Genomic DNA, 72089 nt, shown 5'->3' with positions numbered 1-72089 from the left:
GAGAGCCTTCCAGACATTTCAAGAGCTTAGGGGTGCAAACAGAGCAATGCCTTGTGTTGGGGCCTCAGATCTTTGTGCTGCTGTCTTGCTTCCTGTCTCTCATTCTGAGCCAAGTGATCATTTGTCTCTTACCCTAAGACCTCAACACAAACTGTTCTCTTTACCAGGCATATTTCCTGCTCCTCCTGACCTAGTTAACTCCTATTGATCCTTGATATCTCCACTCTCTTGAAACTTGCTGAGGGAAGTTCCCAACCAGATCTCCTGCTTCATGATTGTACAATCTCTGTAGTGTGTCATACTTTTCCACCATAGCACTTATTTTTATTCTTGCATTTCTTTGTATGTTTGGATTAATACCTGTTTCCACTACTAAATTTTAAGCTCTCTTGGGGCAAGTCTGAGATCTCATTTCCTACCTTGCAGATCTCAGTGAGTTTGAACCCACTCTAGGGTTGCTAAGCCTGTGGAAACTGCAGTGGTACAGAATGATTGCGAAGTGTCAACACTCTGTTGTGCAGGGCTGCCTTCTGACCCTCTATCTGATAATTTCCACCTGGCACAGAACTGGTTGGTTATGAACTTCTTTTCATAATTACTTTTTAGTCACATAGGTTACAACTTGCTGAAACAGACACCTAGAAGTCTTTCCTTGAATGCTTAAGGCTTCCTAACAGCTACCAGTAGAATATATATTCTAGGTAGGGAGGGCCATTCATAGAATAGACAAACTATTAGAACTGTGCAGAATTGGCAAATTCTGATTCCAGGACATTGCTGGGAAGTGGGGATCTGGGAGTAGCTGGCATTAAACAGGCACTCTGTGCACACTACAGAGCCTGGAGATTTTCTGCTACCTTGGCAGAGTTGCTGGCTCAGAAAAGATCCTTCACCCTGGTATCTAGGGAGTGCTGGCAGGCTATGAGAATTTGGCTAGGCCTTCTCAGTTGTCTACAGTGAACTCCTTATGAGAGTACCATGCATCCCTCAGATGTCCTGGACTAGGAAAAGGCTGAGAAATGTCTCTTTGGGGGTCCTGTTATGTGGGCATGGAATACAGATGAAGTCAGTAGTGTTTGGAAACTTTTATGTGCTGTGTCTTCTAGAGCTAGTCTGGGCCCTATGTAAGTCATTTTTCTCTTATTTGAAGTCAGGCAAAATGAATGCTTGCTGGTAATAGTGCACTAAAGGGAGCTATCTGGCCTTTAACTGTTGCTTCAAAAGTGTATTTAAAGCATTCATTCATGGAATATCTCCCAGGTTTCTACCATGTGCCAAAAGATGTGCTAAGTGTTATAAGTACAAGAAATGGGATAGTGTTTCTCAGTGCTTAAGTCTAGTGGAAGAAGCAGACATGGAAAGCAAAATGAAAATGTATGAAGCATTACAGAGAGAGGAGCCATATGCCATGAGAGCATGAAGGGCAGAGCCACTCTCTAGAACAAGCAGGAAAGGTTCCATGTGAAAGTGACTTTTAAGCTAGATTTTGAAAGATAATTGTAGGGTTTCTTCAGACCAGAGGGCAGGAATGGTGTGTTAGAAGAGACAACAATATGCAAAGACGTGAGGTTTTGAGAGGGCCTGGTACATTTAGACAGTGGCAGAAAGGTCAGTGTAGTAGGAGTGCTGCAGGTGAACAAGTGTCCTGTGTTTTAAAAATACATAGTGTTAGTCACTGCAAATACTGTACTCTTCACAGACTGTATTTTAAAAAGCAAGCTGTGAATCTGTCAATACGAGTGTATTATCAGTATTGTCAGTGAACTAACTCCTGATCACCTGAATGACTATCTGTTGTTCTGTCATATTAAGCCACCTACAGTCAGAAAATTACCTGAGTTTACTGAGGTTATTAGTGATAATTGTGACTTACTGAGTTTTAGAGCAGTTTGAGTATCTTAGAGAGTTTGTGACTTCCCAAAAGTCACACAGGCATTAAGGATTCATATCCGGATCTTATCCAGATCAGTCTCCTTCTGAAGCCTGTGCTCTTTTCTGCATGCCATGCCACCTCTGTGGTTTAGTGACATTCCCTCCCCTTAATGATAGAGTAGGCATCATGTACAAGGAACCTTCTGTTTATAAGTTGTAGGTGATTAAGCAAAGTAAGCCTTATATTGGCAAGCTTATGTGTTCAAATGTATCATTCAAGGAAGATACTTGGGAAAAATAAAATAAATATGTTTCTTTCATGGCACATACTCCTTTCACTCATGTGGGATTTCCTTTAGAGTCAGTTTTACAAATCATGTAAGAAAAGCTGTCTCATTGCATTATGATCGTATATCATTTTTGAACCAAAACAGTGCCACCTAGTTTGATCACACATCTTTTTCACTAAACTTGACTTTGACTAGCTTTTAGCAGTTTTCAAAAATCAAATCCACTCTTCAGTGAAGATTCGTCCTCATTAGGATCTTCAAAACAGACTGCAGGTTCTCAAGGCCTTCCAAGAAGAAAGCTCCATAGATGGTTTGAGCAGTGACATATTGGAATTAATACATTGCCTCCCAAAGGAAATGGTTAAAGAAGACAAGCCTCATTTGAATGTATCATTTTGGGTTTTGCAAATTACATTCCTATTACTTGATAACTACACACATATTTTTCTTGGCTGTGGGTTTTTGAGGGCCACAATTTTGAGACCCTGAATAAAGGTGCTGAATGAATGGATGTTGAGTACAAATTGAAATGTGCCCTTTTTTTTTTGTACCAGGGATCGAACTTAGGCCCTTGCACTTGTGAGGTGGGTGGCAGAACCACTGAGCTAAATCCCCAGCCCCAAAATGTGCCACTTGAAGATCTTTGTTGTAGGGATTTGAGGAGACATTGGTTTGGAGGAGTGTTAATTTCCTAGGAATACAGAAGTTAAGCTTCCTAATTATGGAATTGGGGGTTTCTGATTGCCTTGTCTGATGATGGGTCATACCTTCACAAGGTGACTAGAATTTCAAATGAAGGCTTTGCATTAAACTCTGGAGATAGGTACTTTATAACTGATGATTCAGCCTTTGTTACCTCTGACCTAATAGTAAGAAAAATAATTACTAAGTGATACTGTTACAATGTGGCAGAACTTTTCTCTTTCATAATACTACTAGGGCTGTCCCATATCCTAATCTTATGAATCAATATATGAGAAATCACATGAGGAGATGGACTTAGGAGAGAATAACTCAGCCAAGACCACGGTGCTGATAAATGACAAGTAATTTGTTTGAATGCAGATCTTCCCACTAGCCTGGGCTCTCGCCAATCCTCCTTAAGTGAGATTTGTTTTTATTTGGATTTTGCTCTTTCTTATATCTAATGCTTCAATGCTATTATTTTGCATCTTAGTAAAACCAATTAAAATCTCCAGTAAAAGGTTTTTAATTTGGTTAATAAGATTCTGCTCAATGTAAAAGGTGCAGTCGCTTTTAACAGATTGTGGAAATATCAGTTAGCAGTTTGTCACTTGGAGCTGTTCTGTCAAGCAGTAGACCAGGATGTGTCACCCAGAGTGAGTGAGAGTGTGTATACGTGCACACCGGCATGTAGTCATGCATGTGTACGTGCTCCAGTTAAGACAGCAGCTTCCACTGGAGAAAGCCGATGGATATAGAAAGAGACTAACTACATTCTTTTGATTTGCAGAAAGCAGATACTAGGACTTTTACACTCAGTCATCTATCTCCATTGTATACAAATATATCTTCTCACACTTTCTTCTTATCTTTCTTTCTCCATCTACAAAGTAGGCAGAAGAAATTTGAGCCTGAGCAGAAATTTGTGGTTTGACCCTTGTGATGCTCACTACTTAGTGATTATGAACTAGCATTGCAAATTTGGATGGGTCGAATTAAGTCATTTTTAAATATGTTGCTATGCTTTGAATGTGTCCTCCAGAAAAGCATGTTTTGAAAATCTAATCCCCAACTTCATAGATTAATAGTATTTGGAGGTGGGAGGTGGGACCTTTGGAGTTAGAAGAGATCAAGAGGGTCGAGCCTCCATGATCGCATTAAAGATTTTATAAGAGGAGGAAGAAAGACTGGAAATAGCATACTTGCTCTGTCTTGCTGTGTTATACATTCCATACTATAATGCAGCAAGGCTTTCGCCAGTCACTGCAGGCTTGGACTTCCCAGTCGGTAGAACTGTGAGAAATAATTTTTATAAATTACCTAGTGTCAGTTATTAAGTTATAGCAATAGGAAGTGTACTAAGACAATTGGTGCCGGGAATGGGGCTTTTATACCAGTACTGAAAATGTACAAGTGGCTTTGAATTGGGTAATGGCTATAGGCTGGAACAGTTTTGAAGTGAATGCTAGAAAATTCTGTATTGCCATGAGTGGGGTAGGGACTAGGGATAGTTTTGCACTTAGAGATTACTAGGTGGCCATGACCAGATGTTTTTACAAATGTGAACAGTAAAGATCGCTTTGATAAGGTCTAAAACGAAACTGAAGAACAGGTATTGGAAACTATAGTAAAGACCATCTTTGTTATAAAGTTACAAAGAACTCAGCTTCATTGTGCCCATGCCCCACGACTTTGTAGAGTGCAGAATTTAAGAGTAAGGACCTAGGAGAGTGGTGGCGAACCTATGGCATGTGTGCTGCAGCAGGCACACAGAGCTCTCTCTGTCAGGATGTGAGCCAAGTTGCCCTAGCAGCCAAGCATTCAAGTTTAATTGCAGTGTTGGCACTTTGCCATAAATAAGTGGGTTTTGGATTGCAGTTTGGGTACTTGATCTCTAAAAGATTCGGCCTACACTGATTTAGGACATCTAGAGGAAGAAATTTGTAAGCAACAAAATATTCAGGCTGTTGCATGGCCCTTTTTAACTGCTTACAGTGAAATGAGGGAGCAAAGAGGCATCTTAAAGACAGAATTTATAATTAAAAGTGAAAAAGGGCCGCAGATGTTGCTCAGTGGTAAAGCACTTGCCTAGCACTTGTGAGGCTCTGGTTCAGTCCCTAGCACCACACAAAGAAAAAAGAGAAAAGGAAAGAGAAACAGAGTGGCCAGATTTGGAAAATTCTTAGTCTGGTCATGTGGTTGCACATGAAAGAACATTTCCAGGAGATGAAACCAAGGGCACTGCTGAGCAACTGTTTACTTAGGAGATTAGGAGGAATCATAAAGACAGTGGTAGAAGAGACTGAAATGGCATTTCAGAGATCTTTAAGGCTGTCTCTGCCTGTGTCTCACAGGCACAGAGTTCTAGGCAGGCAGAATGGTTCAGACTTGTTGTCTGGGACCACCTTGAGTCTCTGCACCCCAATTTCCAGCCATTGCAGCCACGCCTCAGGGAACCCCTTGTGTGGCTCCATTTGCCACTCCAGAGTGCAAGTTGTAAACTTGGTACTTGTGTGATGTAAATTCTGTAGCCTCTCAGAATGCAAGAGCAGTGAGGGCATGGCTTCCTCCACCTAGATTTCAAAAGATGTATCTCATTGCCTGTGCACTCAGGCAGAAACCACCACCACAAGCCTACTTAGAGCAGTGCTAGGCAGAAATGTGGGATCCCAGATAGATCTGCTGCTTCATAGAGTTCCCTCTAGGGCCATGCCTAGTGGGGCTATAGAAGCAGGATTATTTCCAGAACCCTAGAACTGTAAGAGCAGCAACATGTAACACCACCCTGAGGGAAGCGAAGACATGGGACTCCAATCTTGAAAACTGTTGAGTGGACTGAGTGCAGCAAAGCTGTGGGATGGGTCTGCCTGATTTGAGGGCCCATTCTCAACACCAGTGTGTCCAGGAGGTGGCATGTGGAATGAAGGATTATTCTGGAGTCTTGAGATTTATTGTTTGTCTTATTGGATTTTGGACTTACTTGGGGCCTGTTGACTTCTTCTTGCCCAGCTTTTTCTTTTGAGAATGGGAATTTCTGTCCTATGCCTGTGTTACCATTGTTCTTTGGAAGTTGGTAACTTGTTTTGATTTTGCAAGCTCATGGCTTAAAGGAATTTGCCTCTAGGTGCATCATGCCTTGGGCCTTGCTCATCTTTATTTAGATGAGAACCTGGAATTTGGGCTTTTGAGTTGATGCTAGAATGTTAAACTTTTGTGGCTATTAGGATAGAATAAATGTATTTTGCTTTGTGAGAAGTAATGAATTTGGGGGTCAAAGGCAGACTGCTATGATTTGAATGTGTCTTGTAGAAGTTCATTTGTTGGAAACCTAATCCCCAGTTCCATGCGTTAATGATCAATTTGGAGGTGCTGCCTTTGAGAGGTAATTAGAATTAGATGAGATCATGAGAGTGGGCCTTCCATGATAGCATTAGTGTTCTTAGAAGAAGATGAAGACAGAATCAAACTAGCAGTTTGCTCTGTCTCTCCATGTGATGCCACCACTGTGTTTTAAGAAGCAGCAAGCAGTCACTTTCCAGATGCCAAGCAGGTGCTGATGCCATGCTCTTGGAATTAGCAGGCAGTCTCCAGAAGTGTTATCCAAATGAACTTCTATTCTTTATAAATTACCCAGTCTGTGGTGCTCAGTTATAGCAATAGAAAACAGACTGAGATAGGTATAATTGGAAAAAACTTTAGGAAGTAATGGTTAATGCTAGACTGTACTGGAACTTCCATTTGGTAGTTTATGGATAATTAAGCAAGGTCTGGTCTGGTCTGAATATTTCTTAAAGTAACTCAAAGTAATTAGGCTTTAACTGTGACAGTTTTCTAAAAACATACATTTTCTTCTCACTATTACTGTAGCATCCTTCCCTTGCCAGTCAGCCTTGCTACTTTTGTATTTGATATGCAGTCACTTGGGTGCTGAGCTCCAAAATGTGGTGGTATAATTGAGATACTCGTACTCCTCGCCCCAATTAAAATAATGTGTATAAATCTCATGGTTTTAAATTTTTTTATGGTAATTTGTGTATCTAACCAGTTCTCTAGTTTAACTTTTTTTCGAAGAGCCAGCAGATGATATTACTTATCAGTTGTTTTTGTATGTATATTTAGATTTTTAGGTTTTAAAATTTCCACATTTTCCCTGTTTTTTTTTCCCCCCTAAACTTTTTCGCTAGAAACTCACTTCATTAGTTTTCCCTTTGCCACTTTTTACTTTGCTTTTATTTAAGCTTTTGGAGTGCTTTTTCTCTGAGTTTTGCTTTGGCAGCAGTGAGACATTTTAATGTTTTACTTGTATTTTAGTAGTATTTTAAATATTCTGTAGTGGTATTGTCTTATCCTTAGTCATTATTTAAGGATGGAAACTAAGATTTATTGTCTATTACTCACATGGTCCCAAACTTTGTAGTATGCACTTTCTACCTTGGCACTGTCTAGCAGTAGTATCATTTGCTTATTGTTCATGAGGAATATACAACTCAAACAAATTTTACATACATAATCTTGCCCATTCTACTACACTGACTCATCAGTATATTAAAAAATATCCATGTGGTCAGGTAATTTTCAGTCCATTTTTGTTGATTTCTGATGAATTGTGTAGAATTTCTGCCACCAGTCTACTGAGTGCAATCTACCCTGCACATTTGTGTACAACTTCTGTCACTCATTTGCTAGGAAATCTTCGGTGGTTCCCTTTTGCCTGTTAATACATTCTAAGGACTTTACCTTGATATTTAAATTCTCCTAGATCTTACTCCAGCCAACCTTTCACTTGTTCCCTCTATTGCCTTTTCTCCTGTGTCACCAGTTTCCCACCAACCAGGTTTTATGGAATGGACTCTGTATTTCAGTCTCCTGAGATATCAAATCTTGTATCAGACTTTAAAAAATCATATGTCCTTTGTCTGGAATTCCCTATCCTCAGCTTACTGCCCAGACCTTACCTCCCATCCCTGCTCTCCCCCGTGGGAATGGATCTCCCAAGTCTCCCAGTTTGCCATGGTATATGGTTACTTCTTGATACATCATCCCCTTCGGTTGCTGTTAGGTTTTAAGCATCATGAGGGAAGAGACTATTTCTCTTTATAAATCCCACACACTTCGCATAGTGAAATGCATATAAGCACCATTTTAAATTTTAAGTTAGATGTGCATTTATTGTTTATTGCTTCCTATAATCATTTTTCCCCCTGAAAAAAATCTACATGTATGTAATGAAAGTGTATTTTTGTCCTCCTAGTTAATTCTTAATATAGTCATGCTATTTTATCTCCTTTAGTGTTCATTTCCATAGTTCCTAGGGAACTGTGTACTTTGCCATGATTTAATAGCAGCATGTAGAAATCCACAATGAAAATATTTCTTTATTTTTTTTCCTTAACATGTAATTTTTTTTGTTAGTACATGCTTGCAGTACATAACGATTGCATTTATCATGGGGAGTTGGTACACGTATGCAACACATCTTTTTTCGTCCCCTATACCCCATCCCTCCCTGCCCCTGTATATTCTTAAACATTGTCAGATTCCATATTCTGTGACTATGTGTGTAGATTTTCATTATTTAAACCTTTCTTATTAGTCCCCTTAGCACATTCGTACTTTTTGCCTTGAAATCTAATTTATCAAATTATAAATTGCTGTGATAGTAAACTGCTTCTCTTGGCCTCACCCAAGCATAATAAACTTTGTCATCTCAGATCTTTCCTGTAGTTGGTTTAACCTTTAATATGGGTTCCAAGTGTGACTACTGAATGCACCAAATTTGGAATTTGTTTTTTAATCCAGTAAGTGACCTTTCTCTATGGTAGGCAGAATAATGATGCCCCCAAAATATACCCACATCCTAATCCATGGAACCTGAGACTATGATGGCAAAAAGTGTAGTAAGTACAACCAAGTTCACTAATTGGCTGACATTAAAACAGGGAGATTGTTCTGGATTCTCTGGCTGGGCCCCATATAATCACAAGGTCCTTACATGTAGAAGAGGGAGACAGACGAGGAGGTCAGAGTGATTCAAAGCGAGGAGGTGAACTCTGCATTGCTGACTTTGAAGATGGAGGAAGGAACCATGTGCTCAGGAATGTGACAGCCTCTAGAAGCTGGAAAAGGAAAGGAAATATTTCCTTCTAGAGCCTCCAGAAGGAATGCAGTCTTGCTGACACCTTGAGATTAGCTGAGAGAGACCCATATGGGACTTTCAGAAGTATAAGATAATAATAAGTTTGTGTTTTTTAAGGCACTGGGTTTGTGATAATATTGTATGGCAGTAGAGGAAGTTAACGTAGCATTCAACCTCTTTGTATTTTTTCTAACTCCATTAAAAAATAGTCACTTGTCTAGCATTTAAAACATTTCCATACTTCTATTTTCATTAATTCCATTGCTTTTATTAGATAATAAAACTCTTTTACAGAAGGATAATGAATCTAGCTTATAGTGTTTACCCTCCATCTCTTTTTTATAGTCTGAAACTCCTTTAGAAAAAAGTTTACCCCTACATATCATCTAAATTACCTATGAATCGTATGTCTGTCATCATACTTGTATTTGTTAATGTTCCATTTCACTGATTTCCTGTGAATATTCTGTTTTCAAGGCCACTGCTTTGGTAATATTTGGAGCCACAGGCTTGGGTTGACAAACTGATTTTCTAGATTTTGGGACACCTCTGCTTTAAGAGAGAAAAAGTTGTGTGTGCTCTTTACATTGCTGAATTTATGACAGCTCCATTTCTATTAGCTTCTGAGTCTTCCACCACCATCACAAGCCCTTTTGTTCTCCAAATAGTAAAGGGCAAAGTCACTCTTATCTTGGCATTTTCAGTGTTAGCTCTCTTATTCTTTGTAGCATCTTGTAAAAGTCTGTCTTTATCCATGATTATTAATAACTAATTTGTATTTAGTGAAACAGTTAGCAGGCTTTTCCATAGAACCTTGGGAGACCCTGAGACCCTTCCCAGATGTCATCATGACCAAAATTATTTTCATAATAATCCTGAAGTATTCTTTGGCTTTTCCTCTGGGTTGACAGTTGGCACTGGTCATGTGAAAGTGGTGGTAGGTCCAATGAGCTACCTGGGCTTAAGTCAGGGTAGTGCTGTTATCTGTGCTAGACACCATGGGATTCTTCACTGCCACACACTTGCAGTTAAAAATGCCAGCTTCAGAAATGGAAAATATACTAATTTCATTTAATCTTTACCCTTGAGTGTACATCTAGTTTAGCAATCTGTGTAATGAAACAGGGCGAATACATGAAGGCCTTCTATTGTTCACTGACATGCAACAGTTGACTCAAGGAAAAACTGTGTCTGAGTTACAAGCGGCTGTTTACATGGAAGACCTTTTTATTAGGAAGGACAACTAACAGACAAGACAGAGCGTTTGGCAGACATTTTCTTGATAATGCCAGAAGTGAACCTGCTACTTTAAGGAAAACAATTCATGATACTTTTTGCAAATGGTAAAATTTAAGATTTCTTGGGAGAAGCAGATCTTTCAAAAACTTGTATACAACGCCATGTACTTGACAACAACCTCCCAGTACTTAAAACACTTCTGGTGAAGTAGGTGGGGATAATAACTAATGTGATTTTGGTTTTGCTATTGTACAGTGTAATGTATCACCATTGAAAGATCTTTACATCTCAGTGAACCAATATTTTCTAGTCCACCTACATGATATTACACAACTATACAGAGATAAAAGATTCATTCACAGTACAAAGAAGACAAGTAGATTTTAATGTAACAGTACAAAAAAGTTCATTGATAGGATTTCAGACTTCACATTGGAGTTTGCCTTTAAGAAACTACCACTTGTTGAGTACTCTGTTGAATAATATCTGCTATTAACTGTAAGAACCATTAAAATACCCAGTTCTGTTCTATCTATGTATCTTTGAAAGGTCAGATTTTCTCCATATACTTCAGCAAAAGCAACATACTGCAACGGACATATAAAACTTAGCAAAACTATAGAAATTATGCTGTTCCCACTAAATTGACATAATTTGGGGATAGTTTTTCAAGTAATTATGTTTTATGTTAATATATAGTTCATTTACTCTTATTTTAAATAGTTTAACCATTTTAATATCTGATAAATCCACATAGGGATCATCCATATCAACAAGTTCTTTAGAGTCCCCAGGAATTCTTAAGCATTGTAAAGGTTAGAATTTTTTGAGCTACTGATTTACTGCTTTACAGAAAACACTTTTCATGGTCTCTTATTTTCACAACCATCTCATGAAGTACAAATCTTTACCCAATTTTTTTGGGGGGTACTGGGGATCAAACTCAGGACCTTGCGCTTGCGAGGCAGGTAGCAGCACCACTGAGCTAAATCCCTGGCCCCAATTTTTTTTGCGGGGGGCAGTCTTGCTATGTAGTTCAAGCTGGCCTTGAACTCACTACATAGCCCAGGCTGTCCTTGAACTTGAGGCGATCCTCCTGCCTCAGCCTCCCAAGTGTGTTACCCTAATTTTACAGATGAGAATAACACCGAAATGCTCTATGTGTTCTAGTGAGCAGTCCCTCCAAATATGAAGATCCTCCCACTATAGTTGCTCTCTGGAAGGTTTGTTTCTGAGTTTCATTTTGTAGATCTCATCTCTTTACACCCTTTTTTCCAATTGAAATGTCTTATGACTTTTTTTTTATAGTACAAAGGCAGCACGTGCACCTTGTAGATAACTCACATATCCCAAGCAAAAGTGTGTCAAAGTTGCCCTTAATTCTCCCCGGTAGCAGAAATGGAACTGCTCAGTGTGCATTCATATAGACGCTCTTCTGAACATCAGGGTGACATCAGTATTGTCTAGTGCTCAGTTAAAACACTTTGTAGTCAAATAGGTCTTAGTTTGAACCTCATCTCTTAAGAACTCTTGGACAAGTTTTAAACAACTTATTCCTCAGCTGTAAAATGGGAATATTCGAAGTGCCTACTTCAGAAGGTTGTGAGGCGTGAGTGAGATAAGGCACAAAGAACACCCATGTACCTGTCTTCCCGGAAACAGTCAGGTAATGTTAGCTAGTGATGATGGTGCCGGCGCATGTAGATGTCACATTCACTGGGCTATGTTATACATGCAGTAAAATTTCCTTGTTTTAGTGAACAGTCCTCTGAGTTTTGGTAGATCCATATACTTGTGTACTGCCGCCTGAACATACAGGTATAAAACAGCCGTGTAACTGAAGAAAATTCCCTCATGCTCCCTATAGTCAGCTTTTCCCTCCCAAGAAAAAACTACTGGTAACTGCAGTGATCTGTGTTCTGTGGCTAATAGTTTTGCCTTTGCTAGAGCGTCAAATAAATGGAATTGTGCAGTGTATTGTGTACAGTGTATCGTGTTATCAGTCTCACTCATTTTAGCATAATGCATTTGGGTTTCATCTATGTTATATGCATCCATGGTTTGTTCCTTTTTATTGCTGATTAGTATTCCACTAAATATGTGGACCACAGTTGGTTAGCTACTCACCAGTTTATGGACATTTTGGTAGTTTCCAGTGGCTGTTAGAAATAAAGCTTCTATAAATATTTGAATATGAGCCTTGGTGTATGTAGTATTTTTGTTTTTTTGTTTGTTTGTTTTTTGTTTTTTGGTACCAGGGATTGAACTTGGGACCTTGCGCTTGCAAGGCAGGTGGTAGGACCACTGAGCTAAATCCCCGGCCTGACTCTCTGTGGTTTTTTTTTCCCGTGGGTAAATACATAGGCATGGGATTGTTGGGTTACAAGTATGTACTAAACTTTATAAGGAACTGCTGAAATGTTTTCTGTGTGTCTGTACTGTTTTGTGGTTTTACCAGCATATATGAGCATTCCAGTTCCTCCACAACTGTGCCAACACCTGTCAGTCATTTTAACTTTAGCTATTTTAGGATGGATTTTATCTCATTGTGGTTATAGTTTGCACTTTTAATGGCTGAAAATAATGGTCATTTTTTCATGTGATGATTTGCCTTTTGTGTATTTACATGTTGGTATGTCTCTTCATATTTGGGGGGCATTTTCAATCTGGTTGTTTTCTTATTTTTTAGTTGTAATGGATACAGGTACTTTTTCAAATATATGTTTTAAGAAAATATTCTCCAAGTTTGTGACTTAACTTTTCATTTTCTTTTTTTTTCCTCATTAAGTTTATTGGTACATTTAAAGCAAACAATACAGTTACATTTATCATTGGGATCCTGTACCTTTACATGATGTGTCTTGGTTCTTATTTTTCCCCATTCCCCTGCACCCCCTTCACCCCCGTCACTCTTCCCTATTTACAAAGACTTTGTTGCCATTTTTTTCCTTTTTTCATATTTTTTCTTTTCCTTTATTTCATTTCCCCTCCCTTTCACACTTCCCCTTTAGTCATTTCCTTCCTATTTCACACTATCAATTATACTATTTGAACCTTATATACACTTTTAGTTTTTCACACTAGAGAAACGTGTGTCCTATTTATTTCACTTAAGAGTATAGTTTCAATGTGCATCCATTTAGCTATAAATGTCTCTAGTTTCTCATTCTCTTTGGCTGAGTAATACTCCATTTTTTAGAAAATCCACATCTTCTTTATCCAGTCTCCAGCTGATGGGCATTTGGGTTGTTTCCAAGTCTCCTCTATTACAAACTGTGTCGCTATAAACATGGGTGCACATATCAGTGTGATATGATTCTTTTAATTCTTTTGGAAAGATGCCCAGCAAAGGGATAGCTGGGTCAAATGGGATCTCTAGTCCTAGTTCTTTGAGGTATCTCCGTATTGATTTCCACAGTGGTAGCTTTTCATTTTCTTAATTTTATCTTTTAGAGAGTAAGAGCTTTTAATTTTGAGAAAATCCAATTTTGTATGTCACCCAGAAATCTTTACCTAACCTTAGATTGCAAATCGTTTTTCCTGTGTGTTTTAGATGTTTTATAGTTTGGGGTATTACATTTAGGTCTCTGACATGTAAGTTGTTGTGGGTGCTGTGAGGTTAAGATTCAAAGTGCATTTTTCCATTTGTCCATTTGTTCCAGTACCTTTCACTGAAATGCAGTCCTTTCTCCACTGAATCACCTTGGCAGTGTCTTCCTTTAAAAATGTTCCTGGCATAAAATGGTTCATAATATCCTCCAATTCTTATCCGTTTGATGTGTGTAGCACTTGTAGTGATATCCCTAATTCCATTCTTGATATTTGTAGCTTGGGTATACTTTTTTTCTGATCAATTTGACTATAGATTTACTAATTTCTTTAGCTTTTCAAAGACCCAGCTTTTAGTGTTGCTGATTTTTCTCTACTGTCTTTAATTGATTTCTGTGCTTACATTTATTTCCTTCCATCTATTTACTTTTTAAACTTTTTCTTCTGTTCCTAGTATCTTTGATCATTGATTTGAGAGCTTCTTTTCTTTATTTTTTAAAAAATTAATTCAATCCATTTTTTATTTAAATCAAGTCTATTTATAGATGATGCATTAAAACAAAAACTGCACAGTAAAAGTAGTATTGTAGCCGGGTGTGGTGGCTCATGCCTGTAATCCCAGCCCTCGGGAGGCTGAGGCAGGAGGATCGCTGTGAGTTCGAGACCAGCCTGGGCTACATAGTGAGACCCTGTCTCAAAATAAACAAAAAAAAGTAGTATTATGTGTGTTTCAATACATGTATACATTATGTAATGCTTAATTTGGGTTAAACTTATCTGCCTTCTCATTTATCATTTCTTTATGGTGAAAGCTTCCAAAATCCTTTCTTCCAGCTTTTTGGAATATACCGTACAGTGTCATTGTCTACACTCACCCTACTCTGCAGTAGCACACCAGGGCTTCTTGTTCCTATCTGTGACACAGAACCCACAGATCAGCCTTTCTCCATCCCTCCCTTCAGCCTCAGTAGCCTCCATTCTACTGTCAAATTTTATGAGGTCAATGTTTTAGATTCCACATATGAGTGAGGTCAGGCAGCAGTTGTTTTTCTATGTCTGGTTTATTATACATAACAAAATGGTGTGCACTTCCACCCATGTTACCACAAATGTCATGATTTCATTTTTTTGGCCGAATAGTATTCCATTATGTATATGTACCACATTTGTATATCTGCTCATCCTTTAGTGGACAGTTAGATTGACTGCATGTCTTGGATATTGTTAATAGTGCTGCAGTAGTAAACTTGGCAGTGCAGGTATGTCTTCAACCTGCTGGTTTCATTTCCTTTGGATATGTACCGCATAGTAGAATTGCTGAATAATATGGTAGCTCTATTTTAGTCTTTTGAGGAGCTCCCACACTGATTTCCATAGTGGCTATACTAATTGCCAAAGTAAGTATTTGAGGTTAGACTTTCTCTTTAGTACTATGTTGGCAACATCTCACAATTTCTGGTATGTTTTCACTTTCATTTAGTCCAGAATATTTTTGAATTTTCTTTACGGCTTTTTCTTTTGCCTATGGGTTGTTTAGAAGTATGTTTAGTATCTTTAGTTATTTTCTATGTGTTTTATCAGTTGTTGATATAATTGGAGGTCTCACTATGTAGTTTAGGCTGGCCTTGAACTCACTATGTAGCCCATGCTGGTCTCAAACTCAAGGAGATCCTCCTGCCTCAGCCTCCTGAGTGCTGGGATTACTGGTATGCGCAATCACACCTGGCTTTTTACTTTTTATTTTAAGACAAGGTCTTGCTAAGTTGCCAAGGGTGGTCTGGAATTTGTGATCCTCCTGTCTTAGCCTCCCAATTACAGGGGTGTGCTACTGTACGTGTTTTTGCCCAGTTCCTTTTATAAGGTGGGAAGTTGAATCCTAGTCTGGTTATTTCAGCAAGGCTGGAAGCAAAAGTTCTCAGCAGTATACATTCTGAATAATATTTCTAGGACAACTTCTATAGCACTTCCTTTTTATGTGAGATATGAGTGTGTGTGCATGTACATACTTATTCAGCCACAGAAAATGTAGTACATGCACTAAAATGTGCATGGCATATGAATATGGAAGGTGGCTACAGCTTCATAAATAGAATCGTATGATCAGTTAGTGGCATAACATGACCCTATCCCAAACGTGTCAACCTTTTCTGATCTCCTTGTCCTGGTATAACTAGCTCCTTCCACCTTGAATGTTTCCTCATGTCATTTCCTGTCTGGAAGCTTTCCAAGTAGCCTCTGGAACCAGCTCCATGGTCACTTCGTCTCTACTTCCCAGCGCCTCTGATAGAACCCGAATCTCCTCCTGGCTCCCATCACCCCTGCCCAAAGCAGGATTTCAGCCAAGGTCATGCTGGATTGTAATTGTCTGATTCTCTGTAGACTCCCTTCTACCAGGAAGCACTTGAAAACGGGGGACTTCTTTTATTTCTTTTTATGTTTCTCCTGTTCCCAGCACAGTATATCTACTATGTAGAACTTTTCAATAAGCAGGTGTTGAATTAGTGGCTCTTTATGTGCTGAAAAAATATTGCTGTTATTCCTCCCCATTTCAGAATCATCTGTTGGTAAAAATGAGCCTTTCTTAATCATTTTACTTTTCTCCTAGTAAATTCCTCATCTACGCCTGTCTGCTGCTCTTCTCTGTGCTGCTGGCCCTTCGTCTGGATGGCATCATTCAGTGGAGTTACTGGGCTGTCTTTGCTCCCATATGGCTGTGGAAGTTAATGGTCATTGTCGGAGCCTCCGTTGGAACTGGAGTCTGGGCACGAAATCCTCAATATCGGTAATACTGCTTTATAAAACCTGCTCTGTCCTGAGAGCAGTACCTTGGTTTTTGTCACTCATAATAAAATAAGGACCATTTCTTTTTGAAATGAAGTTACATAAGAACTGCTTGGGATTTTATAGAACTGTAGTATAAATAAACTGAGGTGTCATCAATGTTTTTAAAAGGAAGATGTTTGATATTGTTTTCCTACAAAAGCAGTGTGATTTCAGTGGTTCAGTACCTAGCCAGCCCACAAATCCCTGTATAATCTCAAACATACCCAAAAAACAGAAATATTACGCCATACTAGACTAAGAGGCATGAAGCTACATGTGCTTGGGAGGGATTCATAGTTCTAGCTGATTGTCACGTATCTGCCTTTCTCCAGTTTGCTTTGGAAGGAAGCGCCACTTGTCCCAGTCTCCTAGTCCTGGGCTTTAGGACTGTTGTAATGTCAGGGAAGTAACTTGGCCAGAACACCAGATGGGTTTGGCAGTAAAGAAAGTTGAGAGCCAGATGCTTAGGGGGAGGGGTGCATGCAGCTTGGCGTTGCTGACCTCTGTGAGCGTTTTTCCCTTCTCTCACGGAAACTATGTTATGGCTGTGTCTAGCCTCATGCACTCATAGGTGGGGCTTTTGGAGCAGGCTGGATCTAAGGTGTGTGATGCTGGGATTAAGTGTGTGTGGTATCAAATTAGTCTCTGATTGGAATTAGCATAGCTCTGGGTGTGGCTGAATTGATTTACTAAGACAAGCCCCACCCTGGATGTGAGTGGCACAGCTCAGAAGGCCTGTAGCCTCCTTGGGATAAAAGGGAAAGGCAGGCTCACAGCTTACTGCCTTCTGCCTGCCTTGAACTGTTTCTCCTCTGTGATAACCCTCTGCCACACCTCCCTGCTTTAGAGCCAGCCAGCTACGGACTGAAACCTCTACAGACTGTGAACCAAATAAACCTTTCCTCCTTTAACTTTGGGTGTCGGGTATTTTGTCTCAGCCTAGTGAAAAGTAACCAAGCCAGACTGGGGCTGCATCAAGGATGGGGGTTGGGGAGAGCTGGAGAACGGGAGCTTTTCTAAACCTTCACCAGGAAGATGGGGCGTGCAGCACTTTAGGCAGGTAGGGAGAATAAAGGGAGCTGCTACTGCTCCTTGTGTAGGAAGAGTGTAGAAGTTGGGGCACTGCAGTTCTTTAAAAAAAATTCTTGGTTATTAACTTTTAAAAGAAATCAAGGTTTAGATCATTTGAAAAATGTATCACATGTGTATCCAGGAATTTTTAAATAGCTACAGGAAGAGCCTTGGCAGATGAGGACCATTCATGTGTAGCTATTTTAAAGTTTGTAGATATTTTTGAAAGATTGATTACCATTGTAGCTATCTATACATCTTTTCTTTTATATTTTTAGGTATCCAGTGCGTGTTCCTCAAAGAATGAAAAGTTAACTAACATTTTAGTTTCCACTATTTGATATTTAGAAGTTATTTCAATGTTTTCTCTGTTGGCTTAAGATTTTTCAAGCAAAGAAAAAAGTGTGTGTGTTTTTAAATGTACCAAATGTACAAATGTGCTCCTTCTAATGTCAACATTAGTGGTGGAGGTCAGGGAATAACCTCTGACTGCATTTGCTCTGTCCCATCCTCAGGACCAACAAGACATATATATCAGAAATGTCATCTGGACAGTATTTTGAATGAACATTGTAGGACTTTCAAATTATAAAATATTATAAATTATAAAATTTGTGACCTTTTAATTTTTCAATAGTTAAATCTATAAAGTGCATGCATGATACTTAAATAGCTAATTGAAATGATTCTGAGAATAGTGTTAATTCATTCTTTTGCCCTTTGTCTTTCATCTGCAGATTTTAATGCATCTTAATGGACTAGAAAGGAAACTAAAAAGATAGTCCTAATTTGATTTGCATTACAAAATATAACCTAACAAATAGCTACCATATCTTCTTGAACATAACTCATACTTGTTCGCAAAGCTAGTTATTTTTATTCTGTTGTATGAAATGCATTTTACATTTTGATACTAGAGATTGAAGCAAGAGCTTTAATACTGAACTACATCCCCATCCCTTTTATTTTTGCGATAGGGTCTTGCTAAATTGACCTGGTTTGAGTAGAACTTCTAATCTTCCAGAGTGTTGGGATTATAGGTGTGCACCACCATGATGGGCTGAAATAAGTAAGAGATGAGGCTCATGGGACATAAGAGGTATTTGTCATCTTAAGAGGTATTTGTCAGTTTTTATCAATAGAAGCAGTGTGAATAATCTGGGAGGTACCTCTTATTTGAGTTAAAGTTATGAGCAAAAGTGTTTAGGTATACATTCTGGGAAATAATGCTTGTGGCTTCTTCTGAGAGTACCCTTAAAAAGGTAAAACATTAAATCTGATGTGGTTATAATGTTTATCTCTTGTCATGTAGTTAGTTCTTTGATGCTTGAAAGATTCTCTATTAGAGATTAGGTTTCCTTTTCTTTTTGTCAAATTTGAAAGTCAAATTCAAAAACTCATCTTAAGTTGGTACTATATTTGCAATGAACTATTTGCTTTTAATGGAGATTCTGAACTGCGGGTATTTTTCTTCTTTTTCTGTCCCTCTTTAGAGCAGAAGGAGAAACATGTGTGGAGTTCAAAGCCATGTTAATTGCTGTGGGCATCCACTTGCTCTTGTTGATGTTTGAAGTTCTGGTCTGTGATAGGATCGAAAGGGGAAGCCATTTCTGGCTTCTGGTCTTCATGCCACTATTCTTTGTTTCCCCGGTATCTGTTGCAGCTTGTGTCTGGGGCTTTCGACATGACAGATCACTAGAGGTAAGATTTTATATACTTAAGGATGTTTTCAAAACAGTTCTTCTAATGTCAGTACCTTGCCCTTTGTTAAGAAGAGATTGTTAATTCAAGATCACGGGGTGTAAGGAAAGAAAGATGATGGAAATTTTTCTTTCTCTTTCTTGACCCAGAACAGTGGCTTTCTCCCAGGTCATCAGCCTTCTGGGGTGTCCTGTCTTTCCCACCTACTTGCAATAGTCAGACACCTCCAGTAGGATAGGCAGAAACACAGATATAATTGCCAGGCTGGGAAGTCTGAAATGTGTAGGGCAGGCAGACAGGCTGGAGACTAAGCAGACTGATACTGCAGTCCTGAGGCACAGTTTCTTCCTCATCAGGAAACATCAGTTTTGACAATTAAAACCTTTAATGGATTGCACGAGGCCCACCCACTTTACCAAGGGTAGGCTTTATTTGAAGTCAGTAAGCAACATATACCTTAGTGTTTGGTTAAATAGCCAGGTACTTTAACCCAGTCAAGTTAATACACAAAACTACCCATCTAAATACCTTAGACCTCACATTCTAGCACCTCAGCTGTTCTCTGGCTGGCTTTTCCTGATATGCCCGTGTCTATTCATTCAGTTAAACATTTGTCAGGTACTTACTGTATGCCAGGCCCTTTTTGCCTAAGAATAGGGGATACACAAATGAATAAAATGGCAGGACTAGTTATAGTAGTAACGAAAATAATTGCAGGTAATATTTATGGTACATGTACTTGTGTACCAGGCATTGGCATGGGCACTTGTGAAGTAGGTGTCATTTCCCAGAGAGGGGAGTGTGTTCGGGGCCACTCAGGAAGGGGCAGAGCCGAGATTCCATCTCAGTCAGGCTGACTGCAGGGCCCATGCAAGCTGTGGCCCAGTGCTGTGTGCCGACGGGTTGAGGAGAGAAGTGGAGGCTCTGTAGTCATCCCCCCTTATTCCGTATTTGCATTCCACAATTTCAGTTACCTGTGGTCAACTGTGGCCTGAAGATGGGATTTAGTACAGTAAGATGTTTTGGGAGAAAAACCACATTTCACATTGCTTTTATTATAGTAACTATTAGAATCCTTCTATTTTATTAGTTATTATTGTTAATCTCTTAGTATGCATTTTATAATTTAAACTTTACCATAGGTGTATATGTATTGGACACAAAGCAGGATGAATATGCAGTGTGGTACTAAGTGCAGTCTCGGGCATCTGTTAGGAGTCTTGAAACATGCCTGCCGATAAGGGGGACCACTGTAGATGCCTTGGGCAAGAAGAGTTTAGGAAGGAGCTAGTTGTGGTGGCTTATGTCTGCAATCTCAGCTACTAGGGAGGCTGAGACAGTAGAATTGTGATCTTGAAGCTGGCCTCAGTAACTCAAGACCCCATTTCAAAAAAAATTAATAAAAAATGGATGGGAATGTAGCTCAATAGCAGAGTGCTTGTCTACCATGTGCAAGGCCCTGGGTTCAGTGTCCAGCACAAAAAGAAAAGGATAGAATAGAATGGTGGAAGGAACCTCCTGTTGGAAGGGAACATAGGAGCCAGAAGGTGAGCCTGGACCCCAGGTATAGGTTTTGGTGATGGAACAAGGCCCTCTAGGACCCAGAGGGAGCAGGACTTGGGGCACTAGGAAGGGCTTGGCCTGGTGGTCACCTCTCTGGCCCAGGTAGCAAGCCATGCCATTGGGTTGGAGTACTTCCTTTCCCTGCCTACTTTCACTTTCCCTGCCTAAACAGCCTGGCAATTTCTCTTCCACTCTGCTCCCTTCTGGCTGCTTGCTGGGAACGGCTGAAGAAAGTCACGTGGACTCAGCCACCAAGGTTTATGAGTCTTCAGCTTCAGCCAGACTGCAGTAATGGGCCCCCACAGAGTGAACACTGTTTTAGAGGTTAGAGTGGGGAAAACCTTATTCGTTTGAGGAATAAAGCACAGATATGCATATAGTCTATTACCTACAAAATATCCGTGGTATTAAAATGTCACCAGGGGTACAATTAGAAGCAAATATCTCTCAAGGCTTTTGGGGGAGCAGTGATGGAAGCAAGGTTGAGCAGCACTGTGCTGGCCTTCCTTGTGCCTGTGCATCCTACTCATCTATCCGCAGGGCCCATGGTGCCCCAGACCATTTATAGTCTCTCAGAGACCTGCCTGCTGTCCACCCTTGCTCTTTGCATGTTGTCCCCTAGGCATTTGCTCTAGAACTTACCACACTTGGCCTAGCAACTTTTCTGTCCCTCCTCTGAAAGAGAAAAGCAAACAGCTGCAGCCACAAGCCTCTCTCAATCCTTTTCTCTGTTGTCGTGATTTCTCCTTTCTCCTCCCATTCACAGAACAGCTCCTCAAAAACGGGCTATTTCACCCCCACCACCTTATCTCATACTGCTGGGTCTCTGCCCAGCCCCCTGCTCCTGGGGTTCCAACATGAGAGCCCCAGGCCAAGTCCAGTAGGCCCTTTGCAGTCTACATCCTTTTGGACCATTGAATACCCGGGAGCCCCAGACACTGTCGAGCATCTCTTGATGTGACTGGCATAGTCCTCATTTCTGGTCTTTTGACCCTCTGGCCTCTTCCATCTTCAGCTTGTTGACCGAGTTTCTCCTCCTCTGCTCTGTACAATTTGCTGTAAGCTCATAGCATTCTAATTTGGGGACATCTCTCTTCACTGTTCTTACCTGCTTGGAGTGATCTCGCTGACACTCCTGCTTCCACTTCCCCTCACATACTGTTGCCTCCTAAATTCCTACTCCAGCCTCACATTTCTTTACTACCTCCAGACCCCTTATCCAGCTTCACCCCAGTCTGCTCATCCTCTTGGTTATATCCACCATTCTACTTAGTCATCTGCACTTTTCTACTCTGTGCTTCTGTTGCCTAGTATGTTATTCCTATTACCTGAGCAAATGGAGTAAAACTGAGCTTTAAAAAATCACAACAGGGCTGGGAATGTAGCTCAGAGGTGCAGGGCCTGACAAGCACAATGCCCTGAGTTTAATTTGCAGTATAAAAAGAAAAAAAAATCATGACAAAAGCTTACATTAAAAACAATCATGAAAAATCAAAACATTTCTAATGGGTCCCACTTGCTCCAGTGTTTCTCAGTGGAGGAGGGAGGTGTGTTGTTGGTATTCCAGATGGGAACCGTTTGGTTGAGCCAGTGTCCTATGCTTTGCACGACGTGTATCGCTGACCCTTGTGCCTTAAGTACTCATGGTGGTGCTGTCCTGCAGGTCTCTCTGATATCTGAAAGTGCTCCCCCATGTTTCTTAGCCAGTCTTGTCCCTAGGAGCAGCATTGGTGGGTTGAGGAGTATCCATAGAGTTACCTGAAAGCTCTTAGACAGGGGTGAAGAAGGAAGTTTTAAAAACCTATGAGACTCTGGTGTGAAAAACTATAATAGTACACAAGATCCTAATGGGATAATTAAGAGTGTGATATAGGAAGAAAAGGGCTAAAGGTGTAGGGAAAGTGGGAAGGGTAGGGGCAAGGAAATAAGGGAAAAGAAAAAAAATATGAGAAAATGAAAAAATGGAAATAAAGAGTTTGTTAATGGGGAGGGGAGGAGGGGGTGAAAGGAGGGCAGAGACAAGGGGAAAAAATGAGACTCAAGACCTGTCATGTGAAGGTACGGGATCCCAGTAATGAATGTAAATGTATTGTAGACCTAGATTGTACCAATAAACTCAATAAAAAGGAAAAAAAAAACCTATGAGAATATGGAACTTGGTTTCTTGGAAAGCAGGAGCCTACACCAGCGCTCAGACTGCATCAGGCAGGAGTTGCAGAAAGTTAGTCTTTCGCACATTCACGCCCCTGGCCTTCCCACCCACAGGAAGAAACAACATGATGGAGCTGAGCTCCTGTAGATTTGTGCTACCAAAGGAAGAGAGTGTACAGCAGCAAGGGGGTGGCTGGGTGCAGGCTCGCACAGAGCTGTAAACCACCAGGGTCTGCTGGTGGAGCCTGCATTGGGACAAAAAGAGGTAGGGGACTTCAGGTGCGCCAAGGCATAGAGGCAGGAAAGACCCGTCAGCCACATGGACTCCAGGGAAGCTCAGATCTTCCTGCAGTGGAGGTAGGGGGCCATGTGGATACTGGGAGAAGGGAGCCTCCACACAGGAGTGGGGCTGAACAGAATCACCTCAGTGGCCTCTTAGGGCACAGTGATAGTGGACGCTTGGAGGAAAACACTGGTATGTGACATCCGTTGGGGCATCATTCCAACTACTAGCTCAGGATAGTTTCCTGTGCATTAGTAGGTTACACCATGTCCCCCTTCAATGACACCGTATCTTTAAGAAGCTGAGTTCTCAGCAGTTGCTGTGATTAAAGATAGTACTGTGGAGAAACGCAGGTGCAAAACAGCGAATGAGAATGGAAGTACCTTATCTAATTCCAGGTTTGAGACATTGGGTGCAATCTGGCACACATACCTCATTAAGAATTTGTTATGGTTTTGAAAGAATGATACTTTTTTTTTCTCACAGTATTGGGGGTTGAACCCAAGGCCTTCACACTGAGCTATATCCCTATTCCTTTTTATTTCTTTTTTATTGTTATTAATTCTTATTTTGACACAGGGTTTAGCTAAATCCCCTAGATTGGGCTTGAACTTGTAATCTTCCTGCCTCAGCCTCCCAGGGGCCTGGGATTATAGGCATGCACTACCACACCGTGCGAAAATAATATTTATCTTGTGACTTAGTGATTCATATTTCCAATTGGCTCAGTGTGGAAAGACTAAGTTTAGACCTAATTACTTAAATCAATAGAAATATTAGGTATTTGTTTCAGCCCAGAAGTCTGTGGAAGATTTATTTGCTCACCAAATGGCTGCTGGACTGCGAACTTGGAGAAGCTGTAGGACAGGTCACAGATTTTCATTCGGTAGACAAGGACAAGGACTGTCACAGAAGGAAGAGCAGCCTGGGAGCTTTGGAAGGAGAGAGCCGTCCAGGCTAGCGGCAGGGACTCTAGTGGCAGGGACGCTAGTCGGGAGTCTGTGGAAGTAGCCGGCAGAGGCTGAAAATAGGGAAGGCCTACCTGGGCCGCTGTGATGGGCACAGAGAGTGGGTGGGGATTCACGAGAAGTTGGGATGGGGGAGTGCACTCATGTGGTGACTGAACATGAGATTGCGGGGCAGTGAACGGAGGGTGCTTCCTGGTTTCATGCCCTAGGAAATCAGGCTGCTGCGGTGCCTTCGAGTGAAAGGAAGGAGAGGAGCAGGGAATAACAAGCTCACTTGGGGACAGACTTCACTCAGGGTGCCTCTGGGAAAGCCAAGTGGTGCCTGCACCCCCGAGTGAGGTGTGCAGCAGGAAGCCTGGCTTGGAGACAGATTCGAAAACCGACCACTGGACAACATGGGAAGCTATGACAGGGCCAGGGAGTGAGGGGATGAGTGGAGCAGAGTGTTTTTTTCCATGTACATTTTTCTAGTAGGGAGAGAAGACAGATTTGGGGGGGCCGTGGGAAGTATCACTATTTAAGGAGAGGTAAAGGAGCCTCAGAAGGAGTCATCAGATCATTCGAAGGACACCGAGATGCTGTGGTGACATCCTTGAAGCGCATGCTACAGGGATGCCCAGGAGGATACAAGTGTTCTGCTGCCTGCTGGCTTGGGTGACCTTGATGAAAGCAGTGTCCTAGTGGGGTGGAAGGGTAGATAAGGCAGTAGGGGCTCACATAGCTGCTTGTGTCTCACACAGGTGACAGTAGAGAAAGAGCTAAGATTATGAGAGGTACAGGCCATGGGATGGGTGGGCTTATTTGGATTTGAGGGTTTTTTGTTTTGTTTTGTTTTTTGGGTTTCTTTGGTACCAGGGATCAAACTCGGGTCCTTGTGAGGCAGGTGGCAGAACCACTGAGCTAAATCCCCAGCCCCAAGGTTTTTTGTTTTTAATGAGTAATAGTTCACTTGTTTGCTTTAGAAGGATCAGTGGTGCAGGTGGAGTTCAAAATGCAGTGAAGAATCTCAAATTGAGAGCCTTCAAGGAGCCAAAAAGGAAGAAGTGGGGTGTGGGGCCGAGTCCTAGTTATGAGACAAAGGAAGTAAAGTGTACAGTGGTGACAAATAAGTGATTGTTGGTAGGGGCAGGAAGGAGGCTGGGAGGACATCCACTGCCAATTGCCTCTTCTCAGTACACCTGGAAACAGGGCCATCTGCCATCGGCATCAGCTCTCAGGCATCCAGCTCCAAAAAGGATGGGGCAGCCACTAAGCAGAGGGATGAGACGGGAGAGCAGGGCATGTTTCTTCTTAGCAAAGCGCTGCTGTGCTCTTCCAGAGCTGAAAATCAGTAATTTCCACTGTACTGTAATTCAAGTTTGTGTTACGATTCTCATTGCCATTGAATGCATTAACCAGATAACTGCAGTATTGAGTGCCTCTGACTTTAAAAACTGATTCTTCTCTTCATTTTCAGTTAGAAATCCTGTGTTCTGTCAACATTCTCCAGTTTATCTTCATTGCCTTAAGACTGGACAAGATCATCCACTGGCCCTGGCTTGTATGTAACTCAAAATTTCTTTTATTACAAAAGTAATTAATGTACATTCTAAGAAACTTGGAAAACATGGAAAAGCATATGTAGTAGACTGATAATCACCCATATTCCCATTCTTGGAGATAATATGGTTACTGTGTTTTATTATATAAATAGTTGGGATTATACTACATATAAATTTTTGTATCCTGCTTTTTAAATCTTAACCTATAAGTATTTATGTCAGTATAATATTTCTGTAAACATGTCTTTTAAAATGTAATCAATGCAAAGTATTCTTTATTTGAAATTATCAAACCATCCCCTTATTTCTGAATATTTCAGTTGCTGCCACTATTTGCAATTTAAAACATGCTGCAAAATTTAAGATTTTATATTTTTTAATTGACAGAGTAATTTTAAATATGGGTGTGTGTGTGTGTGTGTGTGTGTGTGTGTGTGTGTGTGTGTGTGTATAATGGGTATGGTGTGACGTTCCAATACATGTTTACAATGTGTAAGGATCATGTCAGGGTAACTGATATATCTGTTACCTCAGACATTTATTGTTTTGTGTTGAGAAGAAACTTTCAAAATCCTCTCTGATAGCTATTTTGAAATATTCAATTATTTATTGTCAATCATATGCTATAAACATTAGTGTTTCCTCTCATTCAACTTGCAATGTATATTTTTATTCATAAATGTCATTGTGTGATTTTTTATTGTTCTCTTAGGAAAGACTCTAGAAATTATATTATTGGGCTAAAGGGTAGGAATTTGTTGAGATTTTTAAATATGTATACTGTGTGGTAATTTGCTTTTCAAAAAATCTGTACCAGTCTACACTCTTGCTAGATGTGGAGTCATAAATTATGTCTTTTAACTGTGGCTTCAGCTAGTAAGTATTTGGTTAAAATTGACTATGGATGGAGGGGGTAAGGAGCAAAGGGTGTATAGAAAAACGGTAAGCTACAAATTAGAGAATACAATATTGTTTCAGTGAGTGAATGCATAGGAAGAAGGTTGGGAATAAAAGAAGAGCTATACTGCCTGTGGGACCATGCCAGTATTTTTGTTTCGGTTTTTCTTACTGCTTGATGTGTACTTTTACATGCAGACATTCTTTGTATTAAGTAGATTTTACTTCTTTGAAAAAAATGAAAATATTCATTTGAGAGAAAGGAAGAAAATAAGGGAGCACAGATTTCAAAATTTAAAGTCGCAATTAGATTTATCACTTATGTCCAGAATGCTTAATAAAATATTCTTAATCAAAAATATTGTTCAGACACACATCCTGTGTCTTCAAAATACTGTATGTGAAAATGGTAATTGGGTTCAAAACTCCTTCTGTTGAAACATGGAAGAAACAGATCTGGACAAGACTACTTTTTATCATAAGTACGATCAGGAAAAAAAGATTAGGAACTTTGAATGTTTTCTATGGTTAGGAGAGTGATTTTTTTTTCTTCTGAATCCTGTGTGAAGCCCAGTGAATGAGGTGGTCTAATTGCTTCCTATAATGAATAAGACAGAGCAAATGAGGATGTTAAGATAACTATCATCCCACCCATGAAAGGGACTCCAATAAATGAATCCCATCACAGATGTACTTTAAAAGGAGGCGGGCACACAACACATAGACTTTTTAGCACAACATACAGTTGAGAATTCCAAGCTAGTCAGGAGAATTAAAAATCATGTACGTATATCAACTCAAATCAAACATCAAAAGCTAAAACGTAAAACTGTAGAACTGTTAGAAGAAAGCACAGGACAAAATTTAAGGGGCCCACAGTTAAAAATGGCATTAATAATATGGCCTTTAAAAGAAAGAAATCATAAATTCAGATGTCATAAAATTAAACCAAAGTGAAAGAAAAGAAACAAACTAGAGAAAATTATTTATCAAGTACTTAGCAAAACTTGTACTTACACTGAAAATATACAAATAATTGAATGTTTTGTTTTTGTTTTTGTGGAACTGGGGATTGAACCCAGGAGTCATCATATTGACCTACATCCCCAGCCCTTTTTATATTAATTCATTAATTAATTTAATTTTGAAACAGAGTCTCCCTAAGTTGCCAAGGCTGGACTTGAACTTGCTTCTCCTACTGCCTTGGCCTCTGAGCGTGCTGGTGTTACACACATATGCCATCATGCCCAGCCCAAAAAATTCTTAACACAAAATAAGAAAATAAAACAATTTAAAAATTGGTAAAAGACTTTAAAAGACAGTTCACAAAGAGGATTTACAAATGCACAGGAAAAGATGCTCAACATTATTACCCATCAGGGAAAGGCCAAATAAAACTATGGTGTGGTCCTGCCCTGCCATTTTCAGGATGGCAAAACAAAACACTGGCAACTCCAAGAGTGGGACTGTCACAGAGAAACTGGGACACTCCTTCATTAGTGCCAAAAGGGCAGGACAGGTTAGGCACTCAGGTACAAAGTTCGGTGATTTCTTATAATTAAACATGCACATACCATGTGGTATAGCAGTCGTGCTCCTGGGTACCTAACTTAGAAATGAAAACACGAAGCCTCACAAAAAGCCAGATACAAATTTTAGTCACCTCAACTGCGATACCTGAGAGCTGGAAGCCGACCTCAGTGAGGGTGAGGTGAACGCATGGCTCATCTGTACGGTGGAATGCCACAGCACTACAAGGGAACAACCTGGGGCTGCATGGAACAGTCGGGGGAACCGCAGGGACATTACAGAGGGAAGCTAGTCCCAGGTTACTGTCTGTGTAACCCCACTGGGGCAACCTCCTAAGGACAAAAGGACAGAGACAGAACAGATCCATGGTTGTCAGGTATTATGGGGGCATGCTGATGGTCTGACAACGACAGGACAGCACGAAGGACTTTTACAAGGTGACAGAACTCCGTGTGCTTTTGTAGCCATGCCAGTGTACACATGTTAGAACTCACAGAACTGTACACCCAAAGCAGTCTATTGTACTGCGTGATCATTCATAAAAGAGAAAGGGACCAGAGAGAAAGAGTGCCAGGGGACAGGGCAGCAGGGAGAAATGAAGGAAGGGAGGCTGGCTAGGTGGTGGCCCCCAGGCTTACCCTGTGGTCTTGTGAGTGAGTGAGACGAAGTCCTTCTGTTGCCACAGCCACGCACTCAGGATGCGCCTTGGTGTGTCAGCCTTGGAGTAGCATGACATAGCCAGGTTCACTAAGCTGAAGTTTCTGGGGAATAGAGTCCCAAATACCTGAGTCAAGTAGCTCCAGCAGATTGCAGAGCAGGCCTGTGAAGACAGTGTGTGAGGGAAAGAGGATGTGTGTGGGCACAGGGTGCTGGTACCATGCTGAAGCCTCTGGCACCAGTGCGAGTGGCAGCCGTGGGGAGAGCCTGCTCGAGTGGGAGTGAGTATGTGAGGAAGTGACTAAGCAAGAGGACCTCAGGAACGCAGAGCTGTGGCTGAGATGCCAGCTGTCTCTGAAGGAGGAAGACTGATGACTGCCCTCAAGGCAGCCCTGTGCATGGTGGGACTGCCAGGCTTTCCTGGAAAGCCCAGCCAGCCAGTGACTGGGCTGACATCTCTAAGACATTTCCACCCTGCTCTGCCCCGCAGGTGGTGTGCGTCCCTCTGTGGATCCTCATGTCCTTCCTGTGCCTGGTGGTCCTCTATTACATCGTGTGGTCCGTCTTGTTCCTGCGCTCTATGGACGTGATTGCAGAACAGCGAAGGACTCACATCACCATGGCACTGAGCTGGATGACCATTGTGGTGCCACTGCTGACTTTTGAGGTACGGTTCTCTGCAAGAAACCTGTTCAGCCCCCAGCCCAGCCTTCCCTGCAGCAGCATCGTGTATCCCTCCTCAGGCAGTGGAGGCACTGGGCATCACAATGTACTCTGTGGGAGAGGAGAACTGGGACAGAGGTGCTGCACAGGGTGTTGGCTGGGAACAGTGTGCTCTTCAGCCATGCTGGCTACACGGGCTGATTATTGGCTCCCCAAGAGGGGCCTTCCGTGTCCGTGATCTCGTAGTGAAGTACAGTAGAGAATTCCACAGTGGGCACTGGACACCTTAGAATGAGCACGAGGAGGAGTGCCACATACATCTCACCTGGTTCTCTCCCCGCAGAAGGACAGAGCCCTATCCTGTCCTGACATGACTTGCTCTCCTGAGACCTAACACACAGGGCCACCGACAGGTGCCGCATCCATGGGAACCTTACTCTGTCTTTTTCCCCAGATTCTACTGGTTCACAAACTGGATGGCCACAATGCTTTCTCTTGCATTCCCATCTTTGTTCCGCTGTGGCTCTCATTGATCACGCTGATGGCAACTACATTCGGACAGAAGGGTGGAAACCACTGTATGTATTCAGCATCTCAGAAGTCCTGGGCATGTGTGTGTGTGTGTGTGTGTGTGTGTGCTTGCACGCACGTGTATTGCATATGTGTATGCATGCGTGTGTATCTGCACACGTGTGTGTCCATACTCTGAAAAGATGAGTCCCAGAGCGCAAGAGGAAGGAGCGAGACCTGCCAAGGGCCTCCATTTTCCTTGGCTGGCCCCTCATGCATCTCTCGTCTGATGCAAACAGGCAGAATACCACCTCTCTGGGCTCCTGTTTCCAACACTGCAAAATAGGGCTCAAATAACCTTCTCACAGGGCTAAGTAAGGTAGATGGAAAATCCACATCTTCCACCAGAACCCAGGAGGTAGACCCCTTTTTGTTCCCCTTTGCCCCACCCACGCCCCCATGTCAGTCTTCCCTATACCGGGTCTTACCAGTTGTACCTGGCTGAGGCCCTCTACATCTCCACTTGCGTGCCATGGCACACAGTATAGAAATCATCTCTGCGGAGGGTCCCTGCCTCATGGGGCTGGGAGCTTGGCTGCGCGGAAGCCAGAAGGGCCTAGGTTTCCTTCTGAAAGCCTGGGGGTTGTGTCCAGACCTCAGCCCAGGCTGATTTTGCTTCTTTTGTCCTGAAAGAGCCAGTACAAAGCTGAGTCCCCTATCTCTGTCTCTGTCTCTCTGTCTCTGTCTCTCTGTCTCTGTCTCTCTGTCTCTGTCTCTCTCTCTGTCTCTCTTTCTCTGTCTCTCTCTCACACACACACACACGGACACACCACACACACATGCACACACAGAGACAAAGAGGGAGAAGAAACCTTGGGAGGTGGCTTTGAGGAAGGCCCATGAGCTCAGGCTGCATTTTTCCCTGGGCCTACTGGTGCCTACCCCTGCCCAGATTCCACAGGGTGACAGAAATCCTTTGGTGGAAATGCTCTCTGTCATCCATGGCTGGCTTCATCCTGGGCCTGGGAGATTAAGGAAAGGAAGCTTGGCCGGGGCACCCCAGATTTTGAGGATCACTGGAGAAGAGGATCTCACATTGGGGTACCCATGAAAGTCCCTGGAGGGCCAGGTAGCATGGTACTCTGCTCCCAAGAGTGTGCCACTGTTTCTGGTTTGAGTGGCCTGGACTGTGCCTGACCTTCTCATCCCCCACAGGACCCTACGCATGCTGTCACTGACATTCTGGGACCCCACTATCACCACCCCAGACCTGGGGGTCTTCATTCATTCTTCCCCTTCATGTGCATGCAGCCCTGCTCCATCCTCATTTCTGGGGAAGCCAGCTAATGTGTTAACTCCTGCCAGTAGGAGTTCTTGTTCCTGAAAGACAGACAACAGGAAAGGTGGAGACCATCACATTTTTTTAATTAATTGTATTGGTACATTTAATGTATACAATATAATGACATTCATTGTTGAAAATGTGTACCTTTACATAATCAACCTTGGTTCTTATTTTTTCCCCATAACCCTTCCCTCCCTTCAACCGCTCTGTCCCTCCCTATCTGCAAATACTTTGTTTCCATTATTATTTTTAATTTTCTCTTGTTAATTCCATTCCCTTCTTTCCTTTCCCCTTCCCCTCCCATTTCCTCTTCCTCTTTGTTCTTTTCTTCCTATTTCACATTATCTATTATACCTTTTAGTCCTTATTTACATTTTTAATTTCTCACACTAGAGAAACTATTCTGTATTTATACAAGTGTGTCCTGTTTATATCACTTAAGAGTAATGCCTCAATGTACATTCATTTAGCTATAAATGTCTCTAATTTCTCATTTTTTGTGGCAGAGTAGTACTCCATTTTATTTTTTTAAAAACACATTTTCTTTAATCTCCCATTGATGGGCAATTGGGCTGCTTCCAAGTTTTAGCTGTTACAAATTGTGCTTCTATAAACATGGATGCACATATATCGCTGTGGTATAATTCTTTAGGGAATTCAGCAGGGGAATAGCTAAGTCAAGTGGGACTTCCAATCCTAGTTCTTTGAGGCATCTCCATATTTATTTCCACAGTGGTTGTACCAGTCTGTACTCCCACCAGTAGTGGAGCAGCGTTCTTCTTCCCGCAGCCCAGCCAGCATTTGTTGTTTTTTGATTTCTTGATAGCAGCCATTCTTTGTGGGGTGAGGTGGAATCTCAGTGTTGTTTTCATCTGCATCTCTGCGTTGAACATTTTTTCGTATGTTTATTTGCTTTTCCTCTTTGTCTGAGAACATTTTTGGATTGTGTCTTTAAATTGAGAGGTCTGATTTTTTTTAAGTTCTTTATATAGTCTAGATAGTAGCCCTTTGTCTGAGGAACAGCTGGTGAAAAATTTTTCCCACATCGTGGGTTGTCTTTTCACACTGTTACTGGTTTCTCTTGCTGTGCAGAAGCTTTTTAATAAGAAGAGATCTCACTTGTTGATTCTTTGTGCTAGCTCACGGGCAACTGGGGTTTTGTTCATAAAATCTTTTCCTACACCAGTGTCTTCAAGGGTTTGACCTAACCTCTCTTCCAGACAGTTTAGTGTTTCTGTTTTAATATTTAGAACTTTAATCCACTTGGATATTAGTTTAGTGCATGGTGAAAGATAGGGGTCTAGTTTTAATCTTTGGCAAGTTGAAACCCAGGAATGTTCTTGTTTTTCAGGGTGGTTTGGTATTCGCAAAGACTTCTGCCAGTTTCTGCTTGAGATCTTCCCATTTTTGAGAGAATATGGAAACATCTCATACGATCTCCACCATGAAGATACTGAAGAAACAGAAGAGACGCCTGTTCCGGAACCTCCTAAAATTGCTCCCATGTTTCGCAAGAAGGCCAGGGTGGTTGTCACCCAGAGCCCTGGAAAGTATGTCCTCCCGCCTCCAAAACTAAATATCGAAATGCCAGACTAAAGGGCCCTGGTGGAGCTGAGCACAGGTGCCTGGGACGAACATCCTCCCTGCTTCCTCTGCACCTCCTTTACCGCAGACTGGAATGGAGCTGGCCCTCCAGGGACATCCCTCTCCTATGCTGATTGCATTCAGTTCTGATCAGCTGCCCACCACAGGACACAGGTGGCTGGTGATTGGTGATTGGTGGCGTGTGCAGAGAGAGATGCCAGGGGGTGGGGTATGTGAAAGAGGGAGGAATCTGATTGCTCCAGGGTGAGTACCTGTAGTGTGGTACCCAATCAGCGATGGCTGCTCCAGAGGCTTGCAGAAGAAGAGTCTGTCAATGGGGCAGCTTTCCCAAGTGCTAAAATCCCTATCAGAAGAGTTACTGGAAGACATGCTCTTCAGAGGGCTGCACCCTAGTCCAGCTCTGAGCTGTCCTGCTGCCTGCAGCCTGCCGGGACTGATACTAGATCTGAGCACACCTGGTGTGCAGACCCAGCACAGCCATGCATTTCCTGTCCCTCCTCTGCAGGGGTTTCCCTCTGAGCATGATGGGCACAGGTTTTCATGGCCTCGTCCCTGAGCCCTTTCCCATGGAGTGAATGACTCCATGCCTGTATAGTATTTATACAAATATTTTAGCATTGTAATATACGATCTCAATCCTAGTTCTGTACAGTATACTCTTAAAGTATTTTTTTACAAGCTTGCCCTGGAGACGGAAGTGTTCTGTTATGGAAATAGAAGTGAGTGGCATTCCTACCTGGCCACAGAGAGTGAAGACCCTCTTGAAACATGGCCATTTGTGCCCAGACTTTAGTGGCTGCTCCTACCAGCACAGCCATGACATGCAAAAATGTATGTGCTCCCCTATCGCACAGGGAGCATTGGCCAGCAGAAACCTAGCAAGTGCTGCCTAAGGCTGGGACACTGGAGAAGGTGGCCAAGTGCAGAAAGCCTGGAGGAGCAGTGAGACTGCCCTCAAGGAGAGCGAGGGGCACCTGGCCGTGCTGGCCCTGTGACCATGGTACATCAGGCTCTGCCACTACAGCTCATCCTGGTCCTACAAGTCAATAGCCTCTACCCTGGAATTGAGTTGGTCATTTTCCAGAGGATCAAAAGGAACACTGACCTTCTGATCCCAGTGGCCAAGGCAGGCTTTTGAGTGACCAGCTGCTCATTGGCCTCAGTTGGAAAGAAATAACATCCACCTCCTTCCTGCCCCTGCCCCTGCCCCTGGCAGTGGCCTCCAACAATGCCAGTCTCTTTCAGGGGAAGGGGGACAGAACGTTGCAGCACTTCTGCTCAATGTGTAAAAACTGTAGCTAAGTCCACTATTTTTGCTGCCTGTAGTTGTCCAATAAACTGATTCCTCATTTTACATGTGCACAGTGTGTGCCTTGTTTTAGATGTGCCCAGGTAACCTGACTTGCTCTCAGCCAGCCTTCAGGACAACGAATCCCTCACCGAGGGAAAACACCGCGAGCTCACAGATGGTAAGCGCTTGTCTTTCACATCCTACAAGTGGCTAGGTGACACCACTCTGCCCTTGTCTTAGTGAGGGAGGCTTTCTGCATTGATCCTTGGGCGCCAGAACCAGCTCACAACTGAAATTGCCACTGTAGAGGTCCTGAGATTCTTTCGGGTACCGTGAGCAGCTGAGGACCACTTAGCCCCCAAACGCTCCGTGCTTCTCTGGCTCATCCCAGCTGTCCTACGGCCCAGTGGGAACTTCACTCAGAGGCCCCTCTGCTTGTGGATGGCAGCCACTGACAGCCCACAGGCTGCTGTTGTTGAAGATTCCCTGTAGGTGGCCACAGGCCACAGATGGGTCTTGTTTGAGCTCAGTGTATTTCAGACTTGCTGATACAGGAGATGCCTTGTTAGGTACCCACAGTGGCTATGACATTGCCACCAGGGGCCTCTCTCCCCCTGTATGTCCCCTCCCCTTCACTCTACAGCCCTGTGGAACAGGTGCCTATGATCTTCTCCCTATCGGGAAGTGGAGGCCCAGAGAAGGAAAGGAAGGAGCCCTAAGTTACAATCTAGGGTCTCGCTATCTGCTTGTAGCTCCCCAGCTCTTACGCTCTGTGCCCAAGGCCCTCAAGCCCCGGGGTGAAGGTGTCACAAGGGTGGAGGGCTCGTAGGTTCACAGAAATCTCTGGATGGTCTTGGAGCTCTGTGTCCAGAAGGGAGTGGCAGGAGGCCATGGAGGAGTGGCCGTGCATGTGTGTTTGATGGGATGGCCAGGGTGCTTTATGTGCATCTCCTGATCGACACCCCTCCCCAGCAGCACATGGCAAAGGGATGATTGCAGGGAGCAAGCGCAGGGGACAGAGCAACACTCACTTCTGTGCACACGCTTCCTGGTCTTGGAAAATGACATGTGTGAGAATTTAATGCCAGATGACCTGGCATAACCCAGAAGACCCAGTGGGTGGAAGGCAGCCTCTGATCGGTGAGCCACAGGCACAGGCTGAAGTGAGGCAGGATGCCCAATGCTTTCCTTCTCTTCCTTGGTGAGCTGTGCTGCCCATATTTAACTGATCCGCGTGCCTGTGTGGCAGTCTGCCTTTTGCCTGCTTTTGTCAGAGAGCATGGCCATGATAGTGAGGTCTCTTAAGTGTGAGAGTGTCACAGGGATGGTTAGCTGTAGTGTCAACCTCAGGTTCTATCCTAGAATAGACTGTGGGTTATAAACATCAACCTTGGAAAATGGTTCTGACAAGAAGCCCCTGTCTTTCTTGTTCAATGCTTTGCTGACTGCAGGCCCCAGGATCTTGAAAACAAGGAAGCATTTCATGGTGTGTACCTGAGCATGGGCAGGCTACATTTAATGCTAATAGGTTCTCATGTCCTCTTTCCTGTGGAGATGACTGTATGTGTGTCAGAACAGTGACAAGCTGACCAGTAACTTGTCTGATTGGGCCCTTCTTGATATTCCGATTGTGACGAGTTGTGAAGTCACCCCCAAGCAAGCTAAGCCCCTCTTTGCTGTCCTGGGGCACCATGATCAAGGGGTGCTGTTGGCCACATGCACTCATGGTTATGTGAACCCAGGACGCCACACTGAGAGTGGTTAGATGGGAGGCCTGGAGCCTGAGAGGCCAGAACCCCAGCTTCCTAAAGCTATCTTTTCCTCCAGAATCTAGAGCACACAGGACAGACACACAGGACTACCTGCTCCAGTGGAGAAGGACCCTTCTCCAGCAGGTGTTTGCTGTGCCCAGATGTGCAGGTGACAGGAACACACCTGGCCTTTATGCTGCTGCTTGAAGAAATTACCCTGGAGCCTGTCAAGCCAGAGCCTTTTTCGGAAGGGTGTGTCATGACTGTGAGGCTCTGATGCATGGTGAAGGCACCCTCCTCTCTGCCCCTTCTAAGGAAGCTGTAGAGAATCAGCAGTGAGTTGCATCTACTTGGTGGGATGATGGCACATCCCATATAGTGGTTAGTGAGAAACTTGATTCATTCCGGATATTCTAGGAAGGAGCAGCTCCCACAGGCTTAGATGTGGCTCAGATAGAGAGTTTCTCCCTCCAGCTAACTACCAAGGCTTGAGCAAAGTGTGTGGGACACGTCCCTCTTTCTCACAACATTCTTCATCCTAGAAAGGGCGGTCTGTGTTGTGGCCAGGTAACGGAGGGCAAGCCTCTTGGTGGCTTCATTGCTGGGCTCTTGGATCAACTCAAGAGGGAAGTCCCAGGGCTTCCTCATGGTATCAGGGTGACCTCTGGTGGGGTTCAGAGCCTTTCTGATACCTGTTTCCCTTGGGTTGGTGGTGATGGTAACTGTGAGTTATGAGCAGAAAAGTGTTAAGACCCTTGCTACCTGTCTGGAGTGCATATGATCACAGGTATTAGGTCGCTGTGTGGACAGGTCTGGTAGTCAGCAATGCGTGTCACCTGCTAGGTCATGTGTCCCCATGACTCCACTACACTTTACACTGTGATGTTGGCACTTGTGTGAATCCTGTCGTGCAGTCCTACTGGATGTGTGCTACACTGAAAGCACTGGAGGTGACTCACGTGCGCATGCATACTTGACTTGGTTCTGCCCCAGGTGAGGAAGAGCCACTGGAGTCTGACTTGCCCCTGGACTCCGTTCTGTGGCCAGCATGCAGGACACAACGTGAAGGCTCCAAATCTACACTCTCAGTCTCACCAACAATTCCCTTGTCCCTGGCCTTCTACATGCATCTCCCAGTCTGCTATTTGTAGCCATTCTTTGTCCTCCCTGGATGAGTCCTGAGAATTTGAAAGCAAACAAGCCTCTCCTTTTGGGTACTGTGACCTTTGCCACAAAGGCTCCCAGCACCACTAGATTCTGCTGCATGGGATATAGGTGGTCAGTTGTTGTAGTCAACTCTTGGGACGTAGGGGTTCCTCTTCCTTCTAAAGTGTGAGTCTTAGCGTTCTACTGTGATTTTTACCTTAAAGGAGACCCCACTCACCTCCTTGAGTGGATGAGAAGAATGGGTGGTAAAGCCTCTCAGACAGGTGGAGAGTGAATGGCAAGAACACGCAACAGCTTCCAGGGGTCCCTTGTGTACCCAGGCTTGTGGGACACCTAATGTAAGTGCAGCATGTGCATTGGACAGATGCTGCTCTGTAAAAGTGGTCCAAAAGAAAAAGTGCAGCACACCCACCTTCCCGCCCAGGGTATCTCTTGCTTGTGTGGTAGGGACTTCAGCACCACATCATTCTTGGCATAATGCAGGGCCCAAGCAAATACTCCAGCAGCTCATCAGTTGAGTGAAATCCCCTAGGTGTCCTCTCTCCCTTTTTATGAATACCTTTTTCGTAAAAGTCGACAAGAGTAGAGAGGCTGAAATCAAAGCAAATTCAAGAGTAATTTGAGAAGAATTGAGCTATTGTACCATAAGGGCGTATTCCAGAGGGGTGAGTTACGGGACCTTACAAAAGGCAGCAACCATGAGGATTTCACAAGACATTTTGCAACAATAATGTTAGCCAAGGTGACTAATAACAAGGGTGACTTTGGGGTGGGATTGAGCAGATAATCGCTGGGTAGATGTTCTTGCAAAACAATGCGGTGTAGTATCAAAATGTGGCACATCTTTCAGTTTAAAAGAATTATTACACTGAGACACAATGCCATTAATCTTCCTCCAAAAAATCTCCCTCACTTCTAACATACTTATCCCATCCTTGTCCCTCTGAAGCAGTCCTGGATTTCCTCTTTCACTAGTGTCTTCAGTTGTGCTCTCCTGGCCACCTTGATACTCTGAGTCCATTGAAAAGGTTTACTTTTCATGGTGATTTTGACTTCTGGGAAGAGACCGAAGTCCCATGGTGTCAAGATTGGCAAAGAAGGTGGCTCAGAACAAAGCCTAAAATTTCTCAGGACCTGCCTTTCCCTTGGATGGCACTGGGTGGCAGCATCCACCTGCCCCCATCTCTGCACAGAAACACACAGACAAGAGGCCATGTGAAAACACAGCAGCCGGGCCAGAGACCCCTTCTAATCCCAGATAGGTGGCAAATCAGGAGGCTCACAAAATCCAAGACAGCCTAGATAATTTACAGAGATCTTATCTCAACTTTTAAAAAATTTTTAAATTTTTAAATTAATTTATTTTTTTGGTACCAGGGAACGAACTTGGGTCCTTGTGCTTGCAAGGCAGGTGGCGGAACCCCTAAGCTGTATCCCGTCCCATATCTCAACATTTAAACAAGAACTGGGCATATAGCTCAGTCATAGAGTGCCTGCCTAGTGTGCAGTACTGAGATCTATTGTACTACAGGGAAGAAAAAGGTGACCCTCAGCAAATGAGAAATAGAGGCCTCATCAGAAACCAGTATTTTTCTGACACTTTCATTTGGCTGTACTAATGCCTATAACGGTGAGTAGATATATTTTTCTTTTTTAAGTTACCAGTCTCTTGTACTTAGTCATGGGAGTACTAGCAGGTAAATTCATACCACTTTTAATAATGAGTAGAAAAATTAGAGGATCACTATGGGAGTGGAAGAGTAGAACATGATGAGATAACTACATCTAACACACATCCAAGAGCCCTGAGCTCAACAAGAGCAGAATCGATATACTCAGTGCACAAAGAACTTCCTCCATGACAGATCATATGGTACAGCTCAAAGCACTTCTAAGAAACTTAACAGGACTCAAAGGGTTTGAACACATACAAAGTATGTTGCCTTACCAACATACCATGAAATTAGAAGTCAATCACATGGATATTGAGGAAGTTTGCAAAACAAAGAAGTGAACCATTGCTGTATACCCATGCAATTTCTACGGTGCCATAATAACACTAACTGGCTGAATGGCTTAAAGCACAGACATTTATTCTGTCACAGTCCTGGAGCCTGGAAGACCAGTATGGAAATGCTCACAAGGCTGCTTTTTGGTACCAGGTATCAAACTCAGGTCCTTGTGCTTGCAACACAGGCACCAGAACCACTGAGCTAAATTCCCAGCTCCTAGTCTGCCTTTTCTTATGACCCTCTATATACTATGCTGGTTCCTGAAACAAGAATTTTGGCAACAAAGACAGGATTTATTGGCAAGATGGCCAAGCATGGAGATGAAGACCAAGTCTGATATCCACCACCCTGAGGATACATATCACAAGAGGAGTAGAAAGTACTTTGGAATGAACAACAACAAAAATACATGCATCATTTTGACTTGCAGTGTAACTTGGTGGACAGAACTTTGCCTAGCATACATGAAGCCCTAGGTTTGAGCCCCACCACTGAAAAAGAAAAAAAAAGACAGAAAAAACATCACAAAATTTTTGGAGTGAAAAGAAAGCACTCAGAAATTTAGAGCTGTAAAGATTATAGTAAAAAGAAAATAATGTCAAACAATAACATAATCTTTAACATTTAGGGACCAGTACAATAGGAAACCAACCCCAAATAAGGATGAGGAAGGGAAGAACAATAAAATTTAGGGTAGAAAGAATGAAATAGAAATAGAAATGAGTAGTGAAAGTTGACTCAAGGAAAAGTGTTTTTGAAAAACCAGTGAATTTGATACATCTTTTGCTAGACTAAGCATGATAAAAGAGAAGCTCAGTATTATCAAAATCGCTCTGAAAAACTACAGAGAGTATGATTGCAGGCTAGTCGTTCTGGAGAAGGTCCACTGCCAGTGATTTATGGAAGGGAAAGTGAGAAAAGGTAGGTGAAGGCAGAGAAATACTGTAGGGCAGTGAATCTATTCTGTACAATACTGTAATTGTGGATTATTGACCTCATACATGTGTCAAAACCTGCTGATCTTGAAGTAAGTATGGGCTGTTTCAAACCTCGAATATGATGGTATAAGTTTCAAGAATGGTGTTAAAATCACTGTGTAGGGCCACCCCACAGTTCCAAGTGGCAGCAAGGAGAATGTGGAATTTTGCCCCTGCATTCCCACCAGACAGGAACCTGGGAAACTGAGGGAGGGGTTGGTGCAAGTCCTTCCCTTGGCATTTGGTGTGTTCTCCCTAAGGACTCTCTTACATAGCTTGAAGGAAGGATTAGGTGCAGGGAGGTGAGCCTGGAGCATATTTTACAGTTCCCTCCATGGCCAACATCCACAGCTAAATGTATAGACCTCTGTCCTATTTGAACATCCCCACTCCAGGGCTAGACAAGTTACACCAGGTCTGCACAGCTCCAAGACAGGACATGAGCCAGGCATGATAACAGTTTCAGGGGATAAAGGGAAACCACACAAATCAGTGCACACTTGAATCCTAAGACATATACACATTCAGGAATACTAAGACCATGAGGGAAGGTATGTGTTGGACATATACTAACAAACCACTTCTGATTAACTCACTCATATGCAATAGGAATTTTACACATAGTTGATATTGGATATAAACCCACACCAATTCTTCACCTTTCAAATCTTTACCTTGAGTCTTACAGGAGACTTGGACTGTGACTTTTGAAAAATGCTGGAATTGTTGAGACTCTGTGGAAGGGATCATTGCAATTCTCATTACATAGGGGATAGGAATTTGTTGTATTATTGATAAATATGGTTTAAGAAGATGTGTTCGAGTGTGAAGGTGACAGGGTGAATTTTGACTGTTAATCCTGATAAGTCAAGTGCATTATATGGGGAATACCTAGCAGGTTAGTAAAGCATGTTCCTGAGTATGTTTTTATGGGTCATGGAGGTGGGACTCTGAGTAGTGTACAGGTTCCCTGGTCCCTTGCTCTGCTGTGCTTCCTGGCTACCATGAACTGAGCAGCTTTGTTCCTCCAATTCCTTCTCCCATGATGCTTCTACTATGGAAAGAACCAATTATAGACTGAAGACATGATCCAATTAACTCTTTGCTCCTTTAAATTGTGGGTGTCTGATATTGTGTCCAGCAAAAGATAAGGTTAATATTAGAGCAGAGCTACTGAACTCGGAGAATAACACTATGCATTTTTCAAATTTCATACATTACAGTAGAGTGAGTCTTACTGTATGCAAATTTAAATAATATTTAAGAGGTAGGCAACCCCAGCATAGACGATACAATGCCACCAAAAAATAAGCTGTAAGTATATTACAAGTATCTTCACAATGTCAGCGAAACACATGCGGGCAAATTACTCAACAATGCTGGAAATTAGTGGCACAGGTGAGAGTAATAGTCAGTGGAACTGCACATAAACACTGCGTTTTAAGTGGTAAAGGTGCTCCCCATGGGATTGCAGGAGTGGGTTCAACAAACGTGAATCTGCTGTTCCTGTATACTGGAACTGAACTATTAATTTCATGGGCAGAATCCAGGGCTTTCACTGATGGGCTTCGAGGCCATAGATAATCCAGAGGAGGCAGCAAGAATCATCTTTGTTGGAAATAGCTTCCAGTTGGAAACAGTATAAAGCCATGCTAACTTAAATATAGAAACAGAGATTTACATATACTAGTGGTTATAGACATATGTATATATAAATACTGTATATACATGGTTATTCATTGTGCAGTCAGCAGAGAAGGCCGATCTCTGACAATTTCCCAGTAGCGATGAGCACCCATAATACCCAAATATAGATTTCTAGAACCATTTCCAATAGCAGGAGCCAGTCTTCCTTGGAGAAATGACTGAGTTTAGGACTAAGAAAACTCATACACAACATAAAGTTGGAGCACCACATATTCTTAGAAACTAAGGAGTGAAAAAATAAGTTAAACGATGCTAAAGTGTTGCATTAGCAATAATCCAGAGCATGGGCAACTGGAAAAAAAATGGCTTGTTCTTTTCAACTAAAAACAATTGCCAAAAAAAAGATAAAGAAAAAAATCTGTAGAATAAGAAAGATTTATGAGGCAAAAGAAAAATTATGATAAGGACCATATCAGAATGTGCATTCAACGAAGCCACTTCAAAAAGTATAAGTATATAAAAAATTATTGAACATAGTTGGATATTTAATGATCAGTTATGCACTTTTTAGAGCTAACTGTTGTTTATTTTTTAAATGTCCTTATCTGTGAGAAATGTACATTCAAATGTTGAAAGGAAATAGTAGGGTGTTTTTGATTTGTTCTGCATTCTTCCAGTGGGTGTTGTGCAGGTAGGTTGGCGGGGCTCGCTGGAACTACATTTGCTGCATATCAAAGGTTGCTAATGCTGAGTGTCAAGCGTAGTGAGTTCACGATAATATCCTGTATACTATATGTTTCAGGTTCTCTGTAAAAAGCTTCCATGATAGATATTGTCTAGGGCTGGGGATTTAGCTCAGTGGTTCTGCCGCTTGCAACACAAATGGAAGGTCCCAAGTTCAATCCCTGGTACCAAAAAAAAAAAAAGGATAGATATTGTCTATTACAGATAAAATCCTAAAGGACACTGATCACTTTATAGCAATGAAATTAATAAATGGTCAAACTGGTCTAAATAGACAGAGAAACCTTAATTCTACTGCGAGAAGTGAAACTGTACTCAAAACTCAAGCCATGCTCAGAGGTTCCAGGATAAGGTTGTTTTGGAGACCAGTTCCACCAGTGCTTTGGGAAACTTACCACCATCAGGTGTCTGACCAGCCACAGTCTGCAGAAATGGTGCTTGTTGAAATCATGCTTCCAGGCCAGCTCTCCTGGATTCATAAGCCACATGAGCATGCTCCAGTGTAAATACACTCGAGGCAAACTTCCTCTTGTAGCAGCCAGTGTCCGACATAAATAAGTGGCATATCTAACATAGAAGGAAGATAAATAAAGAGGGTTTCGACTAATAAAAATATGATTTGACAGTAGGAAGGAAACCTTTCCATTTTAACTCCTTACATAGAAAAGAGATCAAATATTTCATCATGTCAGTGCATATAGAAAAAGATTTTGAAAGAAATTCAACATCAGTTCATGGTAAAACATTTATTTGACTAGTATGAAAAGGAAACTTCCACTTCCTAAAATCACCAGCAAGCCTACTCAAAGGGAATTTTAGAATAATTATGCTTGAAGTCAGCAACAAGACATGAATATATGTATGCTGAGCATACAAAATCAGAGCTATGATTACCAGAATAAGTAAGGGATAATAATATCAGGGAAATATAGTGGTTAGTGCCAATATCGTCATGTATCTTAAACATTTAAAGGAAATGCAATGGAATATTTAAGTGATTGAGACTTGAGAACCAGGTAGACATCTGCTTAGTATGCCAAAGCAGATATATTTGCAACACAAAAGCACTGATTAGAGCAATTGATACATGATATGCCATTTGTAATAGCAACTAAATCTTAGAAATACTGTATCTAAAAAGAAGCCTAACAAAAATGTTTACAGTCTTTACAGAGGCAACTGTGCTGGCAGATTTCAGTAAAAGAAGCATGAAATCAATAGAGCAATGTGTCATAGTCATTGATGGAAAACTGAATAATGGAAAACTCAATTTTCCTTAAATTTCTTAGAATTTAGTGCCTTCCCTGTAGCTGCCAAAATGAAAACGAAGTGTGTGTTACTGATTTGTGCTTCCCAACTTATCGCTGGAAACTAACGGAAGAGAAAGGTGTAAGACTTAAAAGTCTCACTTCCACTCCACGGAGCGCAAACAGCCCAAAAGGCCTTTGCAGTGTTGGGCCCTAAAGCCCAATGAGGCTCCGTGAGTGCTATCGAGGAACGAGAAACCCAGGAAGGAACACACCAGGCTAGATGGTAAAAGACCTTTATTGTTCTGGCCAGACGGCACTCTCAGAACCAAGTCGCTGGCTCAGAGAGGCACCTAGCTCAGGGGCTGAGGTCCTCTTATAGGGAGTAAAAGAGGAGGTTAACATTTTTGGGCTCACAGACAGGGGACAAAGGTCTGCTGACTTGAGCTGGTGGTCAGCAGTCACATGCTCAACAGTCACATATTGATGAGTAACAGGTACCACCCATAGGATGTCTCAAAGGTCACCAAGACACTCCGGATGAGCAAACAGTTTGTCAATTAACTTGGGGCTCTATGTCTGGAGTGTCTAATTTACAAGTAGATTCAGATCCGGACTTCAAACAATACAAGAGTGATACACATTCTTAGGCCAGGGCTGGAGCAAAGGTCGGGGCTGTGGCTACAATGGGAGGGGTTCAGGACTCTGTCTCCTAGGCCCTTTGCCATTTAGCAAGGGCTTGTAATTTAGGTCCCACAAAGGAAACAAAATTTACCAAACACACACAGGCAACTAAATGTAAACAATATTTTTCTGGGAAAGCCCTGGGGAGACCACAGACTGAAACCTGTACTTGTTTTGGGGGTAGGGGCAGGGAAGTGTGTGGGGCTGAGGCCGTCATCACTGGCCTATGACAGCCTGAGTCCGAGGAATGTTTTACAACTCCTGCCTCTACATCACTGCACAATCTGAGGCAGTGCCTCATAGGAGAGTAACAATGACCTGTGAGTAACATCAGACAGAAGGAAAATGGAGCCGGTATGGCTGCAGTCTGAGCTAACAGCCACCTGAAATCACCCTAGTAGGGGAGGACTGGATTTCAAAGCCTTCTCTATTTTAACAGAATGTAAGGAATGCACTAGAATTAGAGCAGCATGCTAAAAAGTGAATCATGCATAGTGACAGTGGGTATTTAGTCAAATAAGCATATGTAGTGTACATATATGTGCAAATTCATTTGTATAAATATGCACTTAAAACACATCCACTTGACATATATATTCACTAACAAGCACACATATGATTTTGTACATATGTGTACATAATTGTGGTCTAGGTGTACACTTTTTTTTTGGCTTTTTGAGACAGGGTCTCACTACATAGTTGAGACTGACCTGGAACTCACTGTGTAGCCCAGGCTGGTCTCGAACTCACAGTGATCCTCCTGCCTCAGCCTCCCGAGTGCTGGGATTACAGGCGTGTGCCACCACGCCCGGCTAGGTGTACACTATATTTTTTTCCTCAACTTTATTGGTACATTTTAGGTATACAGTACAGTTACATTCATCATTGGGATCTTGTACCTTTACATGACAAGTCTTGGTTCTCATTTTTTCCCCTTGTCCCTGCCCTCCCTTCACCTCCTCCTCCCCTCCCCATTTACAAACATTTTATTTCCATTTTTTCATTTTCTCCTATTTTTTTCCCTTATTACCTTTCCCCTACCCTTCCCACTTTCCCTACACCTTTAGCCCTTTTCTTCCTGTTTCACATTGTCAATTATCTCATTAGGATCTTATGTACTATTTCAGTTTGTTCACACCAGAGAAACTATTCGGTATTTACACATGCGTGACTTATATATTTCACTTAGGAGTATGTCCTCCATATGTATGTATTCTCCTACGAATAAATCTAATTTCTCATTCTTTATGGCTGAGTAGTATTGCGTTTTATAGAAAAAGCACATCTTTATCCGGTCTCCAACTGATGGGCAAATGGGCTGTTTTCAAGTTTTAGCTATTACAAACTGTGCCACTATAAACATGGGTGTGCATATATCACTGTGATATGATTCTTTTAATTCTTTTGGAAAGATACTCAGCAGAGGGATGGCTGGGTCAAATGGGACCTCTAATCCTAGTTCTTTGAGGTATCTCCATATTGATTTCCACAGTGGTTGCACCAGTCTGCACTCCCACCAACAGTGGATACTTTATATATGTGCTATTTATACAAAGTCCATTTAGTGGAGATGTAAAATAACTTCCTGACTCCAAATGAGCATTGAACTGTGATAATCACGCTTTGGACTATGAAAAGTCAGATCCCATCACAAGAGCAAGACTCACACCAATTCCCTGCTGCTGCTCACCTTTTTTACAGTCAACATCAATCTTTTAGAAGGAAAGGGCGGGGAGGTCTGCATCTGGCTGGTGAGAGACCTCATAGGAGGATGTGGTTGTCCTTGAAGAGGCCATCACTATCTTGGACTCCTCAGCCTGGCCTCTGAGGTCAGCCCTGGAGACCCTGGGCAGCCAAGTCAACCTGACCACTCCCCTCCCCTCCCATGGCTGCCACCATGGGATTTATCAGAGACCAAGGGAACCTGACTGAGGTGGGCAGGACTAGAGTCCAGTCTCTGCTGGGAACCAAAGTGACTAAGTCTTGGCAGAACAGAGGAACCTGAAGATACTGTTCTGCTCAGGCAGTCAGATCCTGGACGTGTCGCTTGATGTCACCTCCACTGACTCCACACTTGTGGGGTCAGATCAGATAAATGTGATGGACTTGATCTGAGTTCCAGGTTTCAAGGAGGGACTGGGCTGTGTTAGGTAAACATAAGATCTGAGGATGGACTGAGCAAGCACACTTTATAGACAGGGTCTCCAAACAGGCCCGATTTGACTTTTTAATCAGCCCTGCACCCCAAGGAGAGATTTTCTTGTGAGCGCCCCTTTCCTGCTCAGGAAAATCTAGGATTCCAAGCCTTGGTCTCCGAGGAAAAGACTCCGGTCCACAGAGGTAGAGGTCCAGGCTCTGGCAGGAACCAAGATGACGACCCCTAGAGAGGACGGAGAGAACCCAGGGAATACCGTTCCACCCCTGCTGTCAGCTATGAGAGACCCCAGGCACGTCGCAGGACGTGAAGTAACGTCAACGGACTCGCGCTTCTAGGAGTCTGCGCGACGACCTGAGGTTCGGTTCTGAGGTGCGCGCTTCAGGTAAGGGAAGCGGCGAAGGCCGGGTTCAGTTAGGAGTCCTGGTAATGGGCTTGGGGGAGTAAGGAAGGCCCAACTACACGGGATCACCACATAAGCTGGTTCTGTCTTGCTTGTCAGCTGGAGCCCCCTGGAGAAGCAGACTTGTGAGAATAAGCCTTTCCCCCCTTCTGCCTTCAGGGGCCCTGGAGTTAGAGCCTTGGTCTGAGGGGAACAGACTCAAGTCCATAGAGGGTTGTGGCCTGGGTTCTGCCGGGAACCAAAGTGATGACCCCTGAGAACAGAGGAGGAGCAGGAAATCCCATTCCTCCCCTGTTGTCCGATTTCCCTCGCCCCCGCACCCGGCGCATTGCAGGATGTGAAGTGCACCAAGTCCAGCCTCGTGACGTCATAGCAACGCGAGGTCCTGTTTTGCTTCCGCGTTTCAGGTGAGGGAAGCAGAGAGGGCCAGGCCCAGTTAGGGGTTCGGTTGAAGTGTTATGGGGGAGTGAGGAGGCTCCACTCCAGAGAGAGAGAGAGACCTGAAACAATCCAGATTTTCCCTATTGTTAGCCCGGCACTCTCAGGAAGAATTTTCAAGTGAGGACCAAAGCAATGCTCTAAGGTATGGGCTTCGGTGGGAAGGTTGGGGAGAACTGGGCTCAGGTTAGTGTGAGGAGCTGTCGGGGACTGAGGAAGCCTCACACCTGCTACAAAGTCCTAGAACACTCTAGAAAAGCCTCTGTTGCCTGCTGTACACCTCGCGGTGCAGATTACCAAGCGAGTGCCCCCTTTTGGTCTCTGGGACCTGGGAGGATATCAAAGCCTTGTTCTGAGGTGTGTCCTAAAGTGGGAGGAGCAGAGAAGGCCTGGGGTCAGTTAGGTCAAGATAAGGAGCAGTGGAGAGGGGCTGAGGAAGCTTTACCTCAGAAAGAGGGCTACAGAACAACCTAGAAAGGCCTCTGTTGTTTGCCCTGGACCATGTGGCACAGAATTCCTAGGTGAGAGCCAGCTTTTGCCTTGCTAGAACCTGACAGTCAGAACCTTGTTCTGAGGTCCATGCTTCAGGTAGCAGGAGCAGAGACAGCCTGGGATCAATTAGCTCCAGTATCTGCCCCAAGTCAAAGTGAGAAATGAAGCAGGACTGAGTGTCCCAGGACCCATGACAAGTAGAACTCGGTGTGCTTATGCTTCTACACTGAAATGTCTTGTGCTTTCCCACCCGCAATCTAAGGAAGGAGGACTCAGGGATACAAGAGGGTAAGGCTCTTATAAAGACTCAGGGGGAAGGGGCTGGGGATTTAGCTCAGTGGTGTCACCTCCTGCCTTGCAAGTGCAAGGTCCCAAGTTTGATCCATGGTGCAAATAAAAGGACTCAAGGGGAGAACTTTACAGAGAGGACAATTGAGGGAGCCTTACATGCTAGACCAGAGGTTGACCTCCACCATGCTTTCAGCACTGGATGGCACAGTGCACCTTTGCCCCTGGCTCTTAAAGAGTGGGACTTAGTCTGAGGAGTGTGGCAACAATTAAACAGATACAAGACATGAGAAACATGCACCTGGTGTAGGCAGGAGTGAGAGGAAGAGTCACCCCCCACACACATGAGTTTCCACTTCTGGGGTCACAGGGAGGTGATGGCCTTGGATTGCAAGATGCATGCATGGGTCATCAGAGGGGAAATGTGAATCCCTGAGAATGCTCCAGAAAAAGGGGGGCCTCCGTAACCCTCTTCTGATATCCAAACCCTAGGGAACCCCCATTCAGGGGTTTCCAAAAGTGCTACATCTCACTTCTGTCTGAGTTCAGGGATATCACACCTTGGTGTGCAGTGGGTCACCAGGTCAGCAGAGGAACCACACCTCGTCAACAGATCAAAGAAGCCAGGATGTGCTAGCAATCAAGGTGAGGAATTTGGGTGAGGCCAGAAGGTATGGAAGTACCCCACACACCCCAAAAGAAGGGAGTCTATAGAGCCTGGTATCCACTGTTGCCACCCTAGGAGCCCTACAAATCCCAGGCACTGCCTGGAGTCCAGGTGTGGGCAGAGAGAACCCCATGCCTGGACATACAGAACCCTAGCCTCAACCTGTCTCTACTGTCACCTATGGGAAGACTCAGGGACTATGGGTGAACTCACTTCCCCTTTCCTTCTCTTTGAATGCTGCTCACAACCTCTGTCTCCCCTAGGTCTTTCAGTCCTCATCATCAAGCTCCTGCCCATCATCGTGTCTGAATCGCCAAAGCACTACCAACTTGAGCAAGACCCTCAGAACCAAAGTGAGACACAGGGCTTGGTGGACAGGTAGGTTTTGAACTCTGTGTAGAAGGAGATCACCTCTTTCACTCCCTCTCATTGCCTTTCCTCCTCATCCACTTCCTTCTGCTGTCTGATCCTAGGCACTGTAGAGAAAGTTTCTGTCACTGGAACACTAGATCCTCCTCGGTGTCCTGAGTGCCCAGTGTCATGGCCGCCGCCCCATCAAGCCAATCCCATGGGGGCTCCAGCAGCGAACAAGGAGAAGGTTCATCCCTCTCATGCGACCTGCTAAACACTGAGTCCTTGACTAGTGACGTCATACAGACTGAGGTGGCTGAATTGATGGAGTTCCTGACCCTTAAGTATCTAATGAATAAGACAACCACCAAGGCAGAAATGATGAAGGTTGTCACCAAAGACTACCAGGAGCACTTCCTTATGCTCTTCAAGGAAGCCTCTCACTGTATGCTGCTGGTCTTTGGCATTGATGTAAAGGAAGTGGACCCTCACAACCACTCCTATGTCCTTGTCCCTGCCCTGGGCCTCACCTATGATGGGAAGGAGAGTAATGATAAGGGCTACCCCAGGACCATCCTCCTGATAATTGTCCTGGGTATCATCCACATTGAGGAAAATAGTGCCAGTGAGGAAGCCATTTGGGAAATGCTGAATGGGATGGGGTTGTATCCTGGGAGGGAGCACTGCATTTATGGGGAGCCCAGGAAATTCCTCACCAAAGATTTGGTGCAGGAACAGTACTTAGAATGTCTGGAGGTGCCCAGCAGTGATCCTCCTCGATATAAGTTCCTGTGGGGTCCAAGGGCCTACAGTGAAACCAGTGAGAAAAAAGTCCTGGAATTTTGGGGCATGCTCAAAGATACCACCCTTAAGTCCTTGTCTGTCTGTTTTGAGAAGAGTTCAGAAGATGAAGAGAGAGAACTACGGTTAGGGTCAGTGGAAAGTGACAACTAGGGCCAGGGCCAGGGCTAGGGAACATTTCAAAGCCAAATCCAGCGGCTTCTCCTGTCCCGTGTAATTTCTGAGGCAGATTCTAAACTCTGTGCTTGAAAAGAACAGTCATTTTTCTAAATAGTGCAGATGCAGCATTGGGACTGGGTAAATTCAGTATATAATCTTTGCCTTTCTCTTCTATGTGGTTGACTTGAAGATTTTTTCTTTCTGATCTTTTAAAAGATATATTCTTTGTTTTAACAGAAGATTTAATTAACTTCAAGTTGTAAATTTTGATGGCACTAGTCGCAAACATATTGCTGTTTATACATTTTAAGAGCTCTGCTGTTATATAAGAAAAACATAAAATCTTCCATCCTATTTTGTGATCTGGAACTAAGTAACCTGTTTTTGGAATAAAAGCTATCTTGAAAATGTGAAAGAAGTCATCAATAAAATAGATGTGGCCACTAAACACAGAAAAAAGTTAAAAACAGTGTTTACTTTCCTTTATTCCTTTTAGTTATGTAAAATTAAAATTTTTTGCCTATACAGTATATATTTGGCTTACTCAAAAATATTGGAGAAATTTACTCGTAAGGAAGAACCCCCATCTGCTCACAGATGCACTGACCCCAGACTACCTTTGAGCAGATGCTCTGTGGAAGGCTGTGTGTTAGCGCTGGAGAAATGAGTAAACTAGGCTGAACAGGACCCACTCTTCCCCATAGGATGGTGGCATCTTGGGCCATTTCCAGCCGTGGCAGGAAATGGAGAGCTGTCCTCGAGGGCTTAAAGAACAAGTGAAAGAGAAGTGGGGTGGGAGTTGCAGGGGAAGGGTGAATGTTTGGGGCAGCTCGGGACTTTGGAAAACTGCAGTTCTTTCTTCGAGAATTGATTTTACTGCACGGTCACTAAGGCCAGACACTCAGTTGAGGTATCTTGGGGCTTAAAATGGAAAACTGCTCTGAGCAGTTCTGCTTGGTTCATGGGTAAATCAGAGAGGAATGTCCACCTGGATCAGGTATTGGATGTGTCCTGAGCTCTTCTCCCAGTGCAGCTGGACATAACCTAAAACCTAGGTGATTTCTAACCATCATCTGCAAAGATTTCCAGGCAGATGAGGAATATTTCTTTGAAGTTCTGTCCAGAAGGCACCAGACTGACACATTTTCTTGGCCTGGGAGAGGCAGAGAAAAGTCCACTGGAACATTATACTTAGATTCCCTTTAATGTAATTGGCATAACTCTAAACAAGGGCTAGGTTTTGGGTGGGATGAAAATAGTGGTTCATGTGGAAAAGCAGCTGAGAGGAAAAGAACTGGCCCTTCACTCATATTCTAGGAACTTTGGGCTACATCCACTGGGAAAGATGGAGCTATGCACAGATTTTGTAATATGTCTTCAAAGAGAGAGGAGTCACTGAATTTTACTCATGAAATTTCCCATTTGGTCTAATTATAATATGCAGAGCTGCATATTCTCTGGTATGTCCTGGAGAGCAGTGACACTAAGAACAGTATCCCCGAGTGCTAGGGGTGGGGTTGAATCCTATTAGAAACAGCAGTCACCTGCCCTTCAATCTGGTCACTGTCCCAGCCAGGCACAGGGCAGGGTGCTTTCCACACAGTGCACACCTTCCTGCAGTCCTACCGGACAGGCCTGACCAGACTCGCTTCACGGATGAACAGCCCCAGTCTCCCAGGCCTGGGAACTTCCCGTGTGACTCTCTGGTAAGTGACAGGGCTGTGTGAGTAACTCAGGAGGCCACTGCTGATCCCACTCCTTCTATCCCAGGGCAAAATTGCTGATTTACACATCATTTCTCAGCACAGTTTAGTGTCTCTCTGATAGCCGAAAGAAGGATGGTGGGGGAGGCTAATACAATGAGGGTCTCAAACACAGGTGTGGAAAACATCTATCCTTAAAAGACAATTGTCTTAGTTACTTTTCTCATCGCTGAGACAAAATACCTGACATCCAAAGTTAAAGGAGGAAAAGTTTATTTAGCTCACAGTTTGTAGAAGTTTCAGTCCATAGTCAGCTGGCTCCAAGGCAAGGTAACATGGTAGAGGGGCATCACAGAGAAGAAACAGTTCATAGCAGGTCAAAGGCATCAAAAGCAAGAAGCGGGAGCTGGGGATTTAGCTCAGTGGTGCCGCCCGCCTGCCTCAAAAGCACAAGGTCCTGAGTTTGATCGCCAATACAGGAAAAAAATATATCAGCAAGTAACAATAGCAGCCCTCTTTCTGTCCCTTATATTTTATCTAGGTTACATGCCCTTAGGGCAAGTAAAACACACCCATCGGAGCCTTCTCATTATCTACACCCAGACTATAACAAACCATTCAGTGGACTAATTTAGTAATCACACATCCTTCATCCCAGCATCATACCCTTAATCCCAACACCACACACTAGATCCAGCAACCTCTGAAAAATCCCACCTATGACTGAATGAAGCTTTGGGGGGACACTGAGACACAAGCCATAACACCAGCTGTGCTGAGTTGTGTGTATTTCTATCCAGTGCCAGCAGTTTCCTGCTATACAATGCTTTCCCTGGGCTTTCTTTTCATGGACATGCTGGCTCAAATTAGAAGAGAAAAAAATGATTTTCCACCTTTCCTATGCCTCCTGTCTGGCACCTGCTTCTTAGGAAAATACCGGCTTTCAGAGTGACTGCCGACCTATCCAGGTTCTGAGGTAGCAATGGTCATATGAAGGGGACAGAGCTTCAGAAGATTTAAGGCCTGCATCAAATGGCAGGAGCAAATCCTCATTCTGAGAAGATAGAGAGTATTGCAAAGGGAAGTCCAGAAAGCCACTATTGTAGAAGGAAGGTAACCCCACTCCGCTAGCTGTTACATGATCCTCTCCCACTCAGATTGGATAATGTCAGACTTAAAAGCAGGTGTGAAATGTTCAGCGGTTTTCAAGGAAAACCTGGTCTTCTCTGTAACACCTCCAAGAATGAGGAGGGATGTCATCTCACAAAGGAAACTAGTTACGTGCTCTGTGAGGGTTCATGGGAGAGAGTACAAGTAGCCACCCACAAGTTCTCCCATCCTTCTCGGCCACAGGGAAACATCACTGTCCCCTTGTCATGACAGAGGCATGTGACATTTCTTCCCAGTGAAACACGTGTTGGAAGTGTTGTCTGTCACATCTAGGCATTGGAGAGCCCTGCTTTCCCCTCCTTTCCAGCAAAGGTGGCATCCCCTTGTTCATATGTGAGAACCACAAGATGGAAGCAGCCTGGGTTCCTGGTGCTTTTAAGAGCGGACAGCTCCTACAGAACCATATCTGAATTTATTTACACATAAAACACTTTCATGGCGTCAAGCTGTTCAAATGTTAGATTTGGTCTCTCGTATCAGCTAGAAGTTATTTTAAACAATACACAGCTACTATTTTTGCTGTTAGGCTTATTTAAATATTGTAATTTCATTTCTTTATATGGCAAAAAAAATTTTTTTTTTCGTTTTTTTGAGACAGGGTCTCACTATGTAGTTGAGACTGACCTGGAACTCACTCTGTAGCAAAGGCTGGTCTTGAACGTTTTTTTGAGACAGTCTCACTATGTAGTTGAGACTGACCTGGAACTCACTCTGTAGCAAAGGCTGGTCTTGAACTCACAGTGATCCTCCTGCCTCAGCCTCCTGAGTGCTGGGATTACAGGTGTGCGCCACCATGCCCGGCTTATGGCAAAAAAAAAAAAAATAACAAATACATATATATCATAATTTTCTTTTTCCAAAGTTCCTCTTCTCTTCAAAGATCACTGTGGTTAATCTAGTGCACATTATTTTAAAGTGCATTTTAGACCATTTAATATACAGATGTGCTAATAAGTTAAATTAGTCATGTCAACATATATGGGTGTGAATGTTAACCTTGATTATGTCATTTTGATTTTTTTGGGAGCCTCCTCGTAAAGGACTTTCCTGGGGATGTGTGGGATGGTCATGTAGGTATGAACTTGAGTATGGACCCTGTCTCCTATGTCTCTGTCTCCCAGTCAGTAAGAACTAAGCATCTTTGCTCCACTGTTCCTTTCTACCATCATGTTCCTGCCTTAGAGGCAACTGACCATGGACTGAATCCCCTGAGACCATCAGCTAAATTAAACCTCTTCTTTAAGGTGGGTGTCAGGCACTGTGTCACAGCAATAAGATAGCTGACTAATACACTGGGTAATGATGTATATATTAATCTAAAGCTGCCTATAACACTAGACACAATGGATTCAGAATCTTCCTGTGGCAGTATACTACTCTCCAGAATTCTAAAGTGTCTATAAGGTTCAAATAATCAAACCATTTCCCTGGTGGGCACATAAATTATTCTGCATTTGTTCTTACAATGATTAGCAGTGAAATCAATATTTTGTGTACAAATTCTTGCGCGAACCTATGTCTTTTCTACTAAGAAGGTAACAACGTGGACATTGAGTTGAAGTGGGAGTAATGGATATAGTTTAACTTTTTAAAATATTGCCAATATTTTATTTAAAATGTTATTTTAGTTTGTGTACTCATAAAATCACACTTTTTAAAATGGGTACATATTGAGGATATACTCCTAAGTGAAATAAATAAATCACACGTGTAAATACCGAATAGTTTCTCTGGTGTGAAAAACTATGATGGTACATAAGATCCTAATGATATAATTGAAAATGTGAAATAGGAAGAAAAGGGATAAAGGTGTAGGGGAAATGGGAAGGGTAGGAGAAAGGTAATAAGGGAAAAGGAAAAAAAACATGAAAAAATGGAAATAAAGTATTTGTAAATAGGGGAGGAAGGAGGGGGTGAAGGGAGGGCAGGGGTGTAGGGAAAAAATGAGAACCAAGACCTGTCATGTAAAGGTACAAGATCCCAATGATGAATATAACTGTACTGTATACCTAAAATGTACCAATAAACTCAATGAGAAAAAAAATCACACTTTTTTTTTTTTTTGGTACTGTGGATTGAACTTGGGACCTTGCGCTTGCGAGGCAGGTGGCAGAACCACTGAGCTAAATCCCCGGCCCCTTCATAAAAATCACAGATGATTTTAAATTCTGAGATGTCAACAGGATATTTCCCCTTTTAATTTGAGGAGAAAAAAAAATCTGTAAAATTATCCAGGATCCAGGAAATGAATGCATACAAAATATCCTCATCAAAAGAGGCCCTTTGGGATCGGGGATTTAGCTCAGTGGTTCGGTGGCCTGCCTTCAATCGCAAGGACCCGAGTTCAATCCTCGGTACCAAAAAAAAAAAAAAAAAAAAAAAAGAGGCCCTTTGGGGGCCAGGGATTTAGCTCAGAGGTTCTGCCAACTGTCTCACAAGTGCAAGGTACCAAGTTCAATCCTCATTACAGAGAGAGGGAGGGAGGGAAGGAGAGGGAGAGGGAGAGGGAGAGAGAGAGAGAGAACCTTTGGGAGGATCCAGGCAAGAGTGTGGCCAGTGTTCATGAGAGACACCAGTATTAATTATTTTGTGATTGCTGATACACAATACCTGACACACACAACTTAAAGGACCTGAGGTTTCATTTGCTTCACAGTTTAAAAGGATTCATGCTATGGTTGGTTGGCTCTAAGGCAGAAAGTTATGGTGGATGGAAGCTGCTGCACTCCCATGGCAGCCTGGAAGGAGAGAGAGAAATGAGAAGCCAGGGAGGGAGATAAATCTTCTACACTCCTGCCACCTGTCACACCCTGTCCAAACATGACCTTGTCCTAACATCACAGTTACATATAAACTGATCAGTGGATCATTTCACTGGTGAGTAGTGCATTCCCATGATCCAATGATCTTCCAAAAGCTCCAACTCTGAGCACATGAGACTTTGGGGGACATTCAAGATCTAAACCATAACAAGACCACATGGAAATCGGTTCAGAGAGCTCCCACCCAGCTGTCACTCACTGCTTCTTTTGTACCAGAGATCGAATTCCGGTCCCTGAGCTTGCAAAGCAGGCACTGGAACCACTGAAGTAAATCCACAGAGAGGAGCTGAGGGACAGTGGCGGAGCAGAGGAGGGAGGACATGAATAGGACTGGGACATCCGGGACTCATCACCATCAGCTGGAAGTGGCAGTGAGGTCTGGGCAGACACCCCTGTTGGGAGAATGGACCAGTGCACACCAGACACCCCACCCTCCCTGCGGGTCCCTCTCTCTGTCAGCAAGAGCCAAGCTGGACCCTCTATCATCTGGGCAGGCAGCATCTCTCGGCCACTCTCATGTCCCAGAGCCCCTGGGCACTGTGCAGACCTGGGAGGTGACCTGACGCCCGCTGGAGACAGGTGCTCCGTCCCCTGTGCTCAGTGGAGCCCCCCTGAGTGTCACTGTGAGAGGGAGTGGGCTGGAGACTGCGGGCTGGAACAGGCCAGAAATACGGTGAAGCAGTGGACGGCGTGCTCAGCCACATGGAGGGGGATGGAGGAGGGAACATGCCAGGGACCAGTGACGTCAGCCTCTGAGATGAAGGGCTGGCTGTGGACTCAGCCTGAGAAATGACCTGGATGGTGTTCCTGCCTTAGACGGTCTCTCAAGGTTTCTGACTTTTTGGCACCGTATGGTGTGGGACTCATGGCTGTGACTGTGGGCCAACACTGCCCATGGATTCTATCTAGGATTAAGGGCTAGCTTCAAAGAACACATGGTAAGTTAGCATGGTGGGTGGAAACTTCGTGATGTCACACACTATCTTGATAAATTGGTGGGGATGAGTTGGCTGCAAAGGAGGAAGCACCACACAAACTCATTAAATGCATTCACATCTCCAAATAGTTTAGGGGACCTGGAGAGGGAACATCTTCACGACATTCTGATAGCTTCTCATAGGAATCCTGAAAGTCACTGAGCACAGCAAACTGAACTGAGTATCTTCGTGGAGCAGAACGACCGAAGTGTGGGTAGGCACCACCTATTGAATCAGTGAGTGGAACCCTCTGGTGACCTCCCAATACACCCTAACATGGGAACCTGTGAAGGTGACATTATATGGCCAAAGGGACTTTGCAAATGTGGTTAAGGAAACCGAGATAAGGAGATTTTTCTGTACTGAGTTAGCCCTAATTTTCTTCATGTTGCTTTTTTATAGGATTATTTCAAGTTCTTGAATGTGTAACTTTATAGTTTTCATCAAATCTGGAAAATTTTCTTTCAGTATTTCTTCAGATGTGTTTTTATCTCCCATACTTCTCTCCTTCAGTTGTCCTGAAATACATCTATATTAAGACACTTGAAGTTGTTGCACAGCTAATACCTTCATCACTTTCATTTTGTTTTTCTTTCTTTATATTCTGGGAAGTTTCTATTGCTGTATCTTCAAGTTCATTATTTGTTTTCTGTCATGTCCCATATGCCACTAGTAAAGTCTGTTGTGCTTTTTCAATTGAGAAATTGTAGTCTTTATAATTCAAATATTATTTGGTATTTTTATATCTTTCATGTCACTATTTTCCCTGTTTAATTTTTATTCTTATTTCTTTAATACATAATATTCAGTTTTAATAATTTTTATCCTTAACTACTATCTGCCATCTGTCTCATTTATATGTCAGTGAAATCAAATTAATTTTCTTCGTAGTTATTCATGCTAATACCCTGTTTCTTTGAGTGCCTGGTAATTTTGATCACATGATAAATATGGAGAAACTCAGCTTGTTTAGTGCTGAGTATTTTTTAATCTCTATAAAAATTATTGAGCTTAATTCTGGGACATACTTAAGTTACTTGGAAATAGTATGATCCATTGGAACTTTGTTTTGAATTTTGTTACATGAGATTTGAATTGTACTTGATCCATGATCAGTATTTCTTTACCACTAAAATATAACTCACTGAGTATTCTATCCCAATGCCTTATTATGAAGTCTTGCCTTTTACCTATTGCGTATGAGAACTATCTCCAATCTTTGAGCTCAAGACATTTTTGTTTCCAATTTCTTTTTTAGTATTCCATTCTGTAAGCTACACCCATTGCAATCTTTCTGGAGTCCTTGTTCCATATCCTCAATTTAAAGCTAAAACAGACTTCTCCACTATGTGCTGTGAGCTGCAATCTGTCCTCAGGCAGCCATCTGGAATAAATATTAGGACTTGCCTCTTTTGTTTTACAGCTATCAAAAATCACCATCTTTGTTGTCTAATGTCCAATAAGTTGAAAAGTGTTGTTTCATATATTTTGTCTGTTTTTTAGATAAGTGTATAAGTTTGGTTCCTATTACTTATCTTGGCAAGAAACAGAAGTCCTATAATCCAATATTAAAATAAAATTTTATGCATGACAAATCTCCATCATTTCAAATGTATTCAAACTAAAACCAGGATGAAAGACTGTGGGACTCTTATATAAGGTTTAATTTGGCTCATGGATTCAAGGGATTCAGTACATGGGCAGCTGAATCCAAGAAAGGGTCATCATGACAGAATTGCATGGCTGAGCAAAAATTCTTAGTTTATAGGGGTCAGAATCACAGCAAAGGAACAAAAGAGGAAGCCAAAGAGGAAGGGGTGGGGACCATATAAATACCCAAGTCACACCTCCACGACTCAGCCAGACTCACCCAGAATTGTGCTTTACTAACCCCCTAGGACCCCTACAGTCTCTCAAGCCAATAGAGGGAACACAATTGAGATACACCACCACAAGACGTACTTGGACCTGGAAGAATATGCAACAAATAGCAACAAGGATTTTCTCTTGCTACTGGAAATATAATTATTTTTTTCATTTTCTTACTTGTAATTTCAATTTCTTAAGCTTCTAAAACACTTATGAATTATTCCATAATCATAAAACATTATTTAAAAATATGATTCAACTGACAGAAGTAAACATATTTTGTGTACAGTGTTTGCTTCCAAACTTGGTCAGTCTCTTTCTTGATTACGTTTAGCCTCTGATGTGCTTACCAATAGTGCAACTAGAAAGAAACAAGTACTTTGCAATATAATAAGTAAACTATGTGTAGTCATCCAATATCCCTCAGACTTTTAAATACAGTGTTACATGGATAAGAATCGGCCTTGTGTTTGAGCCCTCCCTCTAGTAAAGGTATTGACTTGCATTTTGAAAGGAAAATTACATTTATATCTAAATCATATTCTACATTCTATGATTTAATCCAATGGTATATATAAGGGTGTATATATAGGTGATCTCTGGAAAATATTTTCATGATCAAATTACTATTGTCAGTTACATCTTCTGAATGCATAAGAAAGTTTTAAATGTACTTCATCCATTACTGCCATAAATTTCAAGTAATGTCTGAAAATGTACTTTTATTTAAATATTTCCCATTTTTATATACAATGTATAAGACATTTATAAGCATGATCAGCCATTTTCCTACAGATGATTATCTTTCACATAGTCAATATCAAGAGAAAAAAATTGCAGTCAGCAATTTTGTTAATATCGCTACTGAACTATTTATGTTATAGGCTCATGTGACATTCTTCTTTTCCACAACCACAATGCCTTCATTTTATTGTTTTCATTCTCACACTGTCCTAACAAAGTCATTAATGCTCTCTCACACTAATACAATTCTTTATACTTCTGCTTATGTTTTGAAGGAATTTTCTCATCACCATATTAATTCTTCCTAGAAGATATACACATCCTTCTTTCTCCTATAAGCACTTTAGTTTTTCTCCCATAGCATTTTTTATAAAACTCCTAAGTCTTTCAGTTTTATCAAGTTATTTTGATCTCAATATGTTTCCTTAGACTTTCAGGTAAAAAGTATATGCAGAAATGAATTGACTTACAGCTCTGTAGGTCAGGAAACCCACAGTCAAGGCCCCAGCGTCTGGCCATGGACTTCTTGCTGCCTCCTTCCATGGCAGAAGGGCAAGAACTTGGCAAGATAGAGCAAGTCACCAAACGCACAGTCTCCAGACCTTTTACAATGGGCATCAACCCATTCATGAGAATGAAACGCTGGTGACCTAAAGCGTCTCCCTTAGGCCCCACCTCCCAACACTGCTGCACTGGAGATTAGGTTTACAGCACACGCTCTTTGATGATTCCACCAAACCATGGACATGCTTTGTATGATTCCAACTCCTTTAATCTTATAAGAGACATTTTATGTTTCAGTTTGGTGAATATTCCTTATATACTTGAAAATAATGTATATTCTCATGTGGGCTAACAGTGTCCTTCCTTCAGGTCCTTCTGCACTTTTAAATGTTCTGTTTACTATCGTTCACTCAGAGATGAGTGGTAAAGTCTCCAGATAGAATTAAAGACTTGATTATTTCTCTTTCCTGCCTATTAGGTTTTGTTTCATGCATTTGGAGGCTGTACTTTCAGGTACACACACTTAGGCTTATGTGCTCTTGGTGAATTCATTCATTTTTCATCATATAATGCCCACATTGTTAGATATCTATTGACAAATTTTGGCATCTTAAAAATTGTGTTTTTTTATAAAGGATTTCTGAGAGCTCTTTATATATTATCTGTATGGGCCACTTTTTCAATAGATGATTTGCAAATATTGCACAGCCAATTGTAGCTTCACTTTTCATTCTACATTTCTCGATGCAAATATTTTTCTCTTGAGAAAGTTTGACTTATCATTATTTTCCTTTTATGAATCATGCTCATGGTGTCATGTTTAAGATGTCTTCATCTAACTCCACGTCATAAAGATTTGACTCCATGTTTACTTTGAAATGTCTTATATATTTTGAGTTAACCTATACTTTTTAATATTTTTTTTTTGAGACAGGGTCTCACTACATAGTTCAGGCTGGCCTCAAACTTGTGGCAATCCTCCTTCCTTAGCCTCCCGAGTGCTTGGATTATAGGCATGTGCCAACACACCTGGAATCTATAATTTTATGATACATTTTGAATTAATTTTATGTAAAGTGTGAAATTTTGGTTGAGGTCCAATTTTAACATTGGATGTTTCTTTCTTCCAATACCACTTATTGAAAAGCCTAATATTTTTCAATTAAACTACTTAGTTCTTTATAAAAAAATTGGTTATAGTTGTGTGAGTCTATTTTTGGTTTTTTATTACATTCCATAGATCTATGTGTCCTTTCCTTAGCCAATGTCACACTGCGTTGTTACTAAAGCTTTACAGTAGCTTTTTTTTTTTTTTTTATTTTGGGGGCTAAAAAAATTGGTTATAGTTGTGTGAGTCTATTTTTGGTTTTTTATTACATTCCATAGATCTATGTGTCCTTTCCTTAGCCAATGTCACACTGCGTTGTTACTAAAGCTTTACAGTAGCTTTTTTTTTTTTTTTTAATCTGGGAGCATGTATTCTTCATCTCTGCTTTACTTTATGAAATTTAGTTTTTCTATTTCCTTTAATCTTTTGGATGAGTTTAGCTGTATCTACAACAAAAATTTTACTGGGATTTTGACTGATTTTGCTTTTACTCTACAGATCATTTTGTTGGGAACTGACAACTTCACTATACTGAGACAGTTTTTAAACACAGGATTACTGTCCATTTATTTTGGTCTTCATTTCTTTCACAGGTATTCTGTACTTTTCAGCACAGGGATACTATGAATTTTTTTCTAAGTTTATACATGAGTATTTTATTTACTGAAGCTATTGAAATGGTTTTCTTAGGGCCAGGGATTTAGCTCAGTGGCACCATGCCTGCCTTGAAAGCAAAAGGTCCTGAGTTCGATCCCCAGTATAAAAAAAATGGTATTCTTAAAAATTTTGGTTTCAAATGTTTATAGTTATTTAAAAGGAAGTATTTATGTTTATGTATCATTGTTTCTATCAAGAGATCTTGTTAAAGTTATTCTGAGAGTTTTTTGAATTGTCCTTAAATTTTTTAACATAGTTGACTATGTATCATGAGAATAGAGACAATGTTATTCCATTCCAATCTGTACCACTCTTCTTTATATTCTTTATTTTAACCCCTTGGTAAGATTTCCACTATAATCTTGAAAGAAATAGAGCATAGAAATTCTTACATTGGTTTTGATCATATTGTGAAGGTATTTGGTCTTTTACAATGAAGTATGATATTAGTTGTGCATTTTCTGTATCATTTATCAGGTTAAGCTTCCATTTTTTTCTATGAGAGTTCTTAACCATAAGTAGTTGTTGTACATTACTGTTTAATTTTCTGCTTAGACTGAGAACTATAAATCTATTTAGTCTGTTATTGTCATGTATTACATTGATTTTTAATCACATACTGAACTAGTCTTGTATTCTCCAGATAAAATCTATTTAATAATGCTATATTATTATTGTATAATTTATGGTTCTATTTGCTACTATTTTGTTGAGAATTTTTGTGTCTGTTTTCATGAGGGCTATTTGTAGTTTTCCTTTTTTGTGCTACCTTGTCTTGGTTTTAATATAAAGATAGTGATAGCCGGGCATGGTGCCACACGTCTGTAATCCCAGCACTTGGGAGGCTGAGGCAGGAGGATCGCTGTGAGTTCAAGACCAGCCTGGACTGCATAGTGAGTTCCAGGTCAGTCCCAACTACATAGTGAGACCCTGTCTCAAAACAACAACAACAAAATAAAATAAAATAAAATATCAAAAACAAAACAAAACAAACAAACAAAAAAAGATAGTGATAACCTCATTAAATGAATTGGGGCAATTTTTTCTTGATGATATTGTGTAGACTTGGTGACAATTCTTTAAAAGCCTAGGAAAGATCACCCATAAAATCAATTACATCTAGATATTTCTTCTCAGAAAGTGTTCGAATGTGGCATGGATTTCTTTAATACTTGCTTCACTACTCCAGTGGTGGCGAACCTACAGCACACGTGCCACAGCAGGCCCTCAGAGCTCTCTGTCAGCACACGAGCTGAGTCGCCACAGCAGCTGAGCATGGGATAGCAGTTAAACTAAAACTTCTATATTCAGGGTTAACTGCAGTGTTAGCACTTTGTGATCACTAAGTGGGTTTTGGGTTGCAGTTTGGACCCTAGTCTCTAAAATGTTCACCAGCACTAACTCAGGCTATTTTACCTAGGGTGAATTTTATTAGTTATTTTAATAAAGTCATTCAATTTCACCTAAGGTCTTGAATTTGTGTACATAAAAATTCTCAGTATTTTGTTTCTATCCTTGTACTCTCTGCAGGATTTGTAGTGACATTCTTTGCTTCATTCCTGATATTACTTACTAATTCTGTTTTCTCTTTTGCTTGGTCTAATCTACACTTTTACTAATTCAATTATTCAAAGAAACAACTTTTTGTTTACTTGATTTTCTTTTCTGATTTTAATTTAATTGATTGTTATTATCTTTTACTTCCTTTTGTTCACTTCATTTTTTTCAGTTAAAGTGGAAGTTTAGAATATTACATTGAAACCTTTCATCTTTCTTAATAAATAGTAAATGTTATAGTTTTCCCTCCGAACACTCATTTCGCTTAAGCAACTTGAGAGGCGCTACATTTTGATTTTACTTCAGTTCACCAATTTTATTTCCTTGACACTTTCTGACTGACCCACTGATTACTTAAGAGTGTGTCTGTGCCCATCAGCATTGCCAGGTTGCTGCTTCTTCATTCCAAGTCTGGTATATATGAGGCAAGAAGAAAAACCAAGGACTCACCGACCCGGTGTTCCTTGGATCCCAGTGTCACTATGCACTTTGCCTTCTGATTTCTACTGCTCAGCATCTTCTCGTGTTAGGTCTGTGTACAGTGTCCTGGGCTTTGGGTTGCCTTTAGTAGGAAGAACAGGAAAAAGTATACCTATTTCATTATTCTACAGCCAGAAGCGAGATTTTTAAACAGAAATAGACCATATTTTTAATTTTTTATTTATTTTTATTTTTTATTTTTTTGGCACCAGGGATCGAACTCGGGCCCTTGTGCTTGTGAGGCAGGCGCCGGAACCTCTGAGCTAAATCCCCAGCCCAGACCATATTTTTTAAATGCTTATTTTTATCAACACCATATCCCAGCATTTTTAAATAATACCAGTGATTTAAAACTCTCTCCTTGCCATCTTTTGTTTAGATTTTTTCAAGAAGATTTGTTTTTTTCTGCAGAAAACTTAATTTTTAAAAAACAACTTTAAGGGCTGGGGATTTAGCTCAGTGACTCCGCCACCTGCCTCTCAAGCAGAAGATCTCAAGTTTGATCCGCGGTAACCAAAAACGAAAATATAAAAAACACATAGATTAACAACAATAACAACTTTAGTGAGATACATTTGACAAATCAGTGTGATAAGCTTTGAAACAAATGTACTCTGAGAAACGACTGCCACAAGATACTCATCAATACCAAACGTTTCTTCTACATTCCTCAAAATTTCTCTCCTGTGCATCTCACTGCACCATATATTCTCTTCCATTTAAACGTTTGTTTCATAATTAGCTAAGGTGGAATTTCCCCACCATATGGAAAGTGCGTGTTAATATCTTTAGAAACTGCCAAACCATTTTTGTAAAATAATTCTGCTATTTGCCATTCTCACCACGTGCACTTGAGTGTTCCTGTGCTGCAGATCGTCACCATCACATGGTGTCCCTTTTGTATCAGCCACCACAGCCAGTGAGGAGCTTCATGTCGGTGCGGTTTTCATCTGCATTTTCTCAGTGACTAATGAAGTTGATGGCTTATTTGGATGAATATTTGCCATATATGTCCTTTTGGAGTTTTAAAATCTTCTGCCCATTTTAATTGGACTGTGTGAGTTTTGACAGTTCTTTATACATTTGAGATATAAGACCATTATTAAATACGTAAGATCAAACCATTTTTGGCAGTTTTTAATTTTTTTCATTAGTACAAGTTTATGACACATAATAGTTACATTCATTGTAGGGCATTAGTACATATTCTTGTAGAATATATTATCCTTGTTTGTGTCTTTTCAAATTCCTAACAAGGAGTTCAAGGGCAAGAGATCATAATTAGGCTAAAAATAAATTTATAAATTTTTTAAAGGATGGGGGTTTTGCTCTATCTAAGAAAGTATTAACTAATCTATGACAACATTTTTTCTTTGTTTCTTCTAGAAGACATATGTTTAGATTTACAGTTAAGTCTATAATGCATTATGAAGTACTCCTTTATATGAATTAAGATATGAATTGAAATTTATTTTTTTCATATGGATAAGTGATTGTTCCAGAGGTCATTGTTGAAGAAACAATTTCCCCTTTTGCTTCTAATCCTTTTTTGCTTCTTTAACAAAAATTATTTGTCTATATATGTGTGCACAGGTGGATCCACTTTTATACTCTTTTCTGTTCCATTGATGAATTGCTATAGTAAAGCCAATACCATACTTTAAGGATTATTCTAACTTTATTAGGAACCATAAAATCAAGTAGTGCAACTTCTCCATTTATTTTATCTTTTTTATAGTCCTTTAAGTTATGTAGTTTCTAACCATTTCTCCATGAATGCTATCATAAGTGTGTTGATTTATATTAAATAGCTTTCTGGATTTTGGTTACTGCTGCATGAAATCTATCATAAGTTTGGAAATAATTGGCATCTTATCAATATTGAGTCTTCCAAACCTTGAATAAGAAATATATGTCACTGGGCCAGGGATTTAGCTCAGTGGTGCTGCCTCCTGCCTCACAAGTGTAAGGTCCCAAGTTCGATCCCCAGTACAAAAAAAAAGATATATATGTCCACATATGATATATGATTAAAAACATGAAAGTTCAAATTTTTAAAAAATGTTTTACAGTACAAGACATACTGTCGTCAATCCCTCTCAACATACTAATTCTATCATTACTGCAACTTTCTGAAGCAGTTTTGGAGATCTGCTTTTGTGTCTTTATTTGTGCTGCTGTGGCTGTCTTGATGACCTGAACTGACTTAAAACATTTACCTCTCATGAGTATTTTTACTTTGGAGAAGATCCAGAAGTTTCACAGTGCCAAAACTTGTGAATAAGGTGGATGAGGACACAGCATAACATTTTTATTTGACAGAAATTTCTATACCGGAAACAATGTGTAACAAAGAAGGTTGTCAGGATGGAAGATGAAGCTGTTTACCCATTTTGGGGCTATTTCTATGCACACTTTATTGAAACCTTATAATGTTTAGAGTTCACTGTACTGTTCCTGGGTACAAACTCAGCTCACACAACTCCATCAAAGCCAAAAACACAATCAATGTCACCTTGATGTTGGAACTCTTTCTGAAGAACTGGGTGATTTCCAGTTCTTATTCTTCAGATCATAACCATAGTCCCAAATTTCATCTCCCATGGTGACATTTCTTAAAAAGCTGGAATCTGAAGTGGCATTGCATGTCAATTAATGGATGTTCCAGGTCCATGATTCAGGGGACACTTTAAAACACACCTTCTTAACACCTTAGTTCACAACGAACTGACAGCATGGAGCAAGTTGAATCTTGTCACAGACTGTGACCCCTCATAGTGGAGATCCTCGCTTTATGCTGAATGACATGGAGCAACATACATGGTATTTTTGAGCACACTCATATTTACATCTTTATTAATTTAACTCTTCAATGTTTCGTGGTTTTCAGTGTACAAATATTCCATATTTTTAAGATTAGCTGTAAATATTTCATATTTTCTTTTTTTTTTCGTTTCAAGAACTCATAAAAAATATTCCAGACTAAGGAGTTTTAATCCTCATCTTCCTCCTCCTCTCCCTACTGGTTAATCTGGAAGTAACATAATTTGTAACTCTCTTTGCTGTTAGCAACTACGTGCAACCAATCATGGAGATTATTCTTCTTCAAATATTTTTTGGTGAGATATTTCAAATACCTTTTGGAAAAGGGCACCTCAAAAGTCACGGTGAAGCTGCTGTTGCTCCTTTCGATGGTGACCACCCCTCCACTGAGATTCCCAGCTTTGCCGTTCACCTTGATTCTCCGCTGGAGAAACTGCTTCAAATTGGCAGCATCCATGATTCCATCTTTTACAGGATGTGTGCAGTAAAGGGTGAATTTCAGGACCTGCTTCTTATTTTTACCCCCCTTTGCCACAAGCTTTTTCATAGGTGCCGTGGTGCTCAAGAAATCAGAAAGAGAACATTTCATATTGTCTAAAGCTAATTATATTCTCGGTCGTAATTTCACTTTTCTGTTTTGATGAGTACTGTCTAATTCTTGAGATTTTTAGACTCTACGTTCTTTTTTTGGCTTTTGGTTTTTTCAGACAGGGTCTCACTATGTAGTTGAGACTGACCTGGAACTCACTTTGTAGCCCACGCTGGTCTCGAACTCACAGAGATCCTCCTGCCTCAGCCTCCCATCTTTCACCATGCACTAAACAAAAATCCAAGTGTATTAAAGATCTAAATATTAAAATAGAAACACTAAACTTGTTGGAAGATAAGCTAGATAGAATTGAAGATATTGGCATAGGAAAAGACTATGAACAAATCCTCAGTAGCACAGGAACTAGCACAAAGAATCAACAACTGGCATCTCATCTTTTTAAAAAGCTTGTGCACTGCAAGAGAAACCACCAAGAGCTAAAAGACAACCTACAATGTGTGAAAAACATTTTACCAGCTGTTCCTCAGACAAAATTCTATTATCTAGAATATATATATAAAGAACTCAAAAAAATCAGGTGGCCTCAAACTTGCAGCAATCCTCCTCCCTCAGCCTCCTGAGGGCTGAGATTATAGGAAATTGCCAGACTCAAACGACAGTTCACTGAACTGTTATCAGATATAAGGTTTGCAAAGGAGGGGCTCAGAGCAAGGGAAATTGAGAAAAGGGCCCAAGAAGGAGATGGTGTCCTAGATGCCACAGAAGAGGCCACCTCGAATGCAGAGGCCCTCAAGCTGATACCAGTCATGCCTTGTTCTGCTCTGTATCCAAATGTAGTGCAGTGAAGACCCCAGAAGGAAAGTTTCAGAAGACCAGTACTGGAGCTGTCAGAATGCAACCAAAATCAACTGAGTTGAAGTTTGTCACCAAGAACGATGGCTACGTACACATTCACCCTTTGTCAGTAAACTAACAAGTCAGACATTCTGACAGCCCCTACCTGTTGTACCATGAGAATATCAAAACTAGTCAGGTGTTCATCCAGGACTGCAGCATGGTGTCTGTGCCCACCGTTCTTGTTTCAAGGAGGCCAAGTGAATGTGCATCTTCAGAGGGGCGTTTGTCATCTCTGGATGATGGCTGGATCCGTTTCGTGGCTGCTTCCCATCAGGTGGCTGAATTAGTAAAGAAACTTCATTTCAAACTTGACCAGCTCCTCCAGGATAAAATTGAAAAACCAAGCACAGACCTGTGTACTTGTCCTCAAGGCTTCTGGATCATTAGCATGATTGTGAAACTTGTCAGCACACAGTAAAGACTCGCCCGAGGGGAGTGCTTGCTACTTACCTGGGAAGTCACAGCAGCACTTGTACCTCAGACTCAACAGCTGAGCTGGGGCTGGCCTGGACCTCGGCAGGCTCTGTGCCCTGGCCAAGGGCGGCGCTGCTAGCACAGTTTGGAGCCAGGGCTGAGATGGTCCCAAACCCACCTCGTCTGTCTTTTCTCTTCGACTGTTCTCGAGTGAATGAAGTTCATCTGATAACACAAAAGTGAATGTTTAATATAATTGTTTTAACCTACATATTCTATTTCTCTTGCTGTTTATGATGTATGTATATACATAGCCTGTATCTTTCCTCCTGCTTTTTAATTGGGCATAAAGAGAAATAGTTGCTTTTATTCCTATCAAAATAAAAATTCAATTGAGAGAAGTTACAAAAGAGAAGGAAAAAGAAAAATTAAAAAATCATGTGTGAGAGCGGGGGATTTAGCTCAGTGGTGCCATGCCTGCCTCGTAAGTGCAAGGCCCTGAGTTCAATGTCCAGTACCACACACACACAAAAAAAAATCATGTGGGTAAAAAAATAAATTTCATTTTAGGCTACTGAAAACAATCAGGCCCCCCCAAATATAAATATAAAGGCCCAATTCAAAGGTGGGCATCTGAAATGAACAGACATTTCTCAGATGAAATAAAAGCAGCAAATACATATTTGAAAAAATGTTCCACATCACCGGTCATTTGAGAGAAGCAGATGAAAACAACACTGAGATTGCACCTCACCCCGGAAAGAATGGCTGCTATCAGGAAATCAACCAATAACAAATGCTAGTGGGGTTGTGGGGAGAAAGGAACCCTTCTCCACTGTTGGTGGGAGTTCAGACTGGTGCAACCACTATGGAAATCAATATGGAGATACCTCAAAGAGCTGGGACTAGAGGTTCCATTTGACCCAGCCATCCCTCTGCTGGGTATCTTCCTAAAAGAATGAAAACAATCATACCACAGTGATATATGCTCACCCATGTTTGTAGCAGCACAGTTTGTACTAGCTAAAGCTTGGAAACAGCCCAACTGCCCATCAGTTGGACACCGGATAAAGACGTGGGTTTTTTGTTTGTTTGTTTTGTTTTGTTTTTTATAAAATGGAATATTAGCCATAAAGAACAAGAAGCTAGATACATTTATAGCTAAGTGAATGCACATTGAGAACATAGGACACACATGTGTAAATATCATATAGTTTCTCTGCTGTAATAAACTAAAAGTGTAAATAAGGGTCAGGTCAGGGATTTAGCTCAGTGATTCCACTGCCTGCCTCACAAGCACAAGGACCCAAGTTGGATCCCAGGTACAAAAAAAGGGGGGATGTCAAAATGTATAACTGACATTTTGTAATAGGAAGAAAAGGTCTAAAGGTGTTGGGTAAATGGGAGGGGTAGGGGAAAGGTAAAAAGGAAAGAGAAAAAATAAGAGAAAAGGAAAAATGGAAACAAATCTTTGTAAATAGGGAATCATAGCGGGGAGGGAGGCTAGGGGAATGGGGAAAAATCTTTGCTAGTCTATGTTTTGCAAACATTTTTATTTTCTACAATCTTATTTTATACTACAGGCAGTGTCTGTCTCTGGACATTTTATTTAATTTTGGTAAAGTCCAATTTGTCACTTTTCCTACATGAAAAATGGTTTTGGTGTGATATGTAAGACCTCTTTGCCTAAATTCCACAAACTTGTTGAAGTGTATCTCGTAAAACTTTCCAAACAAGAACCATGTAAGGGTACAAGATCCCAATGATAAATGTAACTGCATTGTTTGCCTTAAATGTACCAATGAATTTTCCAGTGGATGGGTTAGTTCCCTTGTGTTCATGCTGCTTTTTCAAAATTCTGTGCTGACCATTCTGGCTCTGTGACAGTTGATTGATTGTGTCAATTTGAGTAAGAGAAACAATTCTACACCCAAAGGTGGCTGGTTGCCTGGATGGTATAAACGGGACATGAAGAAGGACAAATTTGCTTCTTTGTCCTTGGAGGAGCTTCAGTCTTCCCCTTCACCTTTGATGTCGTCTCCTGGCTTCCAGCACGGACTCTTCAGCTTTCATCACAGACCCATAAGCCTCCTGAGCCAGACTCTGCACTGAGCTCCAGAACCTCGACTGAATCCTTCATTCTCCAGTGTGCAGGCAGATGCTCTGCACTCTTCCACTTCTGACTCTGTGGGCGGCCCTTGTAAGCCAATCCTGTAAATTCTTACACACATTTACATATTGTGTGTTATATCTGTTTCTCTAGTAAACCCTGACTGATGTAAACTCCTTTGCCTTGTTGTAAGCTTTTTGAATAAGCTTATCTACATCTACAAAAACAATCCAGCTCTTATTTGATTGTAGTTAATTCGAAATTATAGATCACTTTAAGATTTATCACTTCATTGATTCTTCCAGTTCATGAACATTATGCTTACTGATAGGCTGTATTTGAGTTTCTTATCAGCACATCCTAGCTGTTGCTATACAAATAGTTATATGCTATGTTAAATATATTAGCAAAGCATTTAAATTTTAAAATCAATTAAAAATAATACGTGAACAATTTTGATTTACAATTTCTCTTGTGATTTCTACCTTTGCATCAAAGAAGGAGCTTTGAATGCTCTCTGCCCTTTACACACACACACACACACACACACACACACAAAGAAACCAAAAACTAAAACAAAACCAACAGTATTTCTTTGCTCCTGCAGGGAAGTAAGGCACAAGGCAAAATTCTGCCCCAGATGGGAGAAAAAGGCAAATAAAGACAGCAACAGCCTTGGAGAGTCTGAAGGCCAGAGCACGATTCTCCTCAGGAACCAGTACTAGGTAGGACGCCCAGATCTGTAAGGGGAGAGGGGTGGGAGGCTGGGTAGCCAAGCTTGAGACTTAACAGCTGCAGAGGGCACAGTCTCAGGGAGGCTGCTGCACTTCCCAGATGGGATTTCCCTCCAGGGGCCCCATCAGGCTCTCACAGTGAACACCAGACACATCTACCTTCCTGCTTCCTGCAGGGGGAGAGCTGGGGCATGCAGCCATCTCTTCTTCCTAACAGGGGCTGTCCTCAAGAGGAGCCCTTTTCTGGAGTCTGAGCTACTGTGTTAGCTAAGGTCTCTACTTCACCTGGGGAAGGGAAATACCCAGGTGCAACACCCGTCAGGCTTCTGGTCGCTCTTAGACTGGCGAAAGAAAAGAGAGAAGCACCGGTGAAGGCCACAGCCCCATGGCCACTGTGAGAGACAGACACCCGATCATAGGTGCTCCTATGCTGCTCCTCCTCCACAGCTCACCAGCGCACCAACAGAGAAGAGAGACTGAGAGAACCCTGCATTTCAGACCATGTGTAACAGGTCTCGAAGGAAAGTAAAGATACGGTCACCACACTTTAAGGTTGGGGCTCCTGCTGTTCCCCAAAAGAATCTGGAGACCACAATCATTTTGACCTTTGGTACAAGC

At 41.9% G+C, this 72089-nt stretch overlaps 3 protein-coding genes and 1 pseudogene across 10 annotated transcripts; 3 read left to right on the top strand and 1 right to left on the bottom strand.

Annotated features, from left to right (window-relative positions):
- Positions 1–16367: 16367 nt before the first annotated feature.
- Tmem185a (transmembrane protein 185A) lies at positions 16368–34411 on the top strand (the record flags this gene model as incomplete). Its single annotated transcript, XM_010603898.2, has 6 exons — positions 16368–16552; positions 19158–19365; positions 25787–25870; positions 29446–29622; positions 30073–30196; positions 32825–34411. Coding segments are annotated over 6 exons (1023 nt in total), but the record flags the coding sequence as incomplete, so codon positions are not given.
- Positions 34412–47074: 12663 nt separating this feature from the next.
- On the top strand, positions 47075–50503 carry LOC104848120 (melanoma-associated antigen 10-like). Of its 8 annotated transcripts, XM_019204549.2 has the most exons (7): positions 47075–47138; positions 47491–47563; positions 47688–47739; positions 48349–48374; positions 48924–49019; positions 49305–49419; positions 49515–50503. In XM_019204549.2, exon 7 carries the CDS (start codon positions 49582–49584, stop codon positions 50344–50346), a length of 765 nt encoding a protein of 254 aa, XP_019060094.1. In that variant the 5' UTR covers positions 47075–47138; positions 47491–47563; positions 47688–47739; positions 48349–48374; positions 48924–49019; positions 49305–49419; positions 49515–49581; the 3' UTR covers positions 50347–50503. The 8 variants fall into 8 exon arrangements, with proteins under 8 accessions (XP_019060094.1, XP_010602213.1, XP_010602239.1 ...); XM_010603911.2 differs by lacking the exon at positions 48349–48374; XM_010603937.2 differs by lacking the exons at positions 47688–47739; positions 48349–48374.
- Positions 50504–66962: 16459 nt separating this feature from the next.
- Positions 66963–67313, bottom strand: LOC104848210 (60S ribosomal protein L22-like). Its single transcript, XM_033760548.1, has one exon. The coding sequence runs from the start codon at positions 67311–67313 to the stop codon at positions 66963–66965; it is 351 nt and encodes a 116-aa protein (XP_033616439.1).
- Positions 67314–67406: 93 nt separating this feature from the next.
- Positions 67407–68631, top strand: LOC104848215 (annotated as a pseudogene).
- Positions 68632–72089: the final 3458 nt, after the last annotated feature.

The sequence above is a fragment of the Fukomys damarensis genome, unplaced genomic scaffold, assembly GCF_012274545.1.
Source record: "Fukomys damarensis isolate Sample0158 unplaced genomic scaffold, DMR_v1.0_HiC HiC_scaffold_39, whole genome shotgun sequence".
Lineage (NCBI taxonomy): Eukaryota > Metazoa > Chordata > Mammalia > Rodentia > Bathyergidae > Fukomys > Fukomys damarensis.
Note: the sequence above shows the minus strand (reverse complement) of the source record. Positions and strands in the feature narration are given on the sequence as shown.

Bases quoted from the DNA above. Each gene is read 5' to 3' on its own strand.
- LOC104848120 (XM_010603929.2), top strand. From the start codon at position 49,582: ATGGCCGCCGCCCCATCAAGCCAATCCCATGGGGGCTCCAGCAGCGAA.
- LOC104848210 (XM_033760548.1), bottom strand. From the start codon at position 67,313: ATGAAAAAGCTTGTGGCAAAGGGGGGTAAAAATAAGAAGCAGGTCCTG.